The sequence below is a fragment of the Populus trichocarpa genome, chromosome 10 (assembly GCF_000002775.5).
Source record: "Populus trichocarpa isolate Nisqually-1 chromosome 10, P.trichocarpa_v4.1, whole genome shotgun sequence".
NCBI classification, from domain to species: Eukaryota; Viridiplantae; Streptophyta; class Magnoliopsida; order Malpighiales; family Salicaceae; genus Populus; species Populus trichocarpa.
Window position 1 is genome coordinate 1478873 of NC_037294.2, and position 72089 is coordinate 1550961.

The 72089-nt window shown below is 36.2% G+C and overlaps 1 protein-coding gene across 1 annotated transcript; it reads right to left on the reverse strand.

Annotated features, from left to right (window-relative positions):
* Positions 1-30167: 30167 nt before the first annotated feature.
* On the reverse strand, positions 30168-30673 carry LOC127905878 (uncharacterized). Its single transcript, XM_052456577.1, has one exon. It carries the CDS (start codon positions 30597-30599, stop codon positions 30351-30353), a length of 249 nt encoding a protein of 82 aa, XP_052312537.1. The 5' UTR covers positions 30600-30673; the 3' UTR covers positions 30168-30350.
* Between the last annotated feature and the right edge of the window lie 41416 nt (positions 30674-72089).

Consider the following 72089-nt stretch of genomic DNA (forward strand, 5'->3'; position numbering starts at 1 on the left):
ATTGAGAGATAAGAAGGAATATATATTGGTAACTCCTCTCTTGAACGGCTTTCATGCTTAGACAAATCCACTTGTATACATGGTGTGATGTCGCGGTCGCACAAATTAATTACCCTAACTTCAAACACAACACACAAGATAATATAGAGCAAGCAAGAGATCGATCCCGCAAGGAAGGTTCAAGTCAGATTTTTATGCTAGATGATAAGCAATTTAGGGGGGGTTTGGTTGTTATCTAGGCTAAAGCAAAAGAAAACAGAAAACTATCAAGCGAAATTAAAAAAAATCAGAAAATTATCAAGAGAACAAACCTTGGTTGCAAGCACACATCCACCTACAGAAATCAGAACTAATCATGGAAACGAAACATCAATTTATATTCTGAATATTTATCTCTTCTTAACATTGGTTAATTAATGGATCTGCCGTATAACTAACCCTAACCATCAAACAACCACAGTGTCCGCACTAGTAATTTAATTCAATGGAAGCCTTAAGAACTAGATAAGTTGATTAATCAAGAAAACATAACTGTCCGCAGTCTATGTTTGATTTGATTGAATGTTCTCCCTAAGATTAATAACGTAGATCCGCCACAATTATTAAACTCAGTTGCTTCACGAGTTCATATACCACAACTTCAGTTTTGATATCAAACTTAGCAATAGATTGTCTACAATAATAACTTAGAGTCCGCTCTAGCAATAATAATAAACAATCGTAGGAAAAAATAAGCATAGGAGAACAAACATATTCATCATATAAATTGAAAAGAAAATGTAAAATAAATCTCACAGTTCTTGAAATCCGAAAGTTTCCGTGTCCTTGCAACCAAGAAAAAGAGTTTAGCCTTGCATGTCTATAGAACAACTACTCTTAAAGAAGGAAGAATGCATAATTTCATGTTTCTTAGAGGAGGGGGGCGTTTTTCTCCTCTTGGCTAGTTGCTCCCCTTCTCTTCTCTCATTCTTTTTATATCCTAGGAAACCCTAGTCTCTATTTTACAAAATAGTCCTCCCTTAAGTAGACTGTTTACATTTAAGCACTTCAATAACTATTTTCCTAAAAAAGGAGAAATAGCCTCGCATGAAATCTTCAAGCTTTGACTTGGAGGAGCTAAATTGCTGAAATAAAAACTTGGATATCAGTTTAGATGCTTCGGAACGTAATTTGGACTCGTTTCTTCACGAAACCTGTTTGCTGGCAGAATTCAGTTGTCATCTTTTAAAAATCATATCTCCCTCATATGACATCGTTTGTGGCTGACATTTGGAACGTTTATAGCCCTTTGAGTCAGGAATACGACCAAATTGAGTTTGCATCAATTGGACTTATGTAGCTCCAGATATTCAAGTCGGAATGGCCGAAGGTCAACAGTGGCAGATTGCAAGATTTGACTTTGAAGGCTGCGATTTCCATGCTCTTCCTTATTTTATTTTCTTGCCTTAGATTTCAATAAAGAATAGATGTTAGATTTTTAATGCCACTGGAATTACTTCATTTCAACCTCTAGAGCTCACGCACTGCACAAAACATCGACTGAAGGTCAAATCTGCCAATTATCTCCAATTTACTCGTTTTTGCATCTTTCATCCAAAAGTGCCTTCAAAACATAAAATAAAGAATATCAAGGCATTTTATATATAAAACATAGGCAAAACACTAGTTAAATGTGGATGAAACTATCGAATAAAATGGTTGCATCAATACATCACCACTTTTCTATATTGAAGTTTTTTAATTACTAATATTGTTTCAGACAAATTGATACAACGTTGTGAAATTTTAGGAGAAATGCTTATTATTGTGTATTTTTTTTGGACTGTTGGACACTTTTAATTTGGTTTGATGTGTATTATTGATTTTGAGGTGATTTGAGTATTTGTGGGGAGTTATGAGTTTATTATTAGATTGTGATTGTTTTTTGGACATTAAATATTGATGCATGAATTATGTTTGAGTTTGTGTTAATTCCTTTGAATTAATACGCAGTTTGAACAAAGTTTGTGAAATTAATAAGATTCGTGTGGATTTTTGATGTTGCTCGTTTCAAGTTGATGAACGATATTTTGTTTTGAATTAATATCGTGGTTAAAATAATTACTAAACACTATCTTCGTCCATTTTCAAAATCTTTGGAAGATCATCTTGCAATTAATTTTGAGTTCTCCATATTTTCCAACCATCACGTATTTAATATTTGAAATTGTGACTTACACACGAGATGCTTCTTCGATGTTAAACGAATCGTTTTACCTGTTACAAAAACAACAAAAAAAAATCTCTTCTTTCAAAAATACAATTTTATCTTAAATAACATACGACCAAGTCTTCCAAAAATAAAAATAAAAATCATATCTTGTTTAAAATATAAAATACATGGTTTGTCTTAGTACCAAACTATAGCATCCTCAAATTATAATGTCATAAAATCTCAAACATTTTTTTTTATGAATGTCAAGTATTGAATAATATGTCTAAGATTATGGATATTTTTTTTTGAAAAGTTCGGCAGAGTTTCCTCTATTTTTGTTGGTATCAAGTTTTCAACAACACTTCTATTATATGATATTACAACTTTCATCTTGATCCAATCATCCTGGATCACATCCCATTCATCAATCAATCTCTCAAAACTTATATTTATCAATATATTCAAGTCTCATAATATCAATTAACAAGTCAACATAAAAGAATTACTAAAACAAATTGAAAGATAAACAATTTCATCACTAAAAAGTAATAAATGTTAATTAACTACATATATGCATTTAGACTAAATGGATACAATATTAACATTAAGAGTCATATTGTCTTAAAACATATAATGTATTCTACTACTTTATATTATAAACTTATCTTATCATTCTAAAAATGATTTAGCCATACTAACATCTATACATATATATAATACATCCATTACATATTACATATCTTCTATTTGATTTTTACAACACGAAGGTAATACAATCATTACATACTACACATCTTCTATCTGATTTTGACAACACAAGGGTTTTCAAAGAAAATAAAGACATATAAATATTACATTCCAAAATGATAATTCATAAACAGAAAAATCCTACATCTAATGATCTGCATCACCTCGCGTACCTGTTTCAACAATAACCACATTAATTAATTTACTCAATATCTTAGTTATATATTAATTATTTTACTCTTAACCTTTAAAATTTAATACTTCTAACTTCATTCAATTAATTTACATAATCTTTTCAAAACTTAAATATCCAGCTAACTCATCTCGATTGCCAATAATTCTAACACTTTCATATAATTACCCACAAATTTGGTTATCCTTCTTCAGTTACCAATAAATCTGGTAATTCCATCTGAATTACCCATCATCCGGCTAACCTCTTTTGTTAGTCAATCAATCTAGCAATTCCATACGAATTACCCCATATCCGATTAACCTCTTTGTTAACCAATAAACCCGGTAATTCTTATAATTACCCAAGGAATCTGGCTAACCTATTTTGGTTGCCAAAATCAATTCGGTAATTCCATATGAATTACCCAGCATCCGGCTAACCTCTTTTGTAAGCCAAATAGTAATTCCGGTAATTTCACATAAATTACCAATAATTTTCATTTGTAATAATCACTTAATTTATTCATTTGCTTCATTCTTTTAACATCAATTAAAAAAACAACATAGATATTTAAGGAAAACTTACAAATAAGGTGACGAACCACTTACCTTTTGCTCGTGATGACCCAACTCCTCCTGTCTGATACCCAGCTCCAGACACAACTCCTGAATCAATCAAATATCATTATATCATTAGTACATCAATATTTTTCTTACGTGCCAAAACGCAAAGCATATTTTTTTTAATTCATTCTGATAAAAATTCATTCTCAAACATAACACCATCATTTCACATACAACCACATATTTAAAAAAAAGTGACTTCTTTTCTTGCTTTATGTTCATAATTCCTCCATCAAATAATCCTTCTATTCTTTATGCCTTCACATCATATTATTTATTTTATCTAAACATATGTAAGAACTATATTCAAACATAATCTAAACATCTTGTCTTCATGCTTTCTTTTTAACTAGTTCAATTCTTTTTTAAATTGAATTAACTTATTTTTCTCAACTTTAATGTTATTTCTTCATTTAGTCTTTCTTGCATATTTCAAATATCATGATTAAACATAGTTTCCTAAACATTAACGTCAAAACTCATTCCTCCACTTTTCCTTCATTTGGTCAAATGTCATTTTCTTTTTCCTCCCCCAAATTTTTCTTCATTTACTTGTTATTTCAACTTGTTTTCATGCTATTCCACTTCAACTTCATCATTTTTCCTTCCCTTCCTAATTCCCCCAAATTCCCATAAGAACCTTGAGTTCAAGAGTCAAGGATTTAAGGGAAATTAAAGTAAAATTCCATGAAATTACTTCCTAACTTAATCAAGTTAGCTTAAAAACATCTAAATCAAACATTAAATCCAAACTTCTTATACTTACCAATTGACTTTCTTCCAATTTCTCTTCTCTCCCAAGGTTAGCCAAATTCTCTCTCTCAATTCCTCCTTCCTTCACTTGATTCTTCCTTAGATTAGTGTTTTATAAGTTGGACTTTGTAAGTTTACAAGGTTATTCTCTCACTTTTCTAATTTTTCCTTACTTTTCTCTCTTTCTCACTCGCTTTTTTTCTTTTCTTTCTTTTCCCACTCTGCTTCTGCCCAGTCGGCAGCATATAAAAGGAAAGGAGAGCTGATTTGTTTTATTTTGTAATGACAAATAATCATTTTACCCTTAATGAGTCCTTTTGCTTCTATTTGACGGTCCTTATTTTTTTTTAGCAATACCGATCTCCGTTCATCCTAAAATTTTAACCAAATTTTATTCAATATAGTTTAAAATCCCTCGTAAAATTTCAGCTCAATCTGAGAATTGGATTGAAAATTACGTCCAATAACGTAAAACTAGTCAAATTGTGATTTTTTGTCAAATTTCCGAATTTCTCCAACAATTCTGAAATTTTAACCCAAGCTAAGGTATCATATTAGAAGGCTCCACGCAAATTTTCAGAATTTTCTATTAACCCGATCAAGAGTTATGAAATTTTTTATTTTACATAAAACTAGTCAATTTATGATTTTTCGTCCAGGGGGTTTACATTCTCCCCTCCTAAAACAAATTTTGTCCTCGAAATTTAAATTCATGCCTATGTAAGAAAATAATCTAGGATACTTCTTCTTCATTTCTAACTCTCTCTCCTAGGTTTCTTCTTCTATTTGAGAGTTTCTCCATAATACCTTTACTAACGGCACCTTTTTATTTTGTAATTCTTTTATACTTCAGTCCATAATTTGCACCGGTTGTACCTCCATAGTTAAATCTTCCCGTGCTTCCATCGAAATTTGTGGCAAAATTCATGCAAGATCCAAGTCTGCTTTCCGCAGCATCGAAACATGAAACACATTATGTATCCTATCTAAAAGTGGTGGCAGTAGTATTCGATAGGCAACCGTCCCAATTCTTTCTATAATTTTATATGGCTCGATATACCTGGGTGCTAATTTGGCTTTCATTCCAAACCGAATCACATGCTTCCATGGTGCAACTTTTAAAAATACCATATCTCCAATTTGAAACTCTAGAGGTCTCCGTCAATTATCAGCACAACTCTTTTGCCGGTCTTGAGCTTCTTTCATTCTTTACTTTATCACCTTCACCTTATCAACCGTGATCTGCACCAATTCAGGTCCCAATAATTTTCTTTCCCCAACTTCATCCCAACATACTGTAGTTCGAAATCACCTTCTATACAATGCTTCATATGGTTCCATGCCGATAGTAGATTGATAACTATTATTATAAGTAAATTCTACTAATGGCAAGTGATCCTCCCATTAACCTCCAAACTCTAGAATACAAGCCGCAACAAATCTTCCAAAATCTGAATTGTCTTTTTAGATTGCCCATCAGTCTGTGGATGAAAAGTCGTTCTTAAATTCAATATGGTACACAAAGCCCGTTGTATACTCGACCATAACCTTGATGTAAACCAAAGATCCCTATCAAAAACTATAGAAACTGTACACCATGCAATCTCACCACCTCTTTAATATATAATTGAGCTAGTTATTCAACCGAATCCCCCATCTTCATAGGCAAAAACAAAGAAGACTTTGTCAGTCTATCCATGATCACCCATATGGCATCAAGTCTTTACCAGCTAGATACAAAATTCATAGTGATGTTCTCACATTTCCATTCTGGAATCGGAAGAGATTGTAATTCTCCAACCGGCCATTGATGCTCTACATTCACCTGCAGATATATGGCACACTTGGCCACGTATTATGCTATCTCCCTTTTCATTTTTGGCCATCAGTAACTCTCCTTCAAATCTCTATACATTTTTGTGCTCCCTGGATGGATCGCCAATTTAGACTCATGTGCTTCTTTTAAGACTTCACTTTTTAAAACCTTATCATCAGGTAAATATATTATGTTTCCCATAACTAGCCCATCTTTTGACACTCGAAATAAAGATTTTTGGCCTACTTTTACATTGTTCATTTCTTTCATCACTTCAGGATCTTCACCTTGAGCTTTTCGAATCTTTTCTCTCATATCAGATTGTAGCACTAACGTTGCCAGTAATATTCCTCCTGAAGTCACATCCAAATGCACATTTAGCTCACTTAGCACTAGTAAACCACTAATAAAAGCTTTATTCTTCCGACTCAGAGCATCTGCCACCACATTTGCTTTCCCCGGGTGATAGTCAAGAATACAATTATAATCTTTGATTAGCTCTATCCATCTCCTATGTCGCATATTCAATTCTTTTTGTGACATCAAATATTTTAAACTTTTGTGATCTGTAAAAATCTGCACTTGTACCCCGTACAGATAATGTCTCCATATCCTCAAAGCAAACACCACAGCTTCCAGCTCCAAATCATGTACCGAATAGTTTATCTCATATGGTTTCAACTGTCTAGATGCATAAGCGATTACCCTTTCGTGCTGCATAAATACACAACCCAAACCCTTATTGGAAGCATCGCTATACATAACAAATCCCTCCTGTCCTTTTGGTAAAACCAATATTGGGGTTGAAGTTAGCCTGGATTTTAACTCTTGAAAACTTATTTCACACTCTTTTGACCATTCAAACTTATCTTCCTTCCGAGTTAGTCGAGTCATTGGAGAGGCTATCGTTGAAAATCCTTCTATAAATCTTCTATAATATCCAGCTAAACCCAGAAAACTATGAATTTCAGTCACATTCATAGGTCTTTCCCATTTCAATATTGTTTTTATCTTCTTCGGATCCACATAGATACTCTTCTTCGATATTACATGGCCAAAAAATACCACTTCGTTTAGTATATTTACATGCATTTTGGGTTTAATAAACAATTTATTGAATTCATTAGAACTTTGTCAATATTTCAAAAATCCATAAAAAATTTAATTCATGAGAAATAACTGTCAATTTTTTGGTATAAATATTGGACCTACAAGTATGCTGGTATTTAAATATCATGAGTTGATGAGAAAATTCTCAAAATTATTTTAAATATTCATCAATTTTAATTGGGAGTATTTTTCATCACAATACACGAGTTGTGGAAAATTGTTCCATCTTTAAAGATAGGTGAACCCTGTTAGGGCACCTATATGGATCTTGTCTATAACCATAATAAATTCAAAAAAACCAGATTTATTCACATGAATAAATCCCCATCTTAAGTCATAGACATACCACCATTTAAGAACCCATAAAAACCTTTAAACCACATAATACACTGATAAACCATTGATAGAAGAAGAAGGATCGGTTACGTGAAAGACTAGTTACAAAGCTGAAGAGTTGGTTAAGCTGAAGAAGAAAGAAGGATTGGTTATGTTAGGATTGCTGTTAATTATTCTCTTCTACTTATAACCACCTGTAACAGAATTGTAACTAATCCTAACTGCTTTATAACTGCTAGCAACAGTTATAATAACTGTCATGACAGTTGTCATGACAGTTACAATCTGTAACTATATATATGCATGTGTATACACAAATGATATACAGAGAAAAATATAATCTTCAGAAAAGAAGAATTTTCTTATTTCTATCTTGGTATCAGAGCTTTCTTCTGAAAGAGAAACTTCTTACCCTCTTCGATTCAGCCATGACTTCTGCTTCAAGTAACTCCTCCTCTATCTCCAGTCCTCTTGGATGTGGGCAAACCACAACAATGGCACTCACTTCATCCTATCAACAGCTCAACCATGCATTACCAGTAAAACTTGATCGAACCAACTATGTTTTGTGGAAATCTCAAATTGATAATATTGTTTTTGCTAATGGCTTCGAGGATTTCATAGATGGCACCTCTGTTTGTCCAGAAAAAGAATTTAGTGCAGGTGTAATCAATCCAGCGTTCATTGCTTGGAGAAGACAAGATCGCACAATCCTCAGCTGGATTTATTCATCCCTCACACCAACTATCATGGCACAGATCATTGGACACACTACTTCTCAGTCTGCTTGGAATGTGTTGGAAAAGACCTTCTCTTCTTCTTCAAGAGCCAGAATAATGCAACTAAGGCTTGAACTGCAATCCACAAAGAAAGGATCCTTGCCTATGATAGACTATATCATGAAGGTGAAAGGAGCTGCAGACAGTTTAGCAGCCATTGGAGAACCTGTATATGAACAGGATCAAGTCATGAATCTACTTGGAGGACTCGGTTCTGACTACAATGCAGTAGTTACAGCTATCAACATTAGAGATGATAAAATCTTAGTTGAAGCAATTCATAGTATGCTTCTAGCATTTGAAAATCGACTTGAGCAACAAAGCTCAGTAGATCAAATCTCTGCAATGGCAGCCAATTATGCCTCTTCCTCTAATAACAGAGGTGGTGGAAGGAGATACAATGGCAGTAGAGGACATAGCTATGCAGGCTTCACTCCAAATGCCAACAATTACAACTACAGAGGCCGTGGTCGTGGGGGCAGATATACACAGAGTGGAAGACACAATTCAATCAGTTCAGAAAAGCCACAATGTCAGTTATGTGGGAAATTTGGGCATACAGTACACGTCTGTTATCACAGATTTGACATTTCCTATCAAAACTCTTCCAATAATGGTACTGATTCTATGAATATGAATATCAGAAGTCAAAACAATATACTTGCTATGGTTGCCTCCTCTAATAATCTTGCAGATGACAATTGGTACCTTGACTCTAGAGCAAGCCATCACCTGACTCAGAATGCTGGGAATCTAATCAATTCTACTCTATACACAGGGACAGATAAGGTCACAGTTGGTAATGGTAAGCACTTATCCATTTCCAACATTGGTTCCCATCGTCTAGTCTCTAACACTCGATCATTTCAACTCAGAAAGGTGTTCCATGTTCCATTCATCTCAGCAAACTTGATTAGTGTTGCTAAGTTCTGCTCAGATAATAATGCCTTGATTGAATTTCGATCTAATAGTTTCCTTGTGAAGGATCTGCATACGAAGAAGATACTAGCACAAGGCAGACTTGAGAATGGACTTTACAAGTTCCCAGCACTGAGCAATAAGAAGATGGCATACGTTGGCATCAAAGACCTTTCTGTTTTTCATTCTCCAATCTCCAGAACCACTCAAAATAAAATGGACATATGGCATCACAGACTAGGCCATGCTGCCACTGATGTTGTAGCCCAAATATTACAAAGTTGTAATGTTTCCTATGAAAAGAATAAAGCTACTGATTGTTCTACTATATGTTCTTCCTGTCAGCTTGCCAAAAGTCACAGACTGCCAACCCATCTCTCCTCCTCTCGTGCTTCCAAACCATTGGAATTGATTCATATGGATATCTGGGGGCCTGCCTCAGAAAAATCCACATCTGGTGCTAAGTACTTTATTTTGTTCTTAGATGATTTCTCACGATACACATGGTTCTATCCATTACATACAAAGCATCAAGCTCTCCCAATGTTCCAACAATTCAAACTCCAAGTAGAGAATCAATTTGATGACAATATAAAATATGTGCAGTCTGACAATGGAGGTAAGTTCAAATCCTTCATCACCTTTCTTCAACAGGCTGGTATTGTGCATCATTTTTCCTATCCTTATAACTCAACTCAGAATGAGAGAGTAGAAAGGAAGCATAGACATGTTGTAGAAACTGGATTGGCCTTGCTAGCTCATGCCTCATTGCCTATGAAGTTCTGGCAGTATGCCTTCCAATCAGCCACATTCCTCATCAATAGAATGCCTAGCAAGGTACTCAACAATGCTTCACCTTATCTAACTCTTTTTCAGAAACTGCCTGACTACAAGTCTCTAAGAGTGTTTGGCTGCCTATGTTATCCCTTCATTCGTCCTTACAACAACCATAAACTGCAATATCGATCGGTTCAGTGCATTTTTCTTGGTTATACCCTCAGCAACAAGGGATATTTGTGTCTTGATTATCTTACTGGACGAGTTTATATCACACCTCATGTGGTATTTGATGAAACACAGTTCCCTTTCACCACTAAATCTCCTCTATCTCAACCTGATGAAACTCCTTCTGCCATTTTACCTCCTGCAATACCATTCCCATCTAGTGATTTGTCTCACTATCCAGTAGATACACCTATTTCAATACATACTGATTCCATTCCCACAACTGCTGATTCTATTTCCTTGAATGAACCTGCAACCTCTCCAAGTCCTCCTCCTTCTCCTGAATCTGCTCCTACTAATCTGATCCCTGACAACAAGGTTGATGAGTGGCATCACTAAAAGGAAGGTTATTCTAAATCTGACTGCTGTCACAGAACCATATACACTCAATCAAGCTCTAAAGGATCCACATTGGACTAGAGCAATGGATCAAGAGATTGCAGCCCTTCATCATAATCACACCTGGGACCTTGTTGCTAAGCCTTCTGATGTTAACATCATAGGATGCAAGTGGGTATACAAATTGAAGCACAAGCCAGACGGGAGCATTGACAGGTATAAAGCTAGACTTGTGGCAAAAGGGTATCATCAAACACTTGGCCTTGATTACTTTGAGACATTTAGCCCAGTAGTCAAAGCTGCAACTATCCGCATTATCCTCACCATCCCAGTAGTCAAAGCTGCAACTATCCGCATTATCCTCACCATTGCTCTTAGTTCTAAATGGGAAGTTAGACAGCTTGATGTCCACAATGCGTTTCTGAATGGTGAACTTGAGGAACAAGTTTACATGTCTCAACCTCCTGGCTACGTGGACACCAAGTTTCCTACCAAAGTTTGTCGATTGAGGAAAGCTTTATATGGCTTGAAACAAGCCCCGCGAGCTTGGTTCCAACGACTCAGCTCTGCTCTTTTGCAGTGGGGGTTTAACACCTCCATGACCGATAGCTCCATGTTCATCTCCTTTGGTCAATCTACAACTTTGATCGTTCTCATTTATGTAGATGATATCCTCATCACAGGTAGCTCACATATGCAGGTAGCCTCACTTATTGCTAAACTGAATTCTGAATTTGCATTGCGAGATTTGGGAAGACTAACGTACTTCCTAGGTATTGAAGTCTCTTACCATGACAATTCTATACATCTCAGCCAAACAAAATACATTTCTGATTTACTGCATAGAACAGAAATGTTTGACACCAAGCTTGTCAAAACTCTTAGGGCTGTTGGACAAAATTTATCTAAATTTGATGGTGAGCCTGTGGAAGATCCTTTTGGTTATCGCAGTATAGTGGGAGCTCTACAATACCTCACAATTACTCGACCTGACATCGCCTTCGCTGTTAATAAAGCATGTCAGTTTATGCAACAATCGACTTCAGCACATTGGCTCTTTGTCAAACGTATTCTTCGCTACCTACGTGGAACTATGCATGATGGCTTAGTCATAAGTTCCTCAAATCGGTTGACAATTGAAGGGTTCACCGATGCTGATTGGGGAGCTCAGCCTGATGATCGAAGAAGTGCCAGTGGCTACCTCATTTATCTAGGGGGTAATCTAATTTCTTGGTCCTCTACCAAGCAAAAATTAGTCTCTCGCAGCAGTGCAGAATCGGAGTATAGGGGACTTGTTCTGGCTACTGCAGAAATTATTTGGATTCAAGCCTTGATGCACGAACTATGTGTTCCTACCCCTGCTGTCCCTATACTCTGGTATGACAACATCAGTGCCTATCATATGGCCAAACATTATGTGTTTCACGCACGAACAAAACACATAGAAATTGATCTACACTTCATTTGTGATCAAGTTTTACAAGGGAAAATAGAATTACAATTCATTCCAACTGAAGATCAGCCTGCCGATCTCCTAACTAAACATCTTACAAGCTCAAGGTTCTTGTTTCTCAAAACACAGTTGTGCCTCGTTCCAAGACCCTTTCACTTGCGGGGGGATGATAAACCATTGATAGAAGAAGAAGGATCGGTTACGTGAAAGACTAGTTACAGAGCTGAAGAGTTGGTTAAGCTGAAGAAGAAAGAAGGATTGGTTACGTTAGGATTGCTGTTAATTATTCTCTTCTACTTATAACCACCTGTAACAGAATTGTAACTAATCCTAACTGCTTTATAACTGCTAGCAACAGTTATAATAACTGTCATGAAAGTTGTCATGACAGTTACAATCTGTAACTATATATATGCATGTGTATACACAAATGATATACAGAGAAAAATATAATCTTCAGAAAAGAAGAATTTTCCTATTTCTATCTTACACTTTATCTCAGGTAGGGTGCATTAAGGGTACTAGTACCTTACCCAGCCACAATCAGTCTCTTACCCTTGGAATCTCTGATAAAACCAGTATACCCGAGTTTCCTAGCGACCTTGAACCAAAAAACTAGGTGGTGACTCCCATGACCCCCCGACATCTTGCGCCCACATGCGATACTTGGCATCCAAAAGCTAAAAGGATAAGTTAAAGATTGAAAAAAGATTGGATTTTCAAAAGGAAGAAAGGCAATAACTATTCTGAATTTTAGGAAGATATAATCCCTCACTAACCTAATAGGTGATGTCCATGAGGCATACCTCTAGCTTATTATCGACTTTGGATTATAATTGAATGTTCTAAATACTTAGTAAATTGAAAAATAAGGAACGCAAACATTCCTTATGAACAACTGTTGTCAGTCAATCATTAGAGACACTTTTATGAATTTGTGCTGGGCATAAATGAGAATATCTGATCATGTGATTAAAGAAAACAAAGCTTCCCTTCTTTTGGACTAATTCTGTTTCTACCGGTCAGGAATCAAGTCAAAATGCTTATTGTTTTTTCAATAAAGCCCGTAAAAATTTTGATCAAAAAGTGTAAAAAAAAAAACCTAAATTCAAAGTTTTTATTCTCCAAAGTAATAAAGTCTAATATAGTATGCATCTTTAAAGGTATATAATTTATTTAGATAGGCTAGGAGATCAACCTAGACGTACTAGGTAATAAAATTGGAATCCTAGAAAATAAAAAGAAAATAACAAAAAATTCAAAATAAAACATGAAATCTAGAAAAATCAAGAAAAACAACAAAATTAGCTCATGTCGGATCTTCTCAGCTTAATTTGAAGATGGATCTTTTTAATATGTAGAGAAGGCAAGGGCAGTGGGATGCTGAGGAAGTAAAATGAAATATGGTGGAAGTTAAAGCACATCTCATTGCATTTAATAGTAGAGATTCATATCATACACAAAGTTAGTGAAAAGAATCCTCATCATGTTTGATGGGTCCTATTTATAATGAAGGATTGGAAAAGATCAAGAAAAGCTATATACTCAGAGCATTTCCCCCTTCCCTTTTTTCCGCAAAGACATGTAAAGCATCAAAGGGAGGCCTACTAATCTCATTCTCATGGAAGAATAAGATCTTTTAACTAGATACACTTGCTCACAGAGCTATCAACGAGGTGCTAGTTTTAACTAGAAGTGCATGACTGGATTCGGTCTAACTGATAAGTTCTCTGAGTTTTACTGCAATCCTAACTTTATAGGAATTGGAGTTCTGCTGCCTTTGACAATCCATTCCTTTCAAGTTAGGTATGTTTCCAAGTATGTCTGTTATGTGATAACCCAAATTCATTGTGGAAGACAAAAAAATGATGGAAGTTAAATCTTCATAGATTCCCAACAATATATCTTGTATTCTTTAATACCTGATTCCTTATAATCTGTTTTTTTTTTTTTTTTTTTGCTTTAACTGATCTTGATTCTCTTCGAAACTTGATATCTTTATTTCTTACTCTAGTTAACTTCATGACAAAATCAATGTGACGCAACCTGACCACCTCATCCAAACAAGAAATCCGAATAATCGAGAAAGTTTTGGGTCAAAATCCGAATAAACAAGTTGCTTGCATTAAACCCCAATATTGAAGGAATAATAGAGAATGGAATTTTGGTCAAAAAATTGCCTCAGATTCTATTCTTTGACATAGACAAATTGACCATATAATAATCATAAATATAATTGTGTATGAAAATTAATAATAATAATAATAATAATAGATTGAGATTTCAGATTAACCGAGCTAAATGTCACATTTTGGTTCGGGTTAAAGGAGGTCTTTTGATTGAGATTTCAGGTTAACTGGCCTGAAGAAAACATTTTTGTTATGGTTAAAGGGAATCGTCTAGTTAAATGGGGTTACTAGATTAAGATTTCAGGTTAACCGAGTTGAAGGTAACATTTTAGTTCTGGTTAAAAGGAATCGCTAGATTGGGATTTTAGGTTAGCCAAGTTGTTTTTCAGATTTGTTTCTAGTTAAAAGGGATCGCCAGATTGGGATCTGAGGTTGACCAAACTTTTGACAATAATTTTGGTTCTGGATAAAGAGAATCACCAGATTAGGATTTTAGGATAACCAAGTTGTACACAATTTTATCGTAGTTCTGGTTGAAAGGGATTGCTGCGAAAATAAAGTTCTAGTTCAACCAAACTAAAAGCTTTGAGAAGATTAGTTTTGGAAGAACAATTTATTTGTCTTTACAAACTTACTACACCAAACACTTAACAAGTCTTTGCTCTGTAAGTATTGTAAAGAGATGGCATTTGTTGTTACCCAACTTTTTACTTCATTTTGAATAAAACCCAAAAAAATGCATTCTTGAAGTATTTGCATCATTTTTAGCGTCTTTTCCAAAGAATTTAAAATAAAAAAAATATACTTTCAATGCATTCAGTTGTTAACGCGCTTATTAAGTCGACATTGATATTGATTTTTTTTCAAAAAAATCAAAATATAATAAAATAAGAAAAAATAAATTTAACAAAAGGAACAAATGTGAAAAGAAAGAAGTTGAGGGACCAGATTATTATTGGGTTAACTTGGTCACCAAGTTTGCTTGAGACCAAGCGATTGAAAATAACAAACTTGTTTTGCTTATAAATAGATGGTTGCACCAAAAAAAAAAAAAGAAGAGAGCATTAGCACAAAAAAAAGAAAAGGAAGTGAATTATTTAAAGAGGCTAACAAAAAATAACTAGAAACAAACCTTCTCTCTCTAGAAAAAAAAAAAAAACAAACGTGATATCTACCCATTCCATCTTCCATACACTCATCATCTTCAATCTCCCTTACACCTATCTCCTTCCTCACAATCCAAAAAAAAAACCTATCCCCATTATATTGAAACCTAGAAGCCAGCAAAGATTACCTTCTTCCTTGGACTCGCTGCCTTTTCTTCTTTCCTTTAGACTAGCACCAACCCAAACTAGTCTCACTCCCCAGCCTTTCTATCGATAACCTAGCAACCTCTATAACCACCATAAACTTGGACACCAACCAGCCTCTATTTCCCTCACTCTTTTGAATCCCTTTTCTCTTCTCCAAAAATGATGCTCCACCCAACATCAAACACAAACCCATCGTCCATTTCACTGTCATCACCAAATGGTCACCATCAATGCTGGCAGCGACAACCCTATCATCACTAGTACCTTCAGTCACCCACAATGTCTCCAGTAGTCACCACAAGCTGAAATTTGTGTTTTTTTTTCACTAACCACCAAGTTGAAAATAATTAGGAGGCTTAACCTATTGGTTAGTCAACCTTTTCTATATATATGTATAGGACAATATACAATAGTAATGGTGGTGATTACAACATGAGAGTATGCCTATAATATTTCCTATATAGATAAATTCTATAATATACCCCCTCAAGCTGAGGGTGGAGGATCAACCTGAAACTTGAATCGAAAAGTAGTAAACGGAGCAGTAGAAAGCAGCTTAGTAAAAACATATGCAAGTTGATCATGAGAGGAGATAAAGAGAATTTGAATCTCTTTCTTGATCATGAGTGTATACCAGGGGAAGAAAGAAAACAGTACCGTTCAAAACAACATTGTTTCAGGTTTCTCTTTTTTATTTAAAGAAAAGGAAATGAATTTGGAAATAACCTCAAAATGGATTATGACAAATACCAATAGTTTGAAAGAAACTGTTTAACTTACAATATTCACCACCCCAATTATTTTGAACAAATTTAATTTTGTGGGAAAACTGACTCTCAACAAACACTTAAAAACGTTGGAATATAGAAAACACATCGGATTGGGCAACAAGAGGATAATACCATAAATATTTTGTATGCGCATCGATAAAGATAATAAAGTAACGAAAACCATCAGAGGAAAACATAAAAGCAGAGCCCCAAACATCAATGAATATTAAATCAAGTGGAGCAGTAGTTTTATTACCCATAGGTCACAATGATAAACACAAAGATTTGTCAAGCGGACAAGCTTCACATTTAACAAGAAAGGGTCTAGAAGTACACGTTATTTTATTTTTGAAAACTAACAAATTGAAAATACAGGAAGTAGGATGACCCAATCGACGATGTCATAGATCAGCTGTCGCAAAGATGCAAGGAGACCAATAAGCTTGAGGAATAGTGGTGGCAGAAGACTTAGAGAGAACATATAGACCATCATTGCTTTGACCAGAACGGAGCACTGCTTTGGTGGTGAGATCCTTTACATAAAACACAGAGGCGTGAAATTCAAAATAAACATTATTATCACGATAAATTTTTTGAACAAATAGCAATAGTTTGGTAATACGAGGAATGTAAATCCTGAGATAATCAAGGCTGTATTAAATTAAAGAAACACTGGTAGGCAAGGGATCAACAAGAAAAAAAAATTGAACAAGAAGAGAAGAGGGGAGGGTCGACTGTCATTAGAAAGAGAAGGACGGATCGAGACCTTGATTCGTATCGGGTAAGATATTCTCAACATGGTCTTATGAGTTGTTTTAAAGTCAATTATGAATTGATGTCTGGATGTTAAATTATAGATTTGAGTTCTATAACTCCAGATATAGTTAAAAATCTGAGGAGAGGTCAGACAGTAACCGTTCAAAAACGGACAGTAACAGTTGGACAGTAACAGTCCAAGTGTTTGTTGATGAGCGATTTTGACTATCTTAGAGGCAGAATTGGGTTCTCCTTAAACATATAACTTATAGCCTCATGTCTTAGCTTTCCAACGACACAAATTTTGCTTGAATCGGAGTTCTATAACTCCAGATATAGTTAGAAATTTGAGGAGAGGTCAGACAGTAACAGTTCAAAAACGGACAGTAACAGTTGGACAGTAACAATCCAAGTGTTTGTTGATGAGCGATTTTGACTATTTTAGAGGCATAACTGGGTTCTCCTCAAATCATAGAACTTGTATCCTTATGTCTTATCTTTCCAACGACATAAATTTTGTTTGAATCGGAGTTCTATAACTCCATATCTAGTTAAAAATCTAAGGAGAGGTCAGACAGTAACAGTTCAAAAACGGACAGTAACAATCCAAGTATTTGTTGATGAGCGATTTTGACTATCTTAGAGGCAGAACTGGGTTCTCCTCAAATCATAGAACTTGTAGCCTCATGTCTTAGCTTTCCAATGACACAAATTTCACTTCAATCGGAGTTCTATAACTCCAGATATAGTTAAAAATATAAGGAGAGGTCAAAAAATAACAGTTCAAAAACGGACAGTAATAGTTGGACAGTAACAGTCCAAGTGTTTGTTGATGAGTGATTTTGACTATCTTAGAGGCAGAACTGGGTTGTCCTCAAATCATAGAACTTGTAGCCTCATGTCTTATCTTTCCAACGACACAAATTTTTCTTGAATCGGAGTTCTATAACTCCAGATATAATTAAAAATCTGAGGAGAGGTCAGGCAGTAACAGTTCAAAAACGGATAGTAACAGTTGGACAGTAACAGTCCAAATGTTTGTTAATGAGCGATTTTGACTATCTTAGAGGCAGAACTGGGTTCTCCTCAAACATAGAGCTTGTAGCCTCATGTCTTAGCTTTCCAACGACACAAATTGCGCTTGAATCGGAGTTCTATAACTCCAGATATAGTTAAAAATCTGAGGAGAGGTCAGACAGTAACAGTTCAAAAATGGACAGTAACAGTTCAAGTGTTTGTTGATGAATGATTTTGACTATCTTAGAGGCAGAACTGGGTTCTCCTCAAACATAGAACTTGTAGCCTCATGTCTTAGCTTCCCAACGACATAAATTTCGCTTGAATCGGAGTTCTATAACTCCAGATATAGTTAAAAATATAAGGAGAGGTCAGAAAGTAACAGTTCAAAAACGGACAGTAACAGTTGGACAGTAACAGTCCAAGTGTTTGTTGATGATCGATTTTCACTATCTTAGAGGCAGAACTGGGTTCTCCTTAAGATCATAGAACTTGTAGCCTTATGTCTTAGCTTTCCAAAAACACAAATTTCGCTTGAATCGGAGTTCTATAACTCCAGATATAGTTAAACATCTGAGGAGAGGTCAGACAATAACAGTTCAAAAACGAGACAGTAATAGTTGGACAGTGACAGTCCAAATATAAAGAAAGGAATGATAACTAGGATTGGACAAAGAACAACAATAATAATGAGTGAAATGAGAAAAACATAAAGTACTAAGAAATGACTAAAAGAAAGACTTATTGGTTGTTGATATGGTTATTATAAAATATATCCTTAAGTGAGGAAAATTTATGAGATAAACCTGTGATTTGCAGGAGGGACCACAGGCGTGGTGCAACTGTAGCAGTAGGGGAGCACGAGTAGAGTTTCTATTGCAGGTAGGTGAATCACACCTTTACCTTCTACGTAAATTCCATGTTTTAATATATATTACTGATGTGAAATGTGAATTACCGAATGTATGAGTACTCAAGGGGAAAGGTTGTTGTTTGAATTGCTAAGTGATTAAATTATCACTGACAAATGAAATATGAGAAGTGTGATTTGAGGCGTAAACTAGCATACATTTAGTATATGTTAGGATCCCGGGTAAGGGGACCGCCATTTTTGGACTAGCATACATTCAGTGTATGTTAGGATCCCGGGTAAAGGGATCGCCATGGTTGGACTAGCATACATTCAGTGTATGTTAGAATCCCGGGTAAGGAGATCGCCATGTTTTCGGCTAGCATACATTCAGTGTATGTTAGGATCCCGGGTAAGGGGATCACCATGTTTCAGCTAGCATACATTCAGTGTATGTTAGGATCCCGAGTAAGGGGATCGCCATGTTTTCGGCTAGCATACATTCAGTGTATGTTAGGATCCCGGGTAAGGGGATCACCATATTTCGGCTAGCATACATTCAGTGTATGTTAGGATCCCGGGTAAGGGGATCACCATGCATCGACTCCTATGTGATGATGATGATGATACTAGTGAAAGGGGTATCGGAAATGGGTTAAACGAAGATAATCATGTTTGATCTTATAAAGTCTAGAATGGAGGTTAATAGTGAAAGAGGGAACGGTTATTAATAGTTTGTATAAGGAAGAGATTCTAATGAAAACCAGAAAGGAGAAGGGAACAAAATATGAATGCATGTTACCCTTTTAAAATTGCTTGATATTCGTGTTGTTATTTTTTTATATGATAGTCACCTTTCAATAATATGTATTTTGTTTCAAGAACATCACATGCACGACAGGAATAGATTCTAGCTTATGTTTTCCTTCTTGTAATTTAGGTTATAGGGGGTATACCCTTATATTTTGTAAACATGAAAATGTTTGTATAACTTAATTTGTATAATTAATGTTTAAACTTTATTGAATAAACTTAATGTTTGTAGTTCATGTAACCATCTTTCATGTCTAAGTATTTACTTTTATTTTCATCCATAATGATATTTTGTTATATAATGTATATCATGAATATCGTGGATAATAGGTGTGAGAATATTGTGGAAATTGACACCCAAGACAATTGAGTCGGGATTAAGTTATGAAATGTGAGTTATTAGAAGTGTAAACAGGCTACATATCAATAACTTGGGACCTTCCGGTATAGGGGGGACTCCGTCGAAATTTCGGTAAATTTTAATATGAAAATCATGAATATATATATATATATATATATATATATATATATATATATATATAAATTCTCTGTTTTCGGTTAACATGAGAGTATTGTTTTTTATCTCCAAGTAGGGGATGTTACAAGGAACATGGAGAATGTAAAGGTGCGTTTAGGGGAACGTAACATGGTATGCCCAATATGGGATATGGAATGACCCTTACCGTCACCAACATGCAAGTGATCATTACCAAGATAGGGTGCAAAATCAGTTAGAGTTGCAAGATCAGGTGTAACATGGTTCACACCAGTATCCGGGAACCAAGTAGGGGCAAAAACAGAGCCAACAGCAAGAGGAGTAGAGGGCTGGTGGCCACTACTGTGAAACTAAGCACATTGTGGGGCGGTATGTCCAAAGGAGAAGCACATCTGACACTTGATGCTCTGCTCAAAAGGTCGGTGAGGAGGCCATTGCCCAAAACTAGTAGAGGAGTGAAAACCATGAAAATCAGACCTGTGCTGGCTGCTATATCGGCTGCTCTTGGGGTGCCAGTTGTCGCGAGAACGACCTCTGTTACGATTGAAATTAGGGCTGTTCTGATGCTGGGCAAGATGAACAGAGGGCAGAAGAGATGGTGTGGGCAGCAGAGGTGGATTTGCAGCCATGGATGGAAGGGAAGTCTTATGCAGAAACTCATGAGTAAAAAGATGACTATGAAGGTCAAGTATGATAGCGGTTCTACCTTGGTCACAAGACTAGTTACCAAGTCTTTAAACTCACCACGAAGACCATGAAATATGTAGAGGTTGAAGTCTTCAAGAGAAAGGGGTCAACTAGCAACAACCAGTTCATTAAATAATGACTTGGCATGCTGCATATATTGAGCAACTAAGGCATCGCCTTGCCAAAGATCTTGAAAAGACCCATGGAGTTGTATGATACAAGAATTCGACGAAGAAGCGAGCACTTTCTCAAGAGTGCACCAAACACAAAAAGAAGTCTAACATTTTACCATAAGGTGCAGTACATCCATGGAGAGAGAGGGGGTAACACACTTAAAATAAGCTAATCCTATTGCTTCCAACAAAGAAAGGAGGGGTTGATTGCCAAAGAGGAACCATCAAAACTATCAGAAACATAAGAGGGAGGACACAACATTGAGCCATCGACAAAATGGAAAACACCTTGACCAAAGATATGGCTTTATCTGCATTCGGCAATAGAGATAATTGGTGTTTGTAAGCTTCAATGAAACCACTTGCTGAGTGTTGGATAATGCAATGATAGAAGGAGTTGATATCCTCATGATGTGAAGAGGGAAAACAGAAATATAGGAGAAGGAACCATGGTGCTGCTCTACAAGTGAGGGTTGCTACTGGTGTGAGAAAGAACCATCAGCAACAACTTTTGATTGGCTGGCTGACTGGGCTGCACCGCCAGTGTGGTGGGGGGAGAGGGTGGCAGCAGGAGTAGAGTCTATAAGGAGAGGGAAGAAATAGTTCTGATTGCAGAAGGCTCTGATACCAAGTTGAGAATAATTAGGAGACTTAACCTATTGGTTAGGCAGCCTTTTCTATATATATGTGTACGGCAATATACAATAGTAATGGTGGAGATTACAATTTAAGAGTATACCAATAATATTTTCTATATAGGTACATTCTATAATACACAACTAGACCATTATCCCTTAAATCCTACTCCTCTTAACCCATCTCAACCACCACCACCCATTAAATAAAAAAAACAACCAACCATCATTTTCTCTTCACCAAATTAAAGAAATAGACCCATTTCCTCATCTCTCTCGGTCTCCACGCTACCAGCCATCACGAACACCAGCAGCTCCAACAACCACTTCCAAGACTCCCCATCCACCATAACACCACCGTCAAAATCCAACACTAGCAGCCTTTAACCTCTTATTCATTTTGTTTTTCTCTAACACAAGTACACTCGAAACCACCAAAAAAGGTATTAACTCCTCATGGCAACACCCAACATCCTTCATCTATGATAGCAGCAGCAACCACCTGAAGAAGTAAAGAAAAGGCAAACTGAGACAAAGAAAGAATGAGGAATGAGATCTAAAAAAAGAAATAAAAGTAAAAGTTATTGTTTGTATGTTTTTTTTCTGTCTTGCAGGTCAGGTGACACTCACTGTTGACACAAGATGAAAGAGAAGAAGATTATGCTTCAGATCCACCTTGTTTTCCATCTCTCCAGCAGCAGCAGTGCGTGGTTCCATGCATTGTTAGTGGAAATGACACCTCGATACACGCGTCGCCACTATTCCTCCAACCCTAAAATCTTCTAGCACTATTCCCGAGCTCCAACTTCCCCAAATTATTTTTGACCTTTGGAAGGCCTATTTTGCAATTTTTTTAAATTATTGTTAGAAATTTAAATTTTTGGTGTTTTGTAAACATATGTAATTTTTAGATGTGCAAGTAAGATATAGTAAAAAAGAGAATGTATGTGTGTGTTGCATTTGTTTTATTAGTTATTTTCATTTTGTCATAGAAAAGATAAAAAGATTAAAAAGAATTCATTTTTCCAAATGTTTTAATTGCATACGAACAAGTCCCTCAAAAATACAAAAATCATGTTTTTGCTTAAAAAGTACACACACACACACATGTGTTTTAACAAGTTTTTACAAAATATATAATTCCGAGCATTTTGAATTTAATAACTAGTTTACTAAATTCATGAGAATTTGACCAATATTTCAATAACCTTTAAAATTTTAATTTATGAGAATTAATGGTCAATATTGTGGTATAAATGTTGGACCTGCAAGTAGACTGATAATTAAATATCAGGAATTGACTAGAAAATTCTCAGAATTATTCTAAATATTCATCAATTTAAATTGGAAGTATTTTTCACCACAATGCATGAATTATGGAAAACCCTTCCGCTTTTTAGGATAGATGAACCCTGTTAGGGCACTTACACGAATCATTTCTATAAGAATTCATTTGGGCACACGAGCCCATAATAAATTCAAAATGCCAGATTTATTCACATGAATAAACCCTATCCTAAAACATAGATGGGATACCGGTTAGGAACCCATCAAAACCTTTAAACCATATTTAAACCACACAATGCAACTTACCTCAGGTAGGGTGCCCGAGGGGTGCTAATGCCTTCCTTAGCCACTACCAATCCCTTACATTTAGAATCTTTTATAAGACTAGTATACCAGGGTTTTCTAGCGACCCTAAACCAAACTACTAGGTGGCAATTCCTTGACCCCGACACAATCATAGCACAGAGACTTAGTTGTGGCTTTCCCTTTAGTTAATAACAATAGGAAAATAGGTTTTGATCCCACTTCATGGCTACACTTGATGAGATAAAGATTTATCATTTTTATGATCTTGGGACGATATATATCTCATATTATATGCCTCAGATTCCTCAGGACTTTCTATGAAAAACCATTTTCTTTCAGGGGTACCCTAAAGAGGACTTAAAGATTTCAGTTGTATATATCCGATAACAGAGCAGAAAAACAAAAGTCTCTCGGATAGCACCCAATTTGTGGCAGTTTCTGTTGGCATGAACTGTCATTGAGATTAATTGCTGAAATCACGAGGATAGAATCCATTAGCTCCACAAAATATGTATCACCATGATCCTAGCCAAATTCTATGTAAATAGTTATTACTTTCCATACTTAGCAGCCGTGTATATGCTATAAGAACATGTTCATATTTAGAACAGTAAAATAAGAAGAATATATCATTGTAACATGGTATCAGAGCTTCAACTCTAGGATCTGTCTGATTCTTTCTGTGAGCCAACAGAAAGAAAGGGAAAGAAGACAGAATGCTGGAAGATTGAGAAAATGAGAGATCCTACCTCCTCAACAGAAAACTCTCAAGCAAATCCTTCAACCCTTGCTGACTTAACATCCAGAATATCACAGATGTTGAGTCAGACAACAACTGCAGCAACTCATGAATCTGTTGCTGCACCAATCGGTATCAAGTTGAATGATACGAACTATGGACTCTGGTCCCAAGTTGTCGAGATGTATATCTCTGGTAAAGACAAGTTGGGATACATAAATGGAGATCTTCCACAACCTACAGAGACAGATCCTGCTTTCAGAAAGTGGAGAACTGAAAATGCAGTGGTAAAAGGATGGCTAATCAACTCCATGGAACCAAAACTAATTGGAAATTACATCAGATTTCCAACAGCTAAGGCAGTATGGGATACTATTGCCACAACGTATTTTGATGGCTCCGACACCTCACAAGTCTATGATCTCAAGAGAAGGGTGACAAGACTCAAACAGGGGGAAGGATCAATCGAGACATATTACAACAATCTTCAAAGTCTTTGGAGAGAGATTGATTTTCGGCGTCCAAATCCCATGAAGTGTGAAGTTGATATACAGAAATATAACTCTATTATACAGGAAGATAGAGTTTATACTTTCTTGGACGGACTTGATGATCGCTTGGACAAGATTCGAGCTGATGTGCTTCAACTTCACCCTTTTCCAACAATTGAACAGGCATATGCCCATGTCCGACGAGAAGATCTGAGACAAATGGTGATGTTATCAAAAGCAGATACCAGTTCCAGCATGGCCATGATATCAAAAGGAGGACAGAAATCGCAACAATAACCTTCTCTTCAGATGGTAATGGATGGGAAACCAGGCATGAAATCAAAAACACAAGTTGAGGGAGGTGGTTGTACACACTGTGGGAATATGAAACACACTAAAGAAACCTGTTTCAAGCTCCATGGATATCCGGACTGGTGGCATGAACTCAAGACAAAGAAAAAGCATGAAAGTGGTCGTGCTGCACTTGTCAGCGCTGAGAGCACTTCTTCTTCATCAATCAAACCTCACCTTTCTTTATATCTCAAGAGGATTTTTCACCAGCAGCAGCAAATTGTTCCCTGGCCAGAATGAATCATGTAACCACGATTGGATTATTGATTCTGGGGCAACTGATCACATGACATACGATCCACAAGACTTTATTGAAACGACTCAACCAAAACGGACATGCATAACCAATGCAAACGGTGAAAAATATCCAGTTACAGGGGCCGGAGAAGTAGCACTGTCATCCTCTTTCTCTTTATCAAACACTTTACTTGTTCCAACTCTTTCCAATAAATTATTGTCGGTGGGACAAGTTACTGAGGATTTGAACTGCTGCGCACTAATCTATCCAAAAATTTGCTTGTTTCAGGATATTCTAACCAAGGAGATTATTGGTCGTGGTACTAAACGAGGGGGGTTGTACTACATTGATGACTTCAGAGTTGGTCAGGCAAACAATGCTCGTCATCTTGGTAACAAAGAACGTGATATCTGGTTGTGGCATCACCGCTTGGGACACCCGTCATTCTCCTACTTAAGACATTTATTTCCTAGTTTGTTTTCCAACTCAGACAATACAATGTTAAAATGTAAAACCTGCATTTTAGCTAAAAGTCATCGAGTTTCCTATCCAATAAATTAAAAAAGGTGTGAGACACCATTTATGTTAATTCACTCGGACGTATGGGGACCAGCTCCCGTTTCAGTTTCTTCAGGCATCAGATGGTTTGTGATTTTTGTGGATGACTGCACACGCATGACATGGCTATATTTGATGAAAAGTAAGAATGAGGTAGCAAGGATTTTTCGCTCTTTCCATACTATGATCAAGACCCAATTCTCTGCCAAACTTCAGATCCTCCGTTCTGACAATGGTGGGGAGTATGACAATAAAGAGTTGTAGGAGTACTTCCAAGCATGTGGGCTATACCATGAGACAACATGCTCCCAAACACCACAACAAAATGGTGTTGCAGAGAGGAAGAACAGGCATATTTTGGAGACAACTCAAGCCCTCTTAACAGCAGCAAATGCACCTCCACGGTATTGGACAGATGCAGTCACAGCAGCTGTCTATTTGTTGAACCGAATGCTGTATAGGGTGTTAAACTTTAACATTCCATTACAAGCTCTCGCCCATCATGTGTCTCTCCTGTCTATACTTATGCTTCCACCAAAAATATTTGGATGTGTAGCTTATGTCCATCTTCACAAAAATCAAAGAACCAAACTTGATCCATGTGCAGTCCGCTGCATATTCCTGGGCTATGCACAACATAAGAAGGGCTACCGATGCTATGATCCTGCAACAAGACGTCTTTACGTCATAATGGATGTTACATTTCTAGAAACGGAATACTTCTTTCAAGAGCCAGGTTCCCATTCTTCTCTTCAGGGGGAGATGATTAGTGAAGAGCAGAATATAAACCATAGTTATAATTGGGAGAACTGGCCATGGTTTAGAGACACAAATACAAGAGTTGGGCAGAATAATGGCACAGAGAATGAACAAGAACAAGAACAGCTCACTGACACAGAAGATGGCACAAATACAAGAGTTGGGCAGAATAATAGCACAGAGAATGAACAAGAACAAGAACAGCTCACTGACACAGAAGATGGCACAAATACAAGAGTTGGGCAGAATAACGAGACAGAGAATGAACAAGAACAAGAACAACCCACTGACACAGAAGATGGCAGAGTTGGACATAACAACGAGACAGAGAATGAACAAGAACAAGAACAGCCCCCTCTCGGTTCAGTATCAACCAATCATTCTCCTAAGAATAATCCTGAGGTACAGTTCCCAAATCTCTCTCTTAATAATATTGAAGATAGTTTTGTTGGCTACAAATTACCCCCCAGGTATAACCGTGGCAAGCCACCAAGTCGATACTCACCAGACCATAGAGAGGAGAAAACTAAATATCCAATTTCTAATCATGTCAGTACCCAAAGACTGTCACAGCCACTCAAGACCTTTGTGCACAAACTGTCTTCTGAACACATCCCAAACACAGTGCAAGAAGCCTTGGGAAATCCAAAATGGAATCAAGCAATAATCGAAGAGATGGCAGCTTTACAAAAGAATGAAACATGGGAGCTCATGCCACTACCAGAAGGGAAGAAAGCAGTAGGATGTAAATGGATATTCTCTATTAAATACAAGGCAGATGGAACAATAGATCGATACAAGGCAAGGCTTGTCGCGAAAGGATATACACAATCATATGGCATCGACTATCAAGAGACGTTTTCACCAGTGGCAAAATTAAATACGGTCAGGGTATTGTTGTCAATCTCTGCAAATTTAGATTGGCCACTCCACCAGTTCGATGTAAAAAATGCGTTCCTTCATGGGAACCTTGAAGAAGAAGTGTATATGGATGTCCCACCAGGCTTTGCTACCTCACATGCTGGAGTAGTGTGCAAGCTGCATAAAGCACTATATAGTCTGAAACAATCACCAAGGGCATAGTTTGGACGGTTTGGTTTGGCCATGAAGAAGTATGGCTTCAAACAAAGCAATTCAGATCACACTTTATTCCTAAAACATCGAGGGAAAATGGTAACTGCCCTTTTAATTTATGTTGATGATATGATAATTACAGGAAATGATGAGGAGGAGATCTCGAGCTTGCAAGAACATTTGGCGACTGAGTTCAAAATGAAAAACCTTGGATGACTAAAATATTTTTTAGGGATTGAAGTGGCTCGATCAAGTAAAGGGATATTTCTCTTACAAAGAAAGTATGTACTTGACCTACTAGCTGAGACAGGTATGCTCGATTGTAAACCAGCAGACACACCAACAGTCCAAAACCACAAACTAGGTGAGCATCCAAATCAAATACCCACTAACAGAGAAAGGTATCAGCAGCTAGTTGGGAAGTTGATTTATTTATCTCATACTCGACCAGACATTGCCTATGCTGTAAGCTTGGTGAGTCAATTTATGCATAGCCCAAGTGAAGAGCACATGGAAGCTGTATTCCAGATCTTATGATATTTGAAGGCATCTCCAGGAAAAAGGCTTATGTTCAGGAAGTATAACCACCTAAACATTGATGGGTATACAGATGCAGATTGGGCCGGAAACATTGTTGATAGAAAGTCTACTTCTGAGTATTTCACCTTTGTTGGAGGAAACTTAGTCACTTGGAGAAGTAAGAAACATAAAGTTGTGGCATTATCTAGTGCAGAGGCTGAGTTTCGTGGCATGGCCAAAGGACTTTGCGAGCTTCTTTGGCTAAGGGAGTTAGTGGAAGAAATTGGCTACTCATCTAGTCCACCTATAAGGTTGTTTTGTGACAATAAAGCAGCTATACAAATCGCACAAAATCCGGTTCAACATGACAGGACAAAACATGTTGATATAGATCGACATTTTATCAAAGAAAAGCTTGAGGCCAAGATAGTTCAATTCCCATTTGTAAAATCAGAAAACCAAATAGCGGACATTCTCACAAAAGTTGTTTCAAGCAAGGTGTTCCATAACTCGCTAGACAAGTTGGGCATTGAAGACATCTATGCACCAACTTGAGGGGGAGTGTTGGCATGAACTGTCATTGAGATTAATTGCTGAAATCACGAGGATAGAATCCATTAGCTCCACAAAATATGTATCACCGTGATCCTAGCCAAATTCTATGTAAATAGTTATTACTTTCCATACTTAGCAGCCGTGTATATGCTATAAGAACATGCTCATATTCAGAACAGTAAAATAAGAAGAATATATCATTGTAACAGTTTCATGTCATCAAAAGTTCACCGAAAGGCGATGCTTGCAATCGTTATGTTTCAGAAGCAATAATATTCTTGTCTATCCTTCTAGGCTAAGATGAAATATGGTGGAGGTTAAAGCACATCTCATGTTTGATGGGTCCCATTTATAATGAAGGTTTGGGAAAGATCAAGAAAAGGTATATACTCACAGCATTTCCCATTGTTTCCCTTTTTCTGTAAAAGATATGTGTAAAGCAATGCTTCAAAGGGAGGCGTACCCTTCTCATTTCCATAGGAGATAAGATATTTATACTAGATACACTTGTTCACATATGTAGCTCGGATTGGGAATCATGCTTTTCCTTAACTCTTCATCGACTATCAGCTTAGTTAAAGATTTGTGAAGGAAATTTTGGTTATAGAATTCTCAAATGATCCAATCATGATCATGATCGCTGATATTCTTAGATATATTGTAAATTTCTACTTTTTTTTCCCAAGCTATTGTTTTACCTTGAACTCCGTTTATTCTTTCTTAATCCAAGACGCTCCCCATGGCTCATCATTTTATCCTTGTGCTCAGGACAATTCCAAAATGAGGTGATAATTCTAAACTCGAAATTATTCAGTGAAATCACACCTTGAAGAGCTTAAAAGCATTTGAACAGCAAATTAATTATGTATTTTCCGTAAACAGACTATATATATGGCCTACCACATATTTTCATGTACTAGTAAAACATGTTTTGGCCCAAGAAAAAGCATGATCACGCAAGACCAGAGTAGTAATTCTACAGGTTGTTTTCCCATTAAAAACCACTCAGTAGTTATCAGAGCATTGGATCTTCAAAAATTAGGCTCATGAGTTATTATTTGGGTTAATTTTGTTATTTTTTCTTAATTTTGCAGATTTTATGTTATTTCCCGTTATGTTTTGGGATTTTGATTTTGTTTCCAATCTTGGTCCATTTTTCTAGCCTATAATAGGGATTGTAAACCTCTCTAGGAGGTAGACTTGATCACATTAATATTTTAGAAATAAAATAAGGTTTTGCGATTCTTTTGTGTTTTAACATTATTTCAGTTTATCTTCTGTCTTTGCATGCTTGCAGCTATATTGTTGTGCTTCCAACTGCATTAATCTTTCAATATTTCATGCTAAGTGATAATCAGGGAAGCAGAGAGATATTTATGACAATGCATACTTGACCAGCCACATAGAAAATTATGATATATAAATCACAGAAATTTTATTTGAAGTAAGAAGAAGCTCCTGACTCGAGTTCTAGCAACCTCTCCTCGTCTACGTTTAGCAGAGGGAGAATATCGTACAGGACTAAAGGTAACACAACTGGAGGAGGTTATGCATACAAGAAAGCTAAGTGATTAATCACTAGGTCTTTAAAACGGAACTGGTTTCCCCTTAGGGTAATCGATATAAACCTTCCCATTGTAGCGTTGAGCTGCCTCGTTGCTGTCGATAAGTTTTGTTGCAGGAATTTGGTTTGCCTGATGAACGTAGTAATATGTCGGATGAGCATAGGGAACCTTCATAACTGGTGGCCGCCTCTTGGCCCGGCCGAAGTGCTCATCAATGGCTGCAAAACCCTCCTGTCCAATCTTAACAAGACGATCTGCCTGACGTGCCATGTTAACTACAATTAATCAACACACAAAGACAAGTAGATGTATATAGGTTTTCTTGGTTTTCTTGCTTTGACTAATATGTAGGAGACCAAGCCAACCTTTATATAGAAAGGAAAGGTTTGGTTGACAACAGCTGTGAAATGAATAATGTTAGACAGTACTCCTTTTTGTAATAAAAGCACCCAACATTTGTGTACGATAACACTAACCATTGCAGAGAGAAAAATCAATAGATTTTCTTCATCTTATCACTACTGACGATAAAACCACCATAAAATGAAAAAAAAAATCATCAAAAGTTTATCAATATCAAATTTACACACAAAAAAAAAAAAAAAAAAAACTATTATATTTGGATGTTTTCAATACTTAATAAATTTTATATATAAGAAAATTTTACTGGTTTTTTTTTGTCGTCCGATATTGACCATCGAGGACAAAATCATCACCAAGAGTTTATTATTATCGACTTTGGATTAGAATTGAATGTTCTAAATACTTAGTAAATTCAAAAATAAGGAACGCAAACATTGCTTATGAACAACTGTTGTCAGCCAATCATGAGAGCCACTTTTATGAATTTGTGCTGGGCATGTGATCATGTGATTAAAGAAAACAAAAGCTTCCCTTCTTTTGGACTAATGCTGTTTCTACCGGTCAGGAATCAAGTCAGGTCCAAAAGTAGGAGTAGCAAAAACACTAAACCTTCTCAAAAGCCAATTATGAAAGAAGATTCCTTCTGTTCTCTAATCAGAATAATCTAAGTTTAATTATGTGACGATATTGCAGTTTCTAATTAATGGCAATAAGCACAATCGGGATGAGGATTTCAACTGCACTTGACATTATTTTTTGCTTATGGCCGTTCTTAATCCCAGAGCCCTTCTTAACAGTTATATTAGGGGTACGCTAGTATTATCTGACCTTGATCTCGGCATTGGATAACCTCAAGCAATGTTTGTTCAAGAACAGCAAGCAACTGTTGTCTCGGAACCTCATATGTAAACAAAAGGGAAACTTAAACCAAATGAAAATCCTTAACAGAATTACCGAATCCCAGTCCAATTACAAGTGAAAAAAATTAAAAGGCAATTTGTAGGAAAAACTCAATGATCTCTGAGCCAAGCCCCCGCACGGTATTCCAAGCTTATTTTACAGAATATTAACTCACCCTAGTTTTTTTTTTCTTCCAAAAAACTATAAAAGAATAGAATTATGGTCTTAATGAGCACAAATGGCAAACAAATGGCCTTCAGTACATTTGAATAACGATTCAGTACTTAGTGGCACAAAGGTTCTCTCTAGTGCCAAGTTCAATTATTGTAAAATTTATTCCTTCCAACTTGTTTCCTAGAATCTGATTCCTTATAACTAAACTTTTCCTTTCCAATTTATTTTCATAATCTTTTTTTTTTGCTTTAACTGATCTTGATTCTCTCCGAAACTAGATATCTTTATTTCTTACTCTAGTTAACTTCATGACATAATCAATGTGACGCAACCTGACCATCTCATCCTAACAAAAAAATCTATTTACAAACCATCTAGGTGGTGGTCCAGTGGTAAGAGCTTGGGACCAAGAGGTTTGCTCCCTCTGTGGTCTCAGGTTCGAGCCCTGTGATTCCTCATATAATGGCCACTGGAGGCTTACATGGTCGTTAACTTCAGGGCCCGTGGGATTAGTCGAGGTGCGCGCAAGCTGGCCCGGACACCCACGTTAAACTAAAAATATATATATATATTTACATCTCAAATCCGAGTAACCAAGTTGCTTGCATTAAACATTTTGGTTTAATAGAGAGTGGAATTTTGGTCAAAAAGTTGCCTCAGATTCTATTCTTTGACATAGACAAATTGACCATATAATAATCATAAATATAACTGTGTATGAAAAATAATAATAATAATAATAATAACGAAAACAATAACAATAATAATAATTTGATAATGGAATTTTGGTCAAAAAGTTGCCTCAGATTCTCTCCGAAACTAGGTATCTTTATTTCACATCTCAAATCCGCGTAAACATGTTGCTTGCATTAAACCCCAATATTGAAGGAATAATAGAGAATGGAATTTTGGTCAAAAAGTTGCCTCAGATTCTATTCTTTGACATAGACAAATTGACCATATAATAATCATAAATATAATTGTGTATGAAAATTAATAATAATAATAATAATTTTAGGAAGTTTTTTTTCAACCAACAAAACTTAAAAAAAAAAGAATCTGGTGCAACCTAAGAAAGATATGGGAGAAGCAGTCTATATACTGAAAATAAAAATCTACAAGGATAGATCTAGAAAGTTGCTTTAATTGTCTCAATCTACATATATAGATAAGATGTTGAAACAATTTAGCAGCTTTATCTTTTTGTGGGTTGTTGTTGCTATCTTGCTTAGGGTTTTAGCTAGAACTAGGTGTTGTTGTTGATAATTGTAGGGTTGTTATGTGGTGGTTTGTTTTTAGGTGTTGAAGGTTGATTTCTAAGCAACCTATGGTTGGTTCTAGCCAATGGTAAAGACCGGTCTAGTTCTCCACAATATCATTCATTCTTTTCCATTTTTTAAGCAAATCAAAATGGGACTAAGAAGGCGATGATGTTTCAAGATTGAAATTTTAGGTTAACCGAGTTGAAGGTTGTCGCACCCGACATCGCGGCGGCCCTAAAAGTAGTTCTCGATATATGGAAAAAGAACAGATTTCTGGCATCTGGTTCTTTTAAGGGAAAAGGTCTTGTTTGAGGAGTCGCCACCTAGTATTATGGTCACTAGGAACCCTAACTGGTCAACAGAGATTCTATGGCTCGGGATTGGTTACGTAAAAGGGAAGATATTATCACCCCTTAAACGTTCTGCCTAAGGCAGACTGCATTGCTGGTTTTGTCTTAAATTGCTAAACATTTATTCGCTGATGCTATGATGATTTGTTTATAATATTTGTGACTCTGGCGCCAGTGAATATTCGAGCTCGAATAATTCCAACTCTGGCGTTGGTAAAAATTCGTAGCTACGAAAAAAAATTAGATCAATATTTTTTATTCCTTACTCTAGCGCCTAGTGAATAAATAAATAAAAATAAATTTATTTTTTACGCATGCACATATTTTTTTATTTTTCTAGCTAAATAAAATAAAATACAATGAATAAAAATAATATAAATTTAAACCAATATTTTTATTCCTGACTCTGGCGTCAGTGAATAAACCAATAAATTTACATTATTTTTATTCATGCATACACATTTTTTATTTTTTCTACTTTTTTTTTATTTTTCTGTTTTTTCTAATTTTTTTATTTTTTTTATTTTTTTTTGGGCTGGGCCCAGCTCAGCCCACATAGGCTGGGCTAGACCCAGCCAGCCCAGCCCGGTCACTGGCCTAAGCTAGTGACCCGGCTGGGCCACATGAGGCACGCGTGATCCAAATCACGCATGCCAGGCCTTTAGTTTTAAATCAAGACAGGCGGCGAAGATGAATTAATGAAACGCGGGGAAAAAAAACAGAGCAGAAGACTTACCTAGTTCGTTTGCAGGGAGTTTACGCGAGATTGCTGAGGGCGACGTTTCTGCTTCGAGTTTCCTCTTAATTCCTTCTGCTTGTGTTCCCTGTTGTATTCCTTTCATGTGTCTCTATTTCAGCTTGTTTTTCTTCGTCTTTATGCTCTGTTTTCAGAACACCATCTCTCTCTCTCTCTCGGCTGGTTTTCTCTCTCGTTTTTCTTAAGTCAGAACTGGTGAGGGAAGCCTATTTCTAGTATGGGAGTTCTGGAGATGAAGCTAAAAATTGTGTGCTTTGCTTGTGTTTCTCTTCTTTTTCGGTTTCTTTCGTCTCTCTCTCCCTCTCTAACCGACCTTTCTCTTCGGTGCTGCTCGGTTTATATAGTGCTCGGCGGGTTGATAACGGGCGGTAGGCTAACGGTCGGCCACCATTAAGGCGTCCATAACTGAAGCCAACGGACGACGATTACTGCTGCAACGTTCCTCCCTCCATTACTGCAGAAACGGTCACTGGCTTAAAGGAGAAGAAGATGAACAGCATCCTCAAAACGACGTCGTTTGGAGATAAACAGTGGCCATTTTCACTTTGACCCATGAAGTTTCGAAAATTTTATAATTAAACCCCTGTTTTAAACAGTAATTTTCCCTGCATTTCGGCGCCTTTTACAAGTTAGTCCTTGGACTTTAATCTGCTGCAATCGTATCCCCAATTAACCCCAAACTTTGCTATTTCTTCAATTAAGTCCCTGATTTCATTAATTTAATTAAATCCAAAGTCCAATTAAGTCTAAAACTTATCAATTCTCCAATTAAGCCCCTGATTGGATTAATTAAATTAATTCCAAGCTTAATTAAGTCTCAAAACTTATCAATTCTCCAATTAAACCCTTGATTGGATGAATTAAATTAATTTCAAGCTTAATTAAGTCTAAAAATGTATCAATTCTCCAATTAAACCCTTGATTAAATTAATTCCAAGCTCAATTAAGTCTCAAAACTTATCAATTCTCCAATTAAACCCTTAATTGGATTAATTAAATTAATTCCAAGCTTAATTAGATTAATTTCAAAGTTTAATTAAACCCCAAAACTTCTAATCATTTTGCCCTTAACCCAAATTTTAATTCATTCTTCATTTATCTCATTTTACTTGTTTTTTTATCATTATTATTTTTTTATCATCATCATCATTTTTTTTATCCTTTTCAGTAAATAAAATAATAATAATAATTAAAATAAAATGGTCAAAAATTGGGTTATGACAAAGGTAATATTTTGGTTCTTGTTAAATGGGATCGTAGGATTGAGATCTCAAGTTGACCGAGCTAAAGACAAAGACTAAGGTTCTAGCTAAAGAGGGGTCTCTAAAATGAGATTTTAGATTAACCGAGTTGAAGGCAACATTTTGGTTATGGTTAAAAGGAATCACTTGATTAAAGGGAGTCACTAGATTGAGATTTCAGGTTAACCAAACTGAAAGAAACATTTTAGTTCTAGTTAAATAGGATTGCCAGATTGGGATCTCAGGTTGATCAAGCTAAAGACAAAGATTAAGGTTCTAGTTAAAGGGGGTCTCTATATTGAGATTTTAGGTTAACCAAGCTTAAAACAACATTTTGGTTCTGGTTAAAAGGAATCATCATATTGGGATTTCAGGTTGGCCGAGCTGAAGACGAAGACCAAGGTTCTGGTTAAAGGGGGTCTCTAGATTGAGATTTCAGGTAAAACAAGCTGAAGGTGACATTTTGGTTCTACTTAAAGGGAATAGCTAGATTAGGATCTCAAGTTGACTGAGCTAAAGACAAAGATCAAGGTTCTGATTAAAGGGGATCTGTAGATTGAGATTTCAGGTTAACCAAGCTGAAGGTGACATTTTAGTTTTGGTTAAAGGAAATCACTAGATTGGGATCTCAGGTTGACCGAGCTAAGGAAAAAAACTAAGGTTTTGGTTAAAGGGGGTCTCTAGATTGAGATTTCACATTAACTAAGCTAAAGGCGACATTTTGGTTCTTATTAAAGAGAATCATCGTATTGGGATTTCAGGTTGACCAACTTAACGACAAAGACCAATGTTTTGGTTAAAGTGAATCGCTATATTGGGATTTCAGGTTACCGAGCTACTTTTCATATTTTAGTTCTAGTTAAAGAGGATCGCCAAATTGGGATCTCAGGTTAACCGAACTTTTGGCAATGATTTTGGTTTTGGATTAAGGAAATCACTAGATTGAGATTTCAAGATAACCAAGTTGTACACAGTTTGATCGTAGTTTCCGTTGATGGGGATTGCTACGAAAACAAAGTTTCAGGTCAACCGAACTAAAAGCTTTGAGAAGAACAGTTCGTTAGTCAAGCACATAACAAGTCTTTGTTCCATAAGTATTGTAAAGAAGGAGCATCTATTGCTACCTCATATTTTTACTCAATTTTAAAAGATTTAAAAAAAAAACCCAAAAAAATATGTTTTTAATGTATTTGCGTCATTTTCAATGTCTTTTCCAAAGAATTTAAAATACAAAAATCTATGTTCAACACATTCAGTTGTTAATGTGCTTATTAAGTCAACATTGATATTGCTTTTTTTCAAAAAAATCAAAATACAAAAAAAAATTAAATTGAACAAAGGGACCAAATGTGAAAAGAAAGAAGTTGAAGGACTAAATTATTTTTGGGTTAACTTGGTCACTAACTTTGCTTGGAGACCAAGCAATTGAAAAAAACAAACTTGTTTTGCCTATAAATAGGTGGTTGCACTACACAAAAAAAAAAGGAGAGTTTTGGGGTAGAGAGCATTAGCAAAAAAAAAAAAGAGGAGTGAATTAGTTAAAGAGGCTAACAAAAAATCACTAGAAACAAACCTTCTATCTCTAGAAAAAAAAAAAGCAAAAACAAAAACACCTCCACCCATTCCATCTTCCATACACTTATCTCCTTCTTCCTCACGGTCCAAAAAAAAAAAGCCTAGCCCCATTATACTGAAACCTAGCAGCCAGCAAAGATTACCTTCTTCCTTAAACCCGCTGCCTTATGTTCTTTCCTTTAGACCAGCACCAACCCAAACCTGTCTCACTCCCCCAGCCTTTCTATCAATTAACTCTTGATCGATCCTTTTTAATGGAAGGGGTGTATGTGTAATAAACTTACTGGCATTGCTTGGCGAAAACAAAGACATCGTTTACATTGTGGAGTCTAGCTTTGGAGTTAATTTCGACCAGACCATAGTGGGGATCTACTCTGATTTCTCTGTCGGTAGTGTCATACCAATAATATTTGAATAAAAACACTCTATTATGCTCGCTATGATATTGCAATTCAACGACCTCTTCTAATTTACCATAATAGTCAACTTTAAACTCATTACAAGTCGATCCCCTAACACAAACACCACTGTTATATGTCTTTCTTTCATGCCCGTATTCTTCGGTATGAAACACATATCCAATGACAAAATACCCATTGTAGCACTTTACTTTTCTTTCAGGACCCAGGCTTAGTAAAGATAATGAAACACTAGCAGTCCTTCCCATTTGATAAACCTTGTACATCAAGTACAACAATGAACAATAAACGAGAATTCTGTAACGAAATTAAGTACCATGATAGATAATGAGTTTTTGATAGTACTTACATGTGTTTTGAACCATGTGGCAAATTGTTCATCTTATAATCTAAAGATTTGGGATTTGGTCAGGTGTGAGTTATTAGACAATAAATATTGTCGATGTTGCCTACAAGGTTTTTAAAATTGTATGAGTTTGTGATATTACAATAGATAAATAGTCCATTTATAACAAAGTTTAAGTAGTATATATACTTACTGAATAAAAGGTCTCAATTCATCACAGTTAAATAGTATATAATTGTGTGCTTATTGGAACTCTATTTCAAACAAATATCTTCCCCTTACAACATTTTTAGGTGTGGGCCATCCAAGATTGGAGAATATTAACAAGTTCCCACTTGAAGGCACTTCACCACCATCATTATGTCGTGGAATGTGGTTGATTCTTGTTCTTAAATGAGGCTCAAAATAGTACGAGATAAATTTTGAGATCTCCTCAATAATATAGGCCTCACGTATCAAAGCCTCAACATGCGCCTTGTTCTTAACCTTTTTCTTAAGATTAAACAAGTACCTGCTTTGAATTAAACAATTATTTTCAATTAAGAAAAACAATGAAAATACATTAATCATTACATTGCATCTGTAATATCTAACCTCTCGAATAGATACATCCATCTATACTGGACTTGGCCTTCAACTTTTGCCTCATACGGTAAATGCATGGGTAGATGCTCCATCGAGTAAAAAAATGATGGAGGGAATATTCTCAAGTTTGCATATTATCTCGACGATATTCATTTCAAGCCTCTCAATGTGATGTGTGTGCAACTTGCTGGCGCATATATCTCTAAAGAAATGATTGATCTGCGTGAGTGCATCACATATCCCCTTTGGCAATAAATCACGATAAGCTAATGGAATGAGTGTTTGCATGAACACATGGCAGTCATATGGCTCTTAATTTCATACAATCTACATTCCTGCAAATTAACCAACCTTGATATGTTCGAGGCATGTCCACTGGGAAAACACAGACTCTTAAGTCATTAGCAGACTAATAGTTGTGTATTCTTCTCTAAGGCGAAGCTTGATTTCGGCTTTGCAACTCGTGACCCATTAAAAACCAACTCCATATTTTTACAGTGATAAAAAAAACGGTATATCCATTCATTCTAGCCTTGATGTTGTCTTTTGTCTTCCCCTTCACGTCCATGACTGTGTTGAAAATGTTTTTAAACACATTTTTTTCTATGTGCTTGACGTCAAGGTTATGGCGGAGGAGATTGGTCTTCCAATAAGAAAGCTCCTAGAAAATACTTTGTTTTACCCAGTTGTGGGTCAAACCAAAACCAAGAAACTTCTGCTTACCGGATTGGAAACCAAACACAATGTTACTGTACTCTGACACCACGTCATGCAATTCTTCACTAGAAAGACGCGAGGGTGCAACATCATTTTCAACGCTGCCAACAAAGAAATCCTTTTAGTTCTTTCTATAATTGTGATCCGTTGGCAAGAAACACCGATGGTAGTGAAAAAAAGACGCTTTACTTCTGCTTGTTAGCGTGAATGCCTTATTGTTTTCCATGCAGTATGGACATGCTAGTTTTCCATACGTGCTCCAATCAGAAACCATTTCATAAGCTGAAAAATCATTGATAGTACACGTCAAAACTGCCCTTATAAGAAAATTATGTTTTCTCAATACATCATAAGTCAAAGCCCTAGAAGACCACAACTACGTCAACTCATCAATCAACTGTCGAAGACAAACATCTATATTCCAGCCCAGACTATTAGAACTGGGTATGACCATAGATAAAAACATGAACTTCAGCCTCATACACATCCCTGGTGGTAAGTTGTAAACCATTAGTATAATCGGCCAACAAGAATAAGGAGCAGTAAATGACCTAAATGGGTTGAATCCATCTGTACATAACCCAAGATGCACGTCCCTTGATTCTGCTGAAAAATGAGAATGCACAATGTTAAAGTGTTTCCATGCTTCACCGTCAGAAGGATGCACAATCACTTCATCAAGTGATTAATGCTATATCATGTGCTCAATAGTCTTTGGTGACATGAATAACCTCTACAGTCTAGGTGTGATTGGGAAGCATCTAAGTTTTTTATATGTCATAAGAGTCTTTCCCATGCCAGTTATGGGTTTGTAACGGGAATGCTCTCATGTCATGCACTCGGTCAGCTCAGCATTTTCAAGGTAGTACATCATGCAAAAGTTTGGATACATGTCAATTTTCTAGTATCCTAAACCGAGGGGTTTCATCATGTACTTAGTAGCATAGAAGTTCTCTTTCAGCCTGTTCCCTTCAAGTGGAATGCTTCTCGCCCATTCGATAATTTTTTCATAACCGGTCTCACTCAACCCATAATCCAACTTGATAGTGAACACATGTGCAACGACCGATTATTTACTGTGATTTGTGCAACTATCCCATAATGGTTCATCAGAATCTTTCAATAAATCAAAAAACTTGGTCGCGTCTGCATTAGGTTCTTCTTCTATAATTGGACATTGACTAGCATTACATTGATTCATTCTCATTGCATCCATAACCATATTCCTGTAAGGATTACTATTGTCATTTACAACTCCATGCACATTACTAGCACTAGAAGTAGACCCAACCATCCTTTCTACCATGCTCTTGTTACGAACAAATAATTATTTATGTGCATACCAACACATGTAATCCTCCATGAACCCTTTGTGTAGAAGATACATCGTTACAACATCTGGATGCAAAAATTTTTTATTTTTACACCTCCTGTATGGACACCTAATACCGCCTCCACTAAAATTTCTCGGAATAGATGTTGCGAAATTAATAAAACTCTGAACCCTATTATAATAATCCATCCTCCGCAATTCTTGGGGTGAATCTCGATACATCCATGAATGATCATCCATGACTTCTATCAAACCTCTATAAAATAATGATGACAACATGTATTACACTACAAGATTTAACAGTTTTACCGACAGAATTTTTCCATCGGTGTAAGACACATATTCCATCGGTAATTATATTACCGACGGAATCACAGACGAAAATGATCCGTCGGTGAATCGTTCGTCGGTAATGTTTTTTCCGTCGGTAAATCCGTTGGTAATATAATCACCGACGGATTTACTGACGGAACAGACGTGTCGGTAATAATTTTTATTACCAACGGAATTACAGAGGGATATACCGACGGAAAGTCCGTCGGTAATTATATAAAAACATTTTTAAAAAAATCATTTTATAAAATTATAAAATAATTAAATTAACATAAATCAACACTGTATATTATATACTCAAAATGCTTGGAAAAAAAAGAAGAAAATCAACTGAAACAAATTTGCAACAAATAAATAAAATGAAAAAAATAAATTCAACTAAAAAAATTCATATGAGAAAAATGAAGTTGCAATTGCTAAAAATTTAAAAATCCCTATAAATAAATCAACTAAAAATAAGTCTCATATGAAAAAAAAAATCTCACAACAAAATTTATACAATTATTAAGAACAAAAACAATTAAAAATAGAATAAAAAACAAATATAGTGAAAACAATCATGAAAAAAGAAGAAAAAAGAAAAATATTACCTTAATGTAGTTGCAAGTGAAGCTAAGGAGAGAAAAAAACATTCGTAAAGCATATTAATTAAAAAAAACTAAGAGGATAAAAGAAGAAAGAAGAAGAAGAAGACATACCCGAGCATGGAGGAAAAGAGAAGAAGATGAGGAGAGAAAAGAAGAAAAAGAAATAGATATTGATATTTTTTACATATAGTGAACAAGAAGAAGAAGAAGTAGTAGTAGAAGAAGAAGAAGAAGAAGAAGAAGTAGAAGAAAAATTATAAGAAATGAGCCTGTCTCTTGTGAAATAAGGGGATCCAGACTTTTTATTAGGACGCGTTAGCGACGGATTTACCGACGGATAATTGAATATTAATATTTTTTAATTATTCTGTCGGTAATTTCATCGGTAATATTTAATTTAAATTTTCAATTTTGTAAAATTTTTCGGAAACCGCCAACAATTAGCGACGATTTTTCAATCCGTCGGTGATTCCGTCTGTAATATTTAAATGAAAATTTTAAATTAATTGAATTTTTAAAAAAAACCGCCAAATAACACCGACGACTTTTCAATCCGTCGGTGATTTTGTCTGTAAAGAACAACAATTAACAGTGCAATTGGAAAGTTGAACAGTTCTGGAGCTCTCTGGAAAATACCGACGGAAATTCCCGTCGGTGATTCCCTTTGTAATTGACATGATGAACAATGTTCACAGTTTATCAACGGATTTACCAACGGAAACATTCCGTCGGTAATTCCGTTAGTAAAAATGACACGTCATCATTTTTTTTGCTTTGTTTTAATTTTTTTTTCCCACGGTTATTCCCTCGGTATATACCGAGGGAATATTTCCGTCGGTAAAATCCCTCGGAAATTTACCGAATATTTCCGTTTGTATTTATCGATTTTCTGGTAGTGTTAATTAACTACGTTAAGTAAATAAATTTGCAAAAATATTGGTTTAGCTCAAGATTATCCAACTTACTTTCAAACTTCTCTTAAATATTCATTATCAATTATCTACGTCCATACAAATTTATATACATTAATTTACGGAAATTACAACTCGGCAATAAAATTGACAAATTAAACGGACCCATCAAACAAGTCATTATTTATTTCATCACAACACACCTAAGTTGATAATTCGACATAAATTTCAACAATTTACAAACAAATACAATTTTACAAAATCTAAAACAAACCATACCAAGTACAAAATTATAAATCCATACTACAAGTTTGTTTGAGAAAAATAATAAAACAAGTAAACACTAAAAAAAACATTCAATATATTAACTATTACCGATGGAATTACCGACAAAATATTTTTGTTTGTAAATCCATCAGCCATTCTGTCGGTGAAGTAAACACGTCACTGTATGAACATCCCGGTTTGAATCACTCTGTAATTCCGTCAGTAACATCATTCACAAAAACTTCCACGTCATTGCACTGCTTTGTTTTTTAAAATTCTTTATATTCTATGTGGGATTCCCTTGATATATACCGACGGAATGTTTCTGTCGGTATATACCGACGGTTTTAGCAAGGGAAGTAATTCGATCGGTAATTATCACCGCAAAATACCGACAAAAACAGTTTGTCGGCAATTCCGTTTGTTGAATTTCATGTAGTGATTCCTTAGATTCCTCAGTACTTTCCATGCATGATAGATCATTTTCTTTCGGGGATACCCTAAAGAGGACTTAAAGATTTCAGTTGTATATGTGTGATAACAGAGCAGAAAAAGAAAACTCTCTCGGATAGGACCCAATTTGTGGCAGTTTCATGTCATCTAAAGTTCACCGAAAGGCGATGCTTGCAATCGTTATGTTTCAGAAGCAATAATATTCTTGTTTTCCTTCTAGGCTAAGATGAAATATGGAGGAAGTTAAAGCACATCTCATGTTTTTGATGGGTCCCATTTATAATGAAGGATTGGGAAAGATCAAGAAAAGGTATAACTCGGAGCATTTCCCATTTTTCTCTTTTTTCTGTAAAAGATATGTGTAAAGCAATGCTTCAGAGGGAGGCTTACTAATATCATTTTCATGGGAGATAAGATATTTTTACTAGATACACTTGCTCATATGGCTCGGATTGGGAATCATGTTTTTCCTTAAATCTTCATCGACTATCAGCTTAGTTAAAGAGATGTGAAGGAAATTTTGGTTGTAGAACTCAGAAATGATCCAATCATGGTCATGATCGCTGATATTCTTAGATATCGTGTAAATTTCTACTCTTTTTTTTTCTAAGCTATTGTTTTACCTTGAACTCCGTTTATTATTTCTTTATCCGAGACGCTTCCCATGGCTCATCATTTTATCCTTGTGCTCGGGACAATTCTAAAATGAGGTGATAATTCTAAACTCGAAATTATTCAGTGAAATCACACCTTGAAGAGCTTCAAAGCATTTGAACAGCAAATTAATTATTTGTTTGCCCTAAACGGACTACTAACAGATATGTTCATGTACTAGTGAAAGATGTTTAGGCCAAGAGAAAGCATGATCACGCAAGACCAGAATAATAGCCTAAAATAATGATAACAGGAGATATTCTAACCGTTAAATCAGGTTTAAATTTTTATAGAAGATTCTACAAACCGTTTCCCATTAAAAACCACTCAGTAGTTATCAGAGCATTGTATCTCCATAAAGTAGGCTAATTAGTTATTATTTAGGATAATTTTGTTATTTTTCCTTAATTTTCGCAGATTTATTGTTTATTTTAAATTTTATGTTATTTTCCGTTATGTTTTGGGATTCTGATTTTGTTTCGAATCTTGGTCAATTTTTCTAGTCTATAAAAGATTGTAAACCTCTTTAGAAGGTAAACTTAATCAAATTAATATTTTAGAAATAAGTTTTAGGATTCTTTGTGTTTTAGCATTATTTCAGTTTATCTTGTCTTTCTATGCTTGCAGCTATATTGTTGTGCTTCCGCTTGCATTAATCTTTTAAAACTACTATGTGAGTTATCAAAGCATTGGATCTCCTATAAAAGGGATTGTAAACCTCTTTAGGAGGTAGACTTGATCAGATTAATATTTTAAAAATAAAAAAAGATTTAAGGATTCTTGTTGTTTTAACCTTATTTCAGTCCATCTTTTGTCTTTCCATGCTTGCAGCTATATATATTGTTGTGCTTCGGACTGCATTAATCTTTCAATATTTGATGCTAAGTAATAGGTGAATAAGGTGATAATCAGGGGAGTAGAGAGATATTTATGACCCGCCAAATAGAAAATTATGATATATAAATCACAGAAATTTTATTTGATGAAGTAAGAAGAAGCTCCTGATTCGAGTTCTAGCAACCTCTCCTCGTCTACGTTTAGCAGAGGGAGAATATCGTACAGGACTAAAGGTAACACAACTGGAGGAGGTTATGCATACAAGAAAGCTAAGTGATTAATCGCTAGGTCTTTAAAACGGAACTGGTTTCCCCTTAGGATAATCGACATAAACCCTCCCCTTGTAGCGTCGAGCTGCCTCGTTGCTGTCGATAACTTCTGTTGCAGGAACATAGTAATATGTGGGATGAGCATAGGGAACCTTCATAACTGGTGGCCGCCGGCTCCTGGCCCGGGCGAAGTGCTCATCAATGGCTGCAAAACCCTCCTGCCCAATCTTAACAAGACGATCTGCCATGTTAACTACAATTAATCAACACACAAAGACAAGTAGCTGTTTATAGGTTTTGTTGGTTTTCTTGTTTTGGCTAATATGTAGGAGGCCAAGCCAACCTTTATATAGAAAGGAAAGGTTTGGTTGACAACAGCTGTGAAATGAATATGTTAGACAGTACTCCTTTTTGTAAATAAAAGCACCCAACATTTGTGTACGATAAAACTAACCATTGCAGAGAGAAAAATCAATAGCTTTTCTTCATCTTATCACTACGAACGATAAAAGTATCACAAAATGAAAAAAAAGATTATCATCAAAAGTTTATTACTATCATATTTAAACACAAAAAAAAAAAAAAAAACTGTTAGATTTGGATGTTTTAAATACTTAATAAACTTTTTATATAAGAAACTTTTACTGGTTTTTTTGTCGTCCGATCACCATCGATGACAAAACCATCACCAAGAGTTTATTATTATCGACTTTGGATTGGAATTGAATGTTCTAAATACTTAGTAAACTGAAAAATAACACTGCTCATTAACAACTGTTGTCAGCCAATCATTAGAGCCACTTTTACGAATTTGTGTTGGGCATAAATGAGAATATCAGATCATGTGATTAAAGAAAACAAAAGCTTCCCTGCTTTTGGACTAATGCTGTTTCTACCGGTCAGGAATCAAGTCAGGTCCAAAAGTAAAAGTAGCAAAAACACTACACCTTCTCGAAAGCAAATTATGAAAGAAGATTCAGGGTATTTTATCTCGGTTTCTTTAATTTGAAAAATAATGGAAAATCTGAAATAAAACATAAAATCTTGAGAGAGAAAAACAACAACAACAGAACTCAAGCAGGATCTTCTCATCTTAATTTGAGGAAATCTATTTAGAGGATGGATTGCCAAAGAGCTCCTCCATAGAGATGGGCTTTGGGAATCTAAAGTAAAAATTTGAGATTTGTTTAAAAGCTATGGTTTCTTTTAGATACTTTATTGGTTTGGCATTATCATATCTTTTCTTGAACCTATTTCTATCTTATTGAACCATAATTTGTTGGTGGTTTGACCCTCATCTAGCTATATCAGATCTCCTCCGACCACTCATAACCTTCAGTTTCTTCTAGCTAATATTATATTCATCGATCTATTTAGATTTGTATTTCCTAAACATTATTTATTATTTAATATAAAATATAAAAAAAAGTAATATATATGTATGCATATTGAATTCAGATTGAATTGATATCTCTAATAATTGTTATCAAGTTAGTACGAAAATATCTATTAACACCGGGCAAAAAAAAAAAAGGTCTATGCATGTAAAAAAAAGGTGTTCCCTTTCTAGTGTAAAGTTCCTAAAATATATATAAAACAAAAATCGCATTCAATTATTGAACAAATGATTCCTTCCGACAAGTTTCGTAGAATCGATGAGACTCTTTAGTTTAATGGTGAATCTGATTCCATATAACTAACTTTTCCTTTTAACCTATATCTTTATTTCTTATTCTAGTTAACCTAAGTAACATGACATATATAATTAATGTGACAAAACCTCTCCATCTCATGGCCGGCCTCAAATTAATCCGAATAACGAAGTTACTTTATTGACCGACTAATCGAGAGAGAAATTCTGTACGAAAATATCAAGAACAAGTTCTTTATTTGTAAGTGCAGTTCCACAATACAGAACTAATAGGAAATAAGCAGTGTAGAGTAGTACTTGGCCTACTCAATAATGCTAAATAATCACTGAGGCCACTTTATTCTAGCTTTCTTTATTTGCTTAAGGATGCGCTAGATTCTGTAGTAAGGGGCAATCCATTGAGATCTTATGGATATGGTTATCCTTAGAAGCATTCTGGACATTGTACCTCTCACTCCCAATATTATAGTACAAACAGTTAGTTGTGGCTTTCCGTTTTGTTAATAACAATAGGAAAATAGATTCTGATCCCACTTCATTGGTTCAAAAACAAATTATTGCTAGAAACAAAAGGTTTAGAAAGTATAGGCATTGCTTCACACGCCAGATAGCAATCAGAAGTTTTCCTCTTGCTCGGCTCAACCTTGTACGTGCATGTTCACTTTCTCTTTTGTTTTGATTATTATCTTGTATCAAAATTTATTATATAAATACTAGATAAATATTTTATTTTTTCAATGTGTAATATATAAGGGAAATCCATTGAGATTCATGGATGTGAACATATGGTTATCCTGAAAAGCATTCTGGACATTGTACTTCTCAATCCCAATATTATATAGTACAAACAGTAAGTTATGGCTTTCCGTTTAATTTGTTAATAATAATAGGAAAATAGATTCTGATACCACTTCATGGGTTCATATACTCACATTTGTTTTATACTGGGATAAGATTTAAGAGATTATGGTATGTTGCATTTGATATTTAAATATAAATTTGTCAATTTGTTGGATTGATAGTAAGTTAAACTGTTTAATTTATTTAATCTTGTTTTGAATAGGATTATGATTTATATTTGTGCCAACATATTCGAAACCTAATAATTCACATGGATGATTAATCAAGCATGAATGGTGTCGCCCATGTGCGCGCGGTGTTGCAGCATCGAGATTAAGGAGTCTCGACCTAGTTATGTGGTTCAGAGTCATTAGAAGATCCAAGTAGACTGATCTTATCTGAAATTTTAGGGTAAGGGACTAGAATTAGTTAGAAAAAGGTATTAGCATCCTTACTTGAGGTAAGTTGTATTGTGTTGTCATGATGTGGTTTAAACGTGTTGATGAGTTCCTAACCGGTAGCCCATTTATGGCTCAGAAAAAAAAAATTACGCCCATAAATAAATTTGACATTTCAAATTTATTATGGGCTCGTATACTTAGGTAAATTATTATAAAAAAATTCATGTAGGTGCTCTGATAAGAGTCACCTATCCTGAAAGGCGAAAATGTTTTCCACAACTCATATATTGTGATGAAAAAATACTCACAATTAAAATTGATGAATATCCAAAATAATTCTAAAAATTTTCTTGTTAACTTCTGGTACTTAAATACTAGCCTATTGGTAGGTCTAACATTTATACCAGAATGTTGACCTTTAATTTTTAGAAATTAAAATTTTTAGGGTTATTGAAATATTGGCCAAATCCTTAAGGAATTTTAAAAACTTATTGTAAATTACAAAAATGAAAAAAAAAATCCAATGCTAAAAACATTTTCCCCTCCTTTTTATAAATAAATTGCAATGTTATGTAAGGATTGAGACGTATGCAACAAACCAAAATTATTTTCTGTTTTTTTTTTATTATTAACAGAACTCTAAAACACGTGGGTTTTCTACTATACATTAATACATTGTGGACTGAGAGATAATTCATTGTGGACTTACTGTACATTCATGCACTGTGGACCAAGAGACAATTAACTGTGGACTTGCACAATTGTTTCGCTATGTATTAAAACTTACATAGTTGCTTTGCTATGTCTTAACACGAATGAGGATTTTCTACTGTACATGCACTGTGGCCCAAGATACAATGAACTGTGGACGACACTATAGCACCTTGGGGTGCGTTCCTTACCTGTGTTTTTAGTCAAGAATTGCGGCTAGGGTGGCTCATTTGACTTTTGTCATTAAGATGGGAGTTGTCGCACGTCATAAAAATCCGCGCGGCATCGGCTGGCGATTTTTTCTGTTGTTATGTTTTGATTTCCTTGGTTCGTTGGAGTCGCCACCTAGTAATTTATTGAAGGCTACTAGGAAACCGGATGTACTGGTCTTGTCAGAGATTCGCGGGTAAGGGACTGGTTGTGGTTAGGGAAGGTATTAGCACCCCTAACACACCCTACCTGAGGTAAGCTGCTTTGCGAAATTAATGTGTTTAAAGAAGTTTTAATAATTGTTTTTTCATCGGATATTAGAAATACAACTTACGTATAAGTTAATAATTCTTGACCGTGATCCAATCAAAATATTAAATTCTTCTTTAATCTTTGCAATTTTATCATAACAAACATATGTAAAAAATAAAACAAATCTAAACACATACATTCACTTTTACTATATTTTTTTGTTTCTTTTCTTTTCTTTTCTTTTCTTTTTTTTGGTTACATCCAAATTTACAACATACAAACAAAAATCCAAACTAAACAAATATTACATTAATCAATTTGAAAATTACAAAATAACCCCTCAAAAATCCATAACAGTGCTGGAAGGCCCTTCTGGAAAAGCATGAACAGTGGCGGCGCGTCTTCCCACGCGCCTCTGCCACTGGCGGCGCGTGGGTTCACGCGCCGCCTAAAAAACAGGCAGCAGGGGAGATCCTCCCTTCTTCCTCGCCGGCGGAGGCTGCTACCTCTACCTGCAACGGGAAACACAAAAAAAAAGGCCACAAACAGTTGATTTTAGATTTGTCTTTCTCTGTTTTTTAGATCTGCATTTCTCCCTTCTCCTTCTTCGGATCTGCTTCATTGCGGGTCAGCTGTTATGGGTTTCATCTCCTTCTACTCTGCTCCGGGTGGCAGATCGGGCGGCGCTGCTGGCTGATGGTGGATCTGTGGCCGGGTGTGGACGGCGCTGCTGGCTGACGGTGTGGACGGCGCTGTTCGGCCGAAGAAGGAGACCGTGGGTCTGAGGCGATGGAGAACGGCCCTGCCCGTTCTCTGGTCGGTGGAGATGAGGCTGTCCTGTGGTGCTGCTTGTGGTCGGTTGATGGAGAGAGAGCTGGGTCTGGCGGCTGTGGGCAGAAGCTGCCGCTGCTGGAGGTCGGCTGCAGGAGAGAAGGCTGGGAGGAGGCTGCGAAGGGGACTCCTGCTGGGAAGGTGAGGACGACGTCTCCCAAGCTGGTGGTGGAGGGGATCGGCTGCTGCTGTGTGACTTGGTGGAGGCCGGCGTTGATGGAGGCCGAAGGAGAAGAAGACGCCGCTGAGGGGAAGCCTTCGGTGCTGACAGGGGGTTTCTTTCGGGTTGTGAAGTGAGGAGATCGGGGAAAATCAAGAGGCAGTGTGGGTTGTTGTTGCCTATGCAGGGGAGAAGATGGAGAGCTGAAATGGCAGGGGCTCTCCGGTTCCTGGTTTGGCTTCAAAGGGAGGGGAGAGTGTGCGGCTGCCGGGTGAGGGAGAAGAAGATGGGGCTGTGTGCTGGTCTGTGAGGGGGATAACAGTGGAGAGGGGAAGGAAACGGTGGAACCAGCCGGGTCAGCAAAATGAAGGCCACCGGGGGGGCTGTGTGCAGAGAAGAAAAAATTCTCTGGTGGGCGGCGGCGGCTGGGTGTGAAAGAGATAGGTTTAGGGTTTTTCTTCCCCTTTTTTATTTGTCAAAATTGCCCCCCCTTTGTAAAAACCAGTGTAGCTTGGTATTTATAGGAAAAGTTTTGCTAGGTTTTCAAACTAGTCCCTCAACTTTTCCTTTCCTTCTCTTTTCCTTTTTTTTTTGTAAATTTTGATTTTTCTTATTGTTTTTTGTATTTTTGAAAGCGAGCAAATATCAACATCGACTCAATGCGGGAAATCAATGATTTTAAAAATGACGCGTGAAAAGTTGAACGCGTTCCAAATATCTTTGAAAATTTAAATTCTTTTGAGACGATGCTAAAAATGCTAAAAAACGATGCAAATGTATTAAAAACGTATTTTTTGGATATTCAATGTTTTTCGCTATTTTTGAATTTTTCTGAAAATTTATCAAAACATGGGTCAAAAATTGGGTAGCAACAGATGCCCCCTCTTTACAATGCTTACGAAGCAAAACTCCTCAATGTTTTGCATAGTAAGCTTTGTAAAGAAAATCTCTTTTTTTTTTCCTTTTTGTCCTGAGATCCCATCGGGCGATCTCTTTGAACCAAAACCAAAATCTGCGTGGTTGGGTTAACCTGAGATCCCGTCCGGCAATCCCCTTTAACCAGAACCAATATCCTGTGTGTGGTTGGGCTAACCTGAGATCCCGTCCGGCGATCCCCTTTAACCAGAACCAATATGAGATCCCATCTGGCGACCTCATTAAACCAAAACTAAAAAAATGTGTGTAGCTCGGTCAACCTGAAATCCCATCTGGCGATTCCCTTTAACCAAAGCTACATGAGATCCCATCTGGCAACCTCATTCAACTGGAACTAAAAAAATGTGTGGTAGCTCGGTCAACCTGAAATCCCATCTGGCGATTCCCTTTAACCAAAGCTACATGAGATCCCATCTGGCAACCTCATTCAACTGGAACTAAAAATGTGTGGTAGCTCGGTCAACCTGAAATCCCATCTGGCGATTCCCTTTAACCAAAGCTACATGAGATCCCATCTGGCGACCTCATTAAACCAAAACCAAAAGATGTTACGTAACTCGGTCAACCTGAAATCCCATCTGGCGATTCCCTTTAACCAAAGCTACATGAGATCCCATCTGGCGACCTCATTAAACCAAAACAAAGAATGTGGAACAAATGGTCTCATTGTAATGGGTGACGAACCCAAGAAAAATGATGGTCTCATTGTATGGGTGACGAACCCAGGAAAAATGATGGTCTCATTGTATGGGTGACGAACCCAGGAAAAATGATGGTCTCATTGTATGGGTGACGAACCCAAGAAAAAAATGATGGTCTCATTGTATGGGTGACGAACCCCAGAAAATGGTGGTCTCATTGTATGGGTGACGAACCCCAGAAAAAAAATGATGGTCTCATTGTATGGGTGACGAACCCCAGAAAAATGGTGGTCTCATTGTATGGGTGACGAACCCCAGAAAAACGATGGTCTCATTGTATGGGTGACTAACCCAAGAAAAAATGATGGTCTCATTGTATGGGTGACGAACCCAAGAAAAAAATGATGGTCTCATTGTATGGGTGACGAACCCAAGAAAAATAATGGAAAACGGTCTCATTATGATGGGTGACCTACCCAAACGGAAAGAATGTGAAGTGCGGTCTCATTATAATGGGTGACCTACCCAGGTGGAAGATAGAAAAAATGTGAAGTGGTCTCATTGTTATGGGTGACCTACCCAGATGGAAGATGAGAAAAATATGAAGCGGTCTCATTATTATGGGTGACCTACCCATGTGGAGGATAGAAAAAATGTGAAATGGTCTCATTGTTATGGGTGACCTACCCAGGTGGAGGATAGAGAAAAAATATGAAGCGGTCTCATTGTAATGGGTGACCTACCCAGATGGAAGATGAGAAAAATATGAAGCGGTCTCATTATTATGGGTGACCTACCCATGTGGAGGATAGAAAAAATGTGAAATGGTCTCATTGTTATGGGTGACCTACCCAAATGAAAGATGTGATGTGACAAGTGTGAAAAATAGGACTTACCTGGCGAAGTCCTGAAGGGATGATAGAAGAAGGGCCGGAAAACTTGGTGCTTCTTGATAATTCTTGATCGCAGGGTTTGAAAACTCGATGCTTCCTGATTGCAAGGTTGATCTTTTCATTTCTTTGAGATTTTCCTAACAGTAAGGTTTATCTCATCTTCTTCCCGTTTCAAGGTCACAACCATGATTCTCTGTTATTATCAACTCAATGATTCTTTCTTTGTCCGCAATCTTGCTGGACTTCATTGAGGATCTTTCTGTAACAAATCACAAGTATGTGCAATGCTTTGAGGTTAGATGACATGCATGCATCCTTACCTGATGTGAAATATAGGCCCCCCCTTTGATGATCCATCGTCATAGGGTGCCTTTGTTTGCTAACCAAAGCCTTCTTTGCTCTTCCCATATACTGGCTCATTCATGTGCTAGCCATCCACTCGGCTGTAAGTGCAGTGCCCAATCCAGGCTGTCCATGACGATTACTGCTCTCGCTGTTTATCAAGCTTGACTTTGCCCCCTAGTGTGGTGTTGCTTGATTCATCATGAAGATCTTAACCGATCATTCATCCTCTGTACTATCCTGAGAATTGTTATCGCATTGATTGTGCGCATCGTGCCAACACCATCATGATTGTCAATCAGTCATGAACTTGCCTCCAGCTGAAACAATACTCTTCAAGTATATGTTATCACCAGTCTTCATGGAAATCATCTAGTCGTCCAGACATGCATCTCATAGCTTGCAGTGAAAGACTCATCGTTGTATGCTCAATGTTCTTTCTCATGGATTTCTCTCAGCTTGTCAAATCAGATAGTGGAAAGAAATGCAGTGGCATCATCAATGATGTTCATTTTATCACCCATATTCATGCGATGAAGTGCGCCTTCGAGCTTCAAAACAAGATGGTCCCACAGTCAGTCTTGGTGAGTGCATCCTTCCAATATTCATTCAAATACAACTATGCGATAACATCGTTCAAAAGTCATAGCCATGTTGGAGATGATAATATGACGTTATCCTTCAAGTACAGCATTGTTCCGCAATCAATCTTGGTGGTGTGCATCTTTTCACCATTCAATTACATTTATTCATGTATCCTCATCGATTGCTAGCCATGTTTCAAAAGATGATGCTATGAAAGTGTCCTTCAGGTACATCTTTGGTCCACCGTCAGTCTTGGTGGTGTGCACATCTTTTCCATATTTGTTTGAATGCAACTGTATGCCCACATCGGTCGATAGCCATGTTTCAAAAGATGACGATATAAAGATTTCCTTCAAGTGTATCTTTGCTTTCCCGATTGTTGACGGGGTTCACTAGATCATGGACTATCTTTGAACAACATTGCCCCCAATATGATCTGAATGTGCTCGTTCATTGATTATCTTTTTTTGAACACCATTGTCTTCAGTACACTGATTCATCATTTAATCATCTTTCATTGCCCCCAGCTGATCTGAATACTGTTTGGTTTCCTACCCATGATCCACTGTATTGCCTCCAGGTGGTCAACTTTTCAAGGAGTGTCAAGAAATGTTGATGTCATTCTTGTCAAGGATTTTGCAAATTTGGTCGATGTTCTTGTTGTTTAACAATCTTTCTTGTTCTGGAATCAACTCTCATATTTCAAAGATCATGTCAATTCAAGTCTAATTGTTGAAATGAAATCATAGAGATATCAATTTTGGAAAAGATCTTTTGAAAATCAAGCTTTTTGGTCAAAGACCCAACACACACTATTCAATGCAGTCCTTTGATTATCTTGTATTTTGAAAACAGAAATGACCCGTTGTAAGACTAAAATGGTTTTTTTTTTCATGGTTCTTTGTATCCATTTTAGACTCTGATTTCGGGTATATCTTTTGATGGCCTATGATGAGGTGACCTTCTGTGAATTTCAAGAAACAAAAAGGCTCAAGTCAAAACTTGAGGATTCATCAAGAAAGATTGTTTTCTTTTTTTGAGCTTTTATTTTATCAGCATGCATAATAACCAATAGCTTAATTCATGAAGTCACGACCCTTATGGAAAAGCTCTTCAAGTTTCGAGAGCGCCATTTATCGGTTCAAATTGCTTACTTGATTAAAAAGGGCTTTTTACAGCACGTAATGCAGGCTATGGTTCATGGCTTATGAAAGAAAGGAAAATTCGTGCTCAAAAGGTGTTTGAGGGTTTCAAAGACTTAGGATCAACATTAACTATTCATCAATTCTCTTTTCTCTTGTTGTCATAGTAGAGGAAGTGACATCTAACCTTGTTATTCTCAAATATCAGAATTCTCTTAACATAAGTCATTATGCAAATCCAACTTTTTCTTTGATGAATAACCAATCTCAATCATCTGATAACTTCAGGGCTTTATCATGGATGCCAAAGGTCATGGCTTTCACATATCATTTCTCATGGTTTTCTAACACGCCCCTAGTCTAGGTCTTCTTTCTTTTAACTCTCTCTCAAACGTTGGACTTTTGTTCTAAGCCTTCTCTTTCACTTTTGTCTTCTCTTATTTGCCCCCAGTGCGGGGTGTGATCCTAGTCAGGGTTTTCTTGAAAAAATATTCTATCAGGCTCAAATGGGGACTGCAAGGGATAATATTTCAAGAAATGTGAAAGGATAACAAAGATGGCCTTTTCTCATTTCAAGCAAGGTCGGTTAGAATCGATAAATTTTGACCTCATCCATTGTAATGATTAGAACTTGTAAGAGTCATGATTCGAGTCCATAACTATTGAATCCGCTACATGTCATTATGCATACTGCTAAAACTAGTTATATGATGCGTGGTTCAGTTTCAGGAGGTATGAGTTCAAAATTGTTTGGTCACCTCATGTCATTTTCAAGCATCAAGTCATTTCTGCAATCAAAGCACTTTTAATCTTTTAGGATTGACTAATCTTAATTTTGCATGTTGGAGTTTGATCAAAATATTTTGTCAAAATACCATTTGAAATAAGTATCTCTTGATTTCAAAACAACAGGAAGACAACGAAAAGACATGTTTCGTTGAAGGGTGAGATGTGATCACAAAACAAAAATGCAACATTGCACAACAATATGATTGACAATTCATTGCCATTATTGAATCATCTTTTCTGGCAATATCTGTGTTTTGCCAAACATTTTCGATCACATGTCATTCTGAAGATGTTCGGGGACAAAATGATCGATGACATCATCTTTCACAAACTGAGCTCGATTCTTGAAACTCTTGCATTTGTTCAATTGAAATGGCCGAGGACCCCACCATGACATCCCATCTCTTGTCTGGATTATACCACTTAGAAAATGGTGGTTGCATGGGATTTGTCGGAGTCAGGTAAAAAGTCTGGAATCTGGCAGATGCTAGTAAATAAACCCACATGGCAAAGGAATGTCTATCTTTGGCAAAGACATTGGAGTAGTTGGTGCTTTGTGAGACTTGACTAAACCACATAACTATGGTTTCCCGTCTTCAGAGTCATCTCCTGATTCATCTCTTCACAGTTCTGGAATCCATGGCAGATCCTTCAATCTTTCACTTCTTCATAGCTCGCTCAATTCTTTCGATGATCTTCACAACATCATGTCATTCTTCCAATGTTGTTGTGGTTTGTTGAGGGTTGTTGGAAAACTTCCACCAGCGAGGTAATCTTGGCAGCGCCTACAAACTTGCAGCATTGTCGCTGTCAATGTGTGAAATGATGCATTGTTCTTATTGGAGGAGAAACACTGAATATGAAACTCCTTTGTCTCCTCTTCGATCCCTCACTGACAGTGTAGCAAACAAACACCTGTAGAGGGAGCTCTGCTCTGTTGAAGTTTCAATCTTCTTTCTATTTTTCAGCCGAGGTCTGTCTCTTTTCCCTACTTTTGCATTTTCAAGCTAACACTAATGAGGGAAAATTATAGATGATCAGAAACTACTGCATCCCTTCTTGGATTCTCCACTTGCAGATCTACAAACAGATTTCTGCAGAGAGAGCTCTGCCACGGTGAAGTTCTATATTTGCTCCTGTTTTCTAGCTCAAATCTGGCTTTTCTGCCTACTACAGTGTTTCGATGCTGAAACTGGTGGGGTAAAGTTTTGTAGCGTATGAAAATACTACATTCCCTCTTGCATTCCCAACTGGCAGATCCATAAACAAATCTCTACAAAGAGAGCTCTGCAACGTAGAAGTTCAGTGTCTAATCATGGTTTTTTCAGTTTTTTTTTTTTACATCTTGTGCTGCTGAACTGGAATTGAGCTCACAGTTGGGGTAACTTCAAAGAAGACTAATGCACCATGCACAGAAGGCTAGCAATTATTTGGTGCCATTGAAAAATATGGAGGCGATGAACAATTAGCAATGCAACTAAACAAGAACAGAGGTTGTCATTAGTTGATGACTGAAGGCATTGCTGCGATTATTCATGACTGAAAAGAAGAGGTGCAGTTTCAATAGGACGTGGACGAGCGGTGTTCCCACAAAAGATTGTGCAGACATTCCCTTTCCATTCGATGCTCAACACTTGTTCAGGGAGATATGAGTCTAGCTACTTCACCTTTGATGCTCTCAACTTCCCTTTGATAATGAGCTTCTCTTTGACCCCTTTCTTCATTTCCCATCATCTTTGTTCAATCAGGTGTAGCAAAGCTCGGATGGGGGAACCTATTTTTCCTCCCGGTACATGCATGATAAATGTATGAACATGCAAACTATATGATGAACTCGCCCTTCGAGAGGTGACATATGGTCGTAACTCTTGTATGATGAAACAAGAATCTTGATTCTTGCCCAAACTCTACAATGAAAATTTTCTGAGTGACGGCCATTGGGTCACCCACAAGTCTTGAGTTCAAGATGCTTCAAGAAGGGTTTGCCCTGATGCAAATATAAATAGCACATACAACCTAAGGACAGGTTCTATTCACTATGTGAACATGGGTAGGTTCTCTATCTGGTCTCAAAAGGGTCTCATATCTGCCCAGTGACGTTCTTCGTAAAGACAGTATGGGGGCGTTGCAAGGAATAGTTAAGGTACGTCTACCCACCATTACCAAGCAGGCACTCAGATATGAGTTCGGTTTTTCACGCATCTGAACCCTGACCAATAGTCATAGGGCAGATCGCTAATTCACCACCTAACTTAGAAGCTTGTGTGTGCTTTAAAAAATAAATACAGGTGATGCATGAAACAATTCTAAAAATACATGGATAAAACAAAAATAAAACAAGACAAAAAATGTAAAAACTTAAACACATCAAATACACAAAGCTTAGTCCAATATTGTTAGAAACAGTACCTTCCCCAGTGGAGTCGCCATTCTGTCGCACGTCATAAAAATCCGCGCGGCATCGGCTGGCGATTTTTTCTGTTGTTATGTTTTGATTTCCTTGGTTCGTTGGAGTCGCCACCTAGTAATTTATTGAAGGCTACTAGGAAACCGGATGTACTGGTCTTGTCAGAGATTCGCGGGTAAGGGACTGGTTGTGGTTAGGGAAGGTATTAGCACCCCTAACACACCCTACCTGAGGTAAGCTGCTTTGCGAAATTAATGTGTTTAAAGAAGTTTTAATAATTGTTTTTTCATCGGATATTAGAAATACAACTTACGTATAAGTTAATAATTCTTGACCGTGATCCAATCAAAATATTAAATTCTTCTTTAATCTTTGCAATTTTATCATAACAAACATATGTAAAAAATAAAACAAATCTAAACACATACATTCACTTTTACTATATTTTTTTGTTTCTTTTCTTTTCTTTTCTTTTCTTTTTTTTGGTTACATCCAAATTTACAACATACAAACAAAAATCCAAACTAAACAAATATTACATTAATCAATTTGAAAATTACAAAATAACCCCTCAAAAATCCATAACAGTGCTGGAAGGCCCTTCTGGAAAAGCATGAACAGTGGCGGCGCGTCTTCCCACGCGCCTCTGCCACTGGCGGCGCGTGGGTTCACGCGCCGCCTAAAAAACAGGCAGCAGGGGAGATCCTCCCTTCTTCCTCGCCGGCGGAGGCTGCTACCTCTACCTGCAACGGGAAACACAAAAAAAAAGGCCACAAACAGTTGATTTTAGATTTGTCTTTCTCTGTTTTTTAGATCTGCATTTCTCCCTTCTCCTTCTTCGGATCTGCTTCATTGCGGGTCAGCTGTTATGGGTTTCATCTCCTTCTACTCTGCTCCGGGTGGCAGATCGGGCGGCGCTGCTGGCTGATGGTGGATCTGTGGCCGGGTGTGGACGGCGCTGCTGGCTGACGGTGTGGACGGCGCTGTTCGGCCGAAGAAGGAGACCGTGGGTCTGAGGCGATGGAGAACGGCCCTGCCCGTTCTCTGGTCGGTGGAGATGAGGCTGTCCTGTGGTGCTGCTTGTGGTCGGTTGATGGAGAGAGAGCTGGGTCTGGCGGCTGTGGGCAGAAGCTGCCGCTGCTGGAGGTCGGCTGCAGGAGAGAAGGCTGGGAGGAGGCTGCGAAGGGGACTCCTGCTGGGAAGGTGAGGACGACGTCTCCCAAGCTGGTGGTGGAGGGGATCGGCTGCTGCTGTGTGACTTGGTGGAGGCCGGCGTTGATGGAGGCCGAAGGAGAAGAAGACGCCGCTGAGGGGAAGCCTTCGGTGCTGACAGGGGGTTTCTTTCGGGTTGTGAAGTGAGGAGATCGGGGAAAATCAAGAGGCAGTGTGGGTTGTTGTTGCCTATGCAGGGGAGAAGATGGAGAGCTGAAATGGCAGGGGCTCTCCGGTTCCTGGTTTGGCTTCAAAGGGAGGGGAGAGTGTGCGGCTGCCGGGTGAGGGAGAAGAAGATGGGGCTGTGTGCTGGTCTGTGAGGGGGATAACAGTGGAGAGGGGAAGGAAACGGTGGAACCAGCCGGGTCAGCAAAATGAAGGCCACCGGGGGGGCTGTGTGCAGAGAAGAAAAAATTCTCTGGTGGGCGGCGGCGGCTGGGTGTGAAAGAGATAGGTTTAGGGTTTTTCTTCCCCTTTTTTATTTGTCAAAATTGCCCCCCCTTTGTAAAAACCAGTGTAGCTTGGTATTTATAGGAAAAGTTTTGCTAGGTTTTCAAACTAGTCCCTCAACTTTTCCTTTCCTTCTCTTTTCCTTTTTTTTTTGTAAATTTTGATTTTTCTTATTGTTTTTTGTATTTTTGAAAGCGAGCAAATATCAACATCGACTCAATGCGGGAAATCAATGATTTTAAAAATGACGCGTGAAAAGTTGAACGCGTTCCAAATATCTTTGAAAATTTAAATTCTTTTGAGACGATGCTAAAAATGCTAAAAAACGATGCAAATGTATTAAAAACGTATTTTTTGGATATTCAATGTTTTTCGCTATTTTTGAATTTTTCTGAAAATTTATCAAAACATGGGTCAAAAATTGGGTAGCAACAGGAGTGATGCAGCGGCAGAGGTGACATTTAATTAGATCAAACTGTCGACACCTTGTGCTTGGGTAGCCAAGCCAGGGTGTTGGGGCCAGCCACGCGCCCCTAGTCGCGGCCCCAGGCAGCAAACACTTGGTGCTATGGCTGGTCGAGGCCTCAGCATGCAAACACCTGGCACAAGGTGTGACCAACCTTGAGCTATGGCTGGACCCGCATGCTTGGATTCAGCCTTAGGGCGCTTGGCGCTTGATTATTTGTTATGATAATATTTATAACACAAATAGTTATATTAACAAACTCAAGAATATTTGTAACACAAATTATAATATTTTTATATTAATACTTAGAATTATAATTAAAATAATATATTTATAACACAAATAATAAATTTTTTGATATGAATACTTTGAATTATAAGAAAAATAATTATATTAATGTGACAAAACCTCTCCATCTCATGGCCGGCCTCAAATTAATCCGAATAACGAAGTTACTTTATTGACCGACTAATCGAGAGAGAAATTCTGTACGAAAATATCAAGAACAAGTTCTTTATTTGTAAGTGCAGTTCCACAATACAGAACTAATAGGAAATAAGCAGTGTAGAGTAGTACTTGGCCTACTCAATAATGCTAAATAATCACTGAGGCCACTTTATTCTAGCTTTCTTTATTTGCTTAAGGATGCGCTAGATTCTGTAGTAAGGGGCAATCCATTGAGATCTTATGGATATGGTTATCCTTAGAAGCATTCTGGACATTGTACCTCTCACTCCCAATATTATAGTACAAACAGTTAGTTGTGGCTTTCCGTTTTGTTAATAACAATAGGAAAATAGATTCTGATCCCACTTCATGGGTTCAAAAACAAATTATTGCTAGAAACAAAAGGTTCAGAAAGTATAGGCATTGCTTCACACGCCAGACAGCAATCAGAAGTTTTCCTCTTGCTCGGCTCAACCTTGTACGTGCATGTTCACTTTCTCTTTTGTTTTGATTATTATCTTGTATCAAAATTTATTATATAAATACTAGATAAATATTTTATTTTTTCAATGTGTAATATATAAGGGAAATCCATTGAGATCTTATGGATATGGTTATCCTTAGAAGCATTCTGGACAATGTACCTCTCACTCCCAATATTATACTATAAGCAGTTAGTTATGGCTTTCCGTTTTGTTAATAACAATAGGAAAATAGATTCTTTATTTACTTAAGGATGTTGTAATAAAATACAATGTCTTTAATTGTTCTTAAAGATATTTTCTCAACACGAGGTTATATTCCAGAATTCAACAAGTTTTTTTTCTAAAACAAGAGTTCCAGAAACAGCTAGACCAAGATCGAAAGGAAATACCAGCAAGCTTTACAAACACAGAAAAATACTATGGTTTTTTCAGCACATATTGATTGTAAGAGTGCATGGTATATATAGGTTGTTAACATGGAACAACTAGGCAGAAAATAAATTAAAAAATTAAAGAAATAAGTTGTGTAAGAGTGCATGGTATATATAGGTTGTGTAATATAAAGCAGACTCTATGTTTACAAGAAATAAGTTGTATTTTTTCAAATATAGGATAAAAAACTTATAAAATAATCTTCATTATTTACAACACTAGATTCTAAAGTAAGTGGCAATCCATTGAGATCTTATGGATGTGAACATATGGTTATCCTTAAAAGCATCCTGGACATTGTACCTCTCAATCCCAATATTATAGTACAAACAGTAAGTTATGGCTTTCCGTTTTGTTAATAACAATAGGAACATAGATTCTGAGACCCCTTCATGTGTTCATATGCTCACATTTTTTAACATTTTTTTGATACTGGGACAAGATTTAAGAGATCATGGTATGTTGCATTTGATATTTAAATATAAATCTATTAATTTTTTGGATTGATAATAAGTTAAATTACTTAATTTATTTAATCTTGTTTTGAATAGGATTATGATTTATATTTGTGCTAATATATTTGAAACCTAATAATTCACATGGATGATTAATCAAGCATGAATTGTGTCGCCCATGTGCGCGTGATGTTTGCAGCATCAGGATTAAGGAGTCGCCACCTAGTTATGTGGTTCAGAGTCATTAGAAGACCCAAGTAGACTGATCTTATCTGAAATTTCAGGGTAAAGGACTAGTATTGGCTAGAAAAGGGTGTTAGCATCCTTACTTGAGGTAAGTTGTATTGTGTTGTCATGATGCGGTTTAAACGTGTTGATGGGTTCCTAACCGGTAGCTCATTTATGGCTCAAAAAAAAAAATTACACCCACAAATAAATCTGACATTTCAAATTTTTTATGGGCTCGTATGCTTAGGTAAATTCTTATAAAAAAATTCATGTAGGTGCTCTGACAGGAGTCACCTATCCTGAAAGGCGAAAATGTTTTCCACAACTCATATATTGTGATGAAAAAATACTCACAATTAAAATTGATGAATATCCAAAATAATTCTGAAAATTTTCTAGTTAACTTTTGGTACTTAAATACTAGCCTACTGGTAGGTCTAACATTTATACCAGAATGTTGACCTTTAATTTTTAGGAATTAAAATTTTTAGGGTTTTTGAAATATTGGCCAAATCCTTAAGGAATTTTGAAAACTTATTGTAAATTACAAAAATGAAAAAAAAACAATGCTAAAAACATTTTCCCCTCCTTTTTATAAATAAATTGCAATGTTATGTAAGGATTAAGACGTATGCAACAAATCAAAATCATTTTTTGTTTTTTTTTTATTATTAACAAAATTCTAAAACACGTGAGTTTTCTACTATACATGAATACATTGTGGACTGAGAGATAATTCACTATGGACTTGTTGTACATGCATGCTCTGTGAACCAAGAGACAATTAACTGTGGACTTGCATAGTTGTTTTGCTATGTATTAAAACTTACACAGTTGCTTTGCTATGTCTTAACACGTATGAGGATTTTCTACTGTACATGGATTGTGGCTCAAGATACAATGAAATGTGGACGACACTGTAGCACATTGGGGGGCGTTCCTTACCTGTGTTTTTAGTCAAGAATTGCAGCTGGGGTGGCTCATTTGACTTATGTCATTAAGATGGGAGTGATGCAGCGGCAGAGGTGACATTTAATTAGATCAGACTGTCGACACCTTGCACTTGGGTAGCCAAGCCAGGGTGTTAGGGCCAGCCACGCGCCCCTAGCCGCGGCCCCAAGCAGCAAACACTTGGCGCTATGGCTGGCCGAGGCCTCAGCATGCAAACACCTGGCGCAGGGTGTGACCAGCCTTGAGCGCTATGGGCAGACCCGCGTGCTTGGATGCAGCCCCAGGGCGCTTGGCGCTTGATTATTTGTTATGATAATATTTATAACACAAATTATAATATTTTTATATTAATACTTAGAATAATAATTAAAATAATATATTTATAACACAAATAATAATTTTTTTGAAATGAATACTTTGAATTATAAGAAAAATAATTATATTTATAATACAAATAATTATATTTTTTATATCAATACTTTGAATTATATTTTTAAATCTTTAAAAAATGATGGTTTTTCTTCAATAGCAATAATAGTATTTTTAAAATTTATTAATGATAATAATAATAATAATAAATTTCCCAAATTTATTAATTATTATATGAATAATATTAATTATAATAAAAATAATAATATGTATAATACAAATAATAATATTTTAAATTATAATAAAAATAATAATATTTTTAATATTAATACTTTTGTATTATAATTAATGTTATTAAAATTAAAATATTCTTAGTTGTATTATAAATAATAATAATAATAATAATATTAACATTAAAATTATTATTATTTGTATTATAAGTATTTTTATTTGTATTATAATTAATATTATTCATATAATAATGAATAAATGAAAAGTATTATTATTTGTATTATAATTAATGTTATTGAAATTCAAGATATTCTTATTTGTATTATAAATATTGTTAAGTTTATTGTAATTAATGTTATTGACATTAAACATATTATTATTTGTATTGTAAATATTATTTTTTTTATTATAATTCTCTTGGGTCCTGCTACCGCACCCAAGAACCCAAGAGAATTGGGTCATGCATCAGGACCCAATTCTTTTAGGTCCCGCGGCAGGACTTAAGGGTAATGGGTCCTGCGTCACGACCCAAGAGAATTGGGTTTTAGCTTTCTAAATATAATTATTTTTATTATAAATATTATTATTTTATAATTAGAATTATAATAAAAATGCAGCCATGGAGCCAGACCAAAAAAAATACAACATCAAAAATATTAATTTGAAGTAAAGAAAACAATTAACAAATTTCAAAATGTTTTCAAAGCATTTTTGAAACGCAAAAACAAATATGCTTTAATAAGAAAATTCAAGAAGAGAAATATCAAAAATATATATAAAAAAGTATTCATATAAAAAATAAGAGAAAATAAAAAAAATTAATATTATTATTTTCTTTTTACACGAATGAATATTTTGATTTGAGTATATAAAAAATTGATTTTCAAACATAAAAAATATATTATTATTTTTAAATAATTTGATAAAATATGTGTTAAATATTATTATTAATATTGTATCAACTTTGGTCAAGCAAGTTTCATATTATTATTAATGTGATAAATATTATTATTTGTATTCTAACTATTATTATTATTATTATTTTAATTAAATGTATTAATATTAAGAATAGACAAAAATTGGAAAAAACAAATATAATAACAATTATTATTATTATTATTCTTTAAAAAACATTTTTTGAAAAAAATCTTATTGCACGCCCAAAGCGCCTGGGTGGACGCACACCCCCTAGGGCTGCGAATACCTAGCGCTTGGGCTGACAGGCCTGGGCGATGGGTTGGCCATGTGCACCTGCGAACGCCCCAGGCTGCTGCCACCTAGAGCTAGGGCTGGCCGAGGCCCTAGCATGTAGACACCTGGCGTTCGGTGTGCCACGCCTGGGGTGCTAGGGGCAGACCTGCGCGCCTGGCTGCAGCCCCAGGGCGAGCGGGTCTGCAGACACGCGAGGTAGGGTCTGCACCCCGCGCTCCTAGCCTCCTGACCCGCGCGCTGGGTGCAGACCCAACCGCCGATGTCTGTTCTAACCGCCCTTGGGTTTAGAGGCTCGCACGGCTGGATCAGTAGACCCTGCAGGGGAAAAAAAATATAATAACAATTATCATTATTATTATTGTCTCATTGTTAATTATCATAAAAAAATTTAATAATGTAGATATTATTATTTGTATTCTAAATATTATTATCTTTATTATAATTAAAAGTATTAATGTTAAGGATAGAAGAAAATTGAAAAAAAAATATAACAACAATTATCGTTATTATTATTGTTAATAATTTTTTTAAAAAAATATATTATTTTATCAACTTTGGTCAAACAAGTTTCATATTATTATTAATGTGATAAATATTATTATTTGTAGTCTAAATATTATTATTTTTATTCTAAATATTTTTAATTTTAATTTCATTGAATGTTAAAAAAATATTATTATTTGTATTAATATTAAAAATAGAAGGAAATTGCAACAAAAAAAAATACAATAACAAATATCATTATTATTATTATTATTGTTGTTGTTGTTAAAAAATAATTTTTGAAAAAAATATTAGTGTAGGCCCCAAGTGCCTGGCTGGACGCACAACCCTTAAGGCTGGGGAAGCTTGGCGCTTAGGCTATCAGGCCTGGAAGGGGGGCAGGCCACGTGCGCCTGCTCGTGCTCTAAGTTGCTGCCACCTAACACTAGGGCTGGCCAAGGCCCTAGCATGCAGACACCTAGCACGGGGCCTGCCATGCCTTAGGTGTTAGGGTAGACCCGCATGCCTGACTGCATCCCCAGTGCGAGCAAGTGTCCAGCCTTGCGACCCTCGGGTCTGCAGTCCAGCCTTGCGACCCTGGGGTCTGCAGACCCGCAAGGCAGGGTCTGCAACCCCACGCTCCTGGCCTATGGACCCGTGCGCTGAGTGTAGACCCATCCACCTAGGTTTGTTCTAACCGCCATTGGGATTAAAGACCCCACAAAACCAGCCATACAAAATCTCAATATTTTTTTAAAAAATATATTTTAAAAAAATATAAAACATGAAAAAAATATTATTTTGAAGGAAAGAAAAAAATTAAAATTTGCAAATTTCTTGGGTCATCGCAGACAAACACAATGCCAACATTTAAAAAAAATACAAAAACATAAAAAAAAATTAATTTGAAGTAAAGAAAAAAAACTTCAAAATTGTAAACAAAATTTCAAAGAATTTTTAAAACGCAAAATTAAACACGATCTAAATAATTTGAATTGAAGAGAAAAATATCAAACAAAAATTAATTTGAAGTAAAGAAAAAAATGAATTTTTTTTTAATTGCTTGAGACTCGCCTCTCAACCAGACACAATCTTATTATATGTTTTTTTAAAAAAATATTTAAAAAATAATACAAAAAAATGGAGAAAATAATATTTTGAAGAAAAGAAAAAAATTAAAAATTTTAAAATTTCTTGGGTCTGGCGTCACCGCCACACATAATCTCAACATATATTTTTTCAAAAAAGTAATACAAAAACATAACAGAAATATTAATTTCAAGCAAAGAAAAAAAACTTAAAAATTATCAAAAATGTTTCAAGGAATTTTCGAAACGCAAAATCAAACATGATTTAATTAGGAAATTCAACCTAACCTGAAATGGAAGAAAATTATTATCACTCAACTTTTATACAATATAAAAAAAATCTCATCAATTTATTTTGAAAAATAAATTTAAATCAGAGAAGACAACGATAAAGAAATTTAATTAGGTATTGTTGTTGGGTCTGAAAGTCTGTCATCCTTATTGATCAATGGTCTTGCATTAATATTCAATGGTGGTGTTATATTGTAGTGAAAAAGATGTATATATTTACGATGTGCATAGACATAGAGAGGTATGGGGGATTGAATTCTCACATACGTGATAACATGGATTTCCAATCCATCTACCAAAGAAAATCAATTGTTTTTTTTTTTCAATCTTCCTATGTCGATGTCCCTAGGATGGATTACTTATACTATAGCTATTTTGGTCATGCACGGTGCAGGACCCAACACCCTCCAAAGGTGTTGGGTTTGGCTGCGCAACCATACCCAAGGATATTGAGTATGGTTGCAAAGCCAGACCCAGCAGCCATAAACCCTGGGGGTCATACCCTGCTATGTTTTTGGTCAAAATTTACCGCTAGGGGCTTTGCCTTGTCTTCCCAGAGCTGCTAGGAGACCCAACAGAGTGGTTGACTGTGGGCTATTGGGTACTGCTGACACCTGGACCCTATGACGTTGGGTCCTCCTCAACCCTTTAGAGTTAGGACCCAAGAGCTGGGGGTGTTGCCTTCTCTACCAAAAGACCCAACAACGTTAATATTTTGAATTTGTAATTTTTTAAATAACTTTTGACAAGCCAGACCCAAGAAATTTGAAAAATTTTAATTTACTTTCAATTAATTGTTTTTTGATATTTTTAAAATATTTTTTTTTCAAAATATATATTGAGATTGTGTCTTGAAAATTTTTAATTTTTTTCTTTACTTAAATTTTTTTTCCATGTTTTTCTATTATTTTTTAAATAATTGTTTTTAAATTTGTATTTAGACTGTGAAGCAAAAGCCAAGAAATTTGAAAAATTTTATTTTTTTTAATTCAAATTGATTTTTTATATATATTTTTATATTGTTTTTTAAATATTAAGTTTTTAAAAAATTATACTGAGATTGTGTCTTGAAATGTTTTTATTTTTTTCCTTTACTTTAAATTACTTTTTTCTATGTTTTTCTATTATTTTTTAAATATTTTCTTTTAAAAAATATGTTGAGATTGTGTCTTCAAAATTTAAAGTCAAGAAAAAAATTAAAACTTTTTAAGATACAATCTAAATATATATTTTGAAAACAATCTTTTAAAAATAATTCAAAAATGTCAAAAAATATTAATGTAAAGTAAATCAAAATATAAAAAATTTTCAGATGTCCATGGTGCTGATGGAAAATTAATCTTTTTCCAGAAGTGTAAGGCTAAATAGATATTATGAGACCAATATATTTTTCTTATTGTCAAATTTTCTTTTTTCTTCTATAGTTTCTAGTGCTTGGTATGTAAATATTATCATAATAGGTTTGCGTGAATTCATAAAATAGATGGGAAACCTAACCACGCACGCAAACTAGAGGCATGCAAACCATGAAATATCTTGAGTATTTGTGTATTACATGGCTTACAAACATGTATTAATTTCCTCTTTGGATTTGTATCTTCCTCTTCGTTATTTTAATTATAATTAAATCAATTATTATTATTATTAACATGGATCTAGCATTCCCTTCCAGACCTAAAAAACTAAGACTTGACAAGAGCACCTGACCCATACTTTTAAAAATACTTCCAAAAAAAGTTAAAATTTTTTAATTATGTTCTCTAATATATATTGTCATATTAAAGTTGATGGAGCTCTAAAGAAATTTTTTATTTACATCATACACTTTATAAATTTTTAGTATTATATAAGAGATTTTATTTTGGGTAATAAAAGATATTTCACTACCAGAAATTCGCTAAATACCAACGGATTTACCGACGGAATATTTCTGTCGGTAATTTGAGGTCGAAATTACCGACGGACACTTTTCCGTCCGTAATTCAGTCGGTAACTACCGACGGAATATTTTTCGTCCGTAATTCAGTCGGCAACTACCGACGGAAAGTTTTCGTCGGTAGTTACCGACTGAATTATGGACGGAAAAGTTTCCGAATTAAAAAAAAAGGAGGGTCGCTGACGTGGAGGTTTTGGCGGGTTATTTGTTTTCCGACGGAATCACCGACGGATTCAAAACGACAGTCCGTACAGTGCCCCGTACAGTGACGTGACCGGTTCGCCGTTTAAATTGCCGACGGACTCACCTAGGGATTTGAAATGGCAGATCCGTACGGTGACGTGTCTATGTTTCCGTCAGAATCACCGACGGTTTCACCGACGGAATTTCCGTCGGTGAAACCATCAGAAATAGTTAATATATGACAGCTCTGGCGACCCACTCCTCCCCTATTTCTCCTTCTTCTTCCTAATCCCAACTCTCCCCATCTGCAAACAACCAGCCCCCCCTCCCCCCCCCCCAAAATAAATCTTCCTCATATCAGCACAACAAGTTATATTTCTTGAAGTTTTGTGGTCACAGCATCCGTGTTCTGATTTACCGACGGATTTTATCAATTTTTGTAAGTAATTCTATCTTTTTAAATTTTAACATTTAATTAAATGTCAATTTTATTGTTTTTTTAGTATATGTATTTTGGTAGCAGATGTACATGTTTTATTGTTATTTCTCAAACAAACTTGTAGTATATGAATGTATAATTCTATACCTGTTATGGTTTGTTTTAGATTTTGTAAGATTGTATTTGTTTGTAAATTGTTAAAACTTTATGGAACTACCGAAGTACATGTGCTATTTTGAAATAATTAATAGCTTGCTTAATGGGTCCGTTTAAAGTTTTATCAATGGTATTGCGGAGTGGTAATTTCTGTAAATTTATATATTTTAATTCGTATGGACGTTGATAAATAATAATAAATATTTAATATTTATGAAAAGTTGTGATTGGTTTGTTGGATAATCTCGAGGTAAAGTAATATTTTTGCAAGTTTATTTACCTAACTTAGTTAATTAATAGATGATGTCATCATAATTTTATAGAGGTTCGATATAAGTCATGGATGATCGTTCATGGATGTATCGAGATTCACCCCAAGGATTGCGGAGGATGGATTATTGTAACGGGGTTCAGGGTTTTATTAATTTCGCAACATCTATTCCCAGAAATTTTACTAGAGGCGGTATTAGGTGTCCATGCAGGAAGTGTGAAAATAAAAAGTATCTGCATCCAGATGTTGTAATGATGCATCTTCTACACAAAGGGTTTATGGAGAATTACCAGTGTTGGTATGCACATGGAGAAGTATTTGTTAGCGAGAGTGAGAGGAGAATGGAAGAAACGGTGGTTGGGTCTACTTCTAGTGCTAGCAACGTGCATGAAGCGGCAAATGACAACACTAATCCTTACAGAAATATGGTTATGGATGCAATGAGAATGAATCAAGGTAATGGCAGTCAATGTCCAATCGTAGAAGAATAACCTAATGCAGATGCAGCTAGGTTTTTTGATTTGTTGAAAGATTCTGACGAACCATTATGGGATGGCTGCACGAACCATAGTAAATTATCGGTCGTAGCACAGGTGTTCACTATCAAGTCAGATCACGGGTTGAGTGAGGCCGGGTATGACAAGATTATTGAATGGGCAAGAAGCATTTTACCTGAAGGGAACAGGCTGAAAGAGAACTTCTATGCTGCGAAGTCCATGATGAAACCCCTCGATTTAGGATACCAAAAAATTGACATGTGCCCTAACTTCTGCATGTTATACTACCTTGAAAATGCTGAGATGACCGAGTGCATGACATGCGGGCATTCCCGTTACAAACCTAGAACTGGCAGGGGAAAGACTCTAGTGGCATATAAAAAACTTAGATACTTCCCAATCACACCTAGACTGCAGAGGTTATTCATGTCACCAAGGACTGCTGAGCACATGACATGGCACCAAGCACACCATGCGGTTGATGGAGTGATGGTTCATCCTTCTGACGGCGAAGCATGGAAACGCTTTAATAGTGTTCATCCTCACTTTTCAGCTGAATCAAGGAATGTGCGTCTTGGGTTGTGTACAGACGGATTCAACCCATTTGGGTCATTTGCTGCTCCTTATTCTTGTTGGCCGGTCATACTCACAGTTTATAACTTGCCACCGGGAATGTGTATGAGGCCGGAGTTCATGTTTTTATCTACTGTCATACCCGGTCCAAGAAGCCCGGGGCGGAATATAGATGTTTGTCTTCGACCGTTGATTGATGAGTTGGCGCAGTTGTGGTCCTCCGGAGCTCTGACTTATGATATATCAAGGAAACAAAATTTCCTTATGAGGGCGGCATTGATGTGGACTATCAATGATTTTCCAGCTTATGGAATGCTTTCTGGTTGGAGCACGCATGGGAAACTCACATGTCCATACTGCATGGAAAACAACAATGCATTCACGCTAGCAAACGGAGGTAAAGCTTCTTTTTTTTACTGTCACCATCGCTTCTTGCCACTTCATCACAGGTACAGAAAAAACAGAAAAGATTTCTTGATTGGCAGAGTTGAAAAAGATGTTGCATCCCCGCGTCTTTCTGGTGAAAAATTGCATGATGTTGTCTTAGAGTACGGTGACATTGTGTTTGGCCTTCAATCAGGTAAGCAAAAGTTTCCTGGTTTTGGTTTGACCCATAATTGGGTAAAGCGAAGTATCTTTTTTGAGCTTCCTTATTGGAAGACCAATCTGCTCCACCATAACCTTGACGTCATGCACATCGAAAAGAACATGTTTGAGAACATTTTCAACACCGTCATGGATTTGAAGGGGAAGACAAAGGACAACATCAAGGCTAGATTGGATATAGCTTTATACTGTAACCGTAAAAATATGGAGTTGGTTTATGATGAGTCACGGGTCGCAAGCTTCGTGTTAGAGAAAAACGCACAACTGCTAGTCTACAAATGGCTTAAGAGTCTGCGTTTTCCGGATGGACATGCATCGAACATATCAAGGTTGGTTAATATAGAGGACTGCAGATTGTATGGAATGAAGAGTCATGATTGCCACGTGTTTATGCAAACACTCATCCCATTAGCTTTTCGTGATTTGTTGCCAAAGGGAATATGGGATGCACTCACAGAGATCAGTCATTTCTTCAGAGATCTATGCTCCAGCAAGTTGAATGTTGATCACATTGAGAGGCTTCAAACGAATATCATCGAGACACTATGCAAACTTGAGATGATATTCCCTCCATCATTTTTTGACTCAATGGAGCATCTCCCTATACATCTACCGTTCGAGGCAAAAGCTGGAGGACCGGTCCAATATAGATGGATGTACCCATTTGAACGGTTAGATATTACAGTTGCAATGTAATTCATATATAAAAGTATTTTATATGTTTTTCTTAATTGAAAATACTTGATTAATATTTCAATGCAGGTACTTGTTTAATCTCAAGAAAAAGGTTAAGAACAAGGCGCATGTTGAGGCTTCGATATGTGAGGCCTATATTGTTGAGGAGATCTCAACATTTATCTCGTACTATTTCGAACCTCATCTGAGAACGAGAATCAATCGCGTTCCACGGCATGATGATGACGGTGAAGTGCCTTTCAGTGGGAACTTGTCAATATTCTCCAATACTGGACGACCCACATCTAAAAATGCCGTAAGAGGAAGATATTTGTCGGAAATAGAGTTCAAACAAGCACACAACTATGTTCTATTTAACTGTGATGAGCTGAGACCTTTTATTCAGTAAGTTTATACTAATTAAACTTTGTTAGTAATATACTGTTAATTATATTGTAATATCATACACTCATTATCACTTGCAGGCAACATCGTCAATA

Bases quoted from the DNA above. Each gene is read 5' to 3' on its own strand.
- LOC127905878 (XM_052456577.1), bottom strand. From the start codon at position 30,599: ATGGCACGTCAGGCAGATCGTCTTGTTAAGATTGGACAGGAGGGTTTT.